Raw genomic sequence first — 72,089 nt, 5'->3', positions numbered from 1 at the left:
TGCCCCTCTTCCGCGGTTACGTTAGAGCCCATATGTCTCTGGAGAAGGAGCACACAGTGTCCAGTAACACACTTGAGCTGATCAGGGAGGGGTGGGCGCCGCAGGGAGTGCATTATTTCCCCCTCCAACTCTATTTTGGTTTAATCCCTGCCCTCCCCTCCACTCTGATCATGCAGCATTGCCCTTTGACATGAAAGGCGCTGCTTGTCACTGGCCACTTGGGTGTTTCTTTGCTTCCTGGTGGTGGAAACTGAATAAAGATTCATGCACCTTGTGTCTTTCACTATGTCTCACATCTGCACACACAAAACATGGGTGCTGGGGGAAAAACAAGCAAAAAAAAGTGTCACACATCCTGAATAAAAAAGAAAAACAATGCAGACGTGGGTCCGCTCCTGGGCCTCACCAAACTGGCCATAATCAGGTCCAGGCAGCGGGCCGTGGAGAGGGTCGTTAAGGCTGACTGCCTGCCCCTCTTCCGTGGTTATGTTAGAGCCCGTGTGTCTCTGGAGAAGGAGCACGTGGTGTCCACTAACATCCTTGAGCTGTTCAGAGAGAGGTGGGCGCCGCAGGGAGTGGAGTGTATTATTTTCCCGTCCAATTCTATTTTGATTTAATCCCTGCTCTCCCCTCCACTTTGATCACGCAGCATTGCCCTTTGACATGAAAGGTGCTGCTTGTCACTGGCCACTTGGGTGTTTCTTTTCTTCCTGGTGGTAGAAATTGAATAAAGATTCGTACACCTTGTAAAAAAGAAAAATAAATAAACAGGTGTATCAGGGATTCTCCTCCCTCTAGGGACTGGCTCTGTCAGAATCCATGGACCGTGCATATGTAAATAAAGGGTGACCTGGTGACAGGATATCGGCCTCCCAGGACTTTTTTCAATTACAAGCTGTACTCTGCCTCTTACCAACAATCAGATGAACATCTTGTTTGATTCAATTAACCAATCATTGTGTTGAATGGCCTATATAACTGGCATCTCACTGGGACTGAAATTCAGACATAACATTGCTCAATTGCAACGTGTTAGGCAGAACTTCCTTTTGGACTAAGAGAGTCCTATTTGTGGAAAGTAGCAGTTGTGTCAACACTGTAGAAGAGCAGTGTAAAAAATACTGAGATACTGAGAGCACTTCCCAAGTCTAAAAATGGTAGCCGTTGACCTATTTATGAGCTCATACAACACACAGCGAACCATCAACCCATGAGCAGGATAGCCACGCTCCTGCAGGTACTTATTTCTGTGTCAAGTTGCAAAGTGAGCAACTGGAAAAAGCATTGTTATATTACTGCTTCAAAGGCCAATTACAACGCATATATTGAGCAGTGAAGATAGAACATCAGTAGCTGCACACCTTCTGGCCCCTCAAACATGAACTGCTATTCAATACAATTATCTTCTGCCTCACTTCATCTTTCCACCTGTGTTTCATATCCTTCCCTATATTTCCTCTCATTATTCAATGGTCATTTGTCAAACTCAAGTCCCTTTTTATAAACAATGTTTGAGGAAGGATCACTAGACCCAACATGCTTACTCTGATTTCTCTCCATGGATGTTGCCAGACCTGCTGAGCTTTTCGAGCAATTTCTGTTTTTGTTTCTGATTTCCAACCTCCATAGTTCTTTCCATTTTTAAACTATGTTGCCTTTGTCTGACTGTACAGGGCTGTTCTAAGTGCATGTCAGCCTTGTCAAGCCCTGTCGGAATCCTGACAGTTTCAATAATATCGCCACTCATTCTTCTAAACTTCAGGGAGGATATATCCAATTTATTCAGCCTTTCATCATTATTATGGATCATCACAGGAAAGAAAAGCAAACTTGAGCTGGTGCAGTGTTTGCATTCACTTCAATTTAAACATAACTGTTAAGACAACCAAACTAACTAAAAATTGTTCATACCTTGACGCAATAGAAAAATCATTTGTATAAAACTTAATCACTTCTAGAAGCCTTTAACTTCCACAGGGTGTATGGATGAATATATTATGCTGTACTGTTGGATATAGACAATTCAACACACTTACACTGGACATTTATAAACCATGACTGTGAATTTCCAAACATTTTATACAATTAAAAATAGTCTCTGATATACAGTCATAGAGATGTGTAGCATAGCAACAGACTGTTTGGTCCAACTCACCCATGCTAACCAGATATCCCAACCTAAACTAGTCCCATTTGCCAGCACTTGGCCCATATCCCTCTAAAACCTTCCTATTCATATGCCCATCCAGATGCCTTTTAAATGCTGTAATTGTACCAGCCTCCACCACTTCCTCTGGAAGCTCATTCCATACACACACCACCCTCTGCATGAAAAAGTTGCCCCTTATGTCCCTTTTATATCTTTCCTCCCTCACCCTTAACCTATGCCCTCTAGTTCTGGACTCCCCCACTCCAGGAAAAATAGTTTGTCTATTTACCCTATCCATGCCCCTAATGATCTTATAAACCTCTATGAGGTCACCCCTTGGCCTTTGACATTCCAGGAAAAACAGCCCCAGCCTATTCAGCCTCTCCCTTATGAATATAGCTCTCATAACCACATAATCTTAATAAAACATTTTGCCTGTAAAGTGAAATAAAAAATTATTGGGTCATAAAATCGATTGCTGCCTTAAAAAGCGGCACAGGTGGCACAGTGGCTCAGTGGTTAGCACTGTCACCTTACAGTGTCAGAGACCCAAGTTTGATTCTAACATTGGGTGACTGTCTGTGTGGAGTTTGCACATTCTCTATGTGTCTGTGTGGGTGTCCTCAAGGTGTTCCGGAATCCTCCTACAGTCCAAAGATGTGTGGGTTAGGTGCATTCACCATGCTAAATTGCCCATGGTCTCCAGGGATAGGCCTAGCTGGGTTAGCCATGGTTAATGTGAGGTTATGGGGATGGAGTAGGAGGTCTTGATTTGTGTGGGATACTGTTCAGCGGTTGGTGTGAATTTGATGGGCCAAATGGCCTCCTTCTGCACTGTAGAGATTCTATGATTCTAATATTTTGACTTTATATTCACCACAGGTGCTATGCATTTTGAAATTTTTTATTGGAACAGAACATGCATCAGTAACATCTTTTTCTTTGTAAACTCATTTTTAATATTTTTCAAATGATCGGGTTCAGTTTATTTTTGTTTTTGCCAGTGTGCCCAACGTAATCAAAGTTGACATTACTGTCAGGTTTTCCTTAACTACTTTGCTTAAATCTGGAACAGAACATAACTTGAAATTAGAAACCAGTTTTTAAAAAAAAATCACAGCTAATTTTCCTTTACATAACTGCCTTCCATAATATACGTAATACTTAGGACGCTTAGTTTGTACTAACATATACTGAGGTAAAAACAATGACTGCAGATGCTGGAAACCAGATTCTGGATCAGTGGTGCTGGAAGAACACAGCAGTTCAAGCAGCATCCAACGAGCAGCGAAATTGACGTTTCAGGCAAAAGCCCTTCATCAGGAATAAAGGCAGTGAGCTGGAAGCATGGAGAGATAAACTAGAGCAGGGTGGGGTGGGGAGAGAGTAGCATAGAGTACAATGGGTGAGTGGGGGAGGAGATAAAGGTGATAGGTCAGGGAGGAGAGGATGGAGTGGATAGATCGCATAAAACTTTGATGGATGTACCTGCACATCCACTAATATCATTTATTGTATCCGTTGCTCCCGATGCGGTCTCCTGTACATTGGGGAGACTGGGTGCCTCCTAGCAGAGCGCTTTAGGGAACATCTCCAGGATACCCGCACCAATCAACCACACCGCCTCGTGGCCCAACATTTCAACTCCCCCTCCCACTCTGCCGAGGACATGGAGGTTCTGGGCCTCCTTCAGCGCCGCTCCCTCACCACCAGACGCCTGGAGGATGAAGGCCTCATCTTCTGCCTCGGAACACTTCAACCCCAGGGCATCAATGTGGGCTTCAACAGCTTCCTCATTTCCCCTTCCCCCACCTCATCCTAGTTTCAAACTTCCAGTTCAGCACTGTCCCCATGACTTGTCCAGACTAGTCCAACCGGCTTATCTTCTTTTCCACCGATCCACGTCCTCTCCTCCCTGACCTATCACCTTCATCCCTTCCCCCACTCACCCACTGTACTCTATGCTACTCTCTCCCCACCCCACCCTGCTCTAGCTTATCTCTCCATGCTTCCAGCTCACTGCCTTTATTCCTAACATATACTGAGTCTCAGTGAATTTCAAACTGCCCAACTGTTAGGGGAAATATTGATTGCTGCTGCATGAGATGAGCAACAATTCGTGCGAGAACAAAAGTTCTTCCCAATTGCAAAGAATTTGTGCAATTTATTTCTTTCTTCATTCATGGCATGTGGGCATTTATTGCCATCCTTAGTTGCCTTTGGGAATGTGGCAGTGAGCTGCCTTCTCAAACTGTGCAGTCTTTTGCGGGCAGATACACATGCAGCATGAAGCGATTCAAGAATTTTGACCAAGCAACAGTGAAGGTACGGCAATAACTCATTGTCTGTGGCTTGGAGGGGAATTTGCAGGTGGCATTGCTCCCATATACTTGCTGTCCTGCCTTTTTCAATGGTAAAGATTTTATGTTGGGAAAGTGCAATCAGAGGAGACACCAGACATGCCTACACATTTATTCCATAAGCTTTAATTAAACTCTTGAGTATATCCTGTAAAAAATGAGGAAACTTAGTTGAGTATCCTAACGAGGTCTACACTCAAGTGTTTATCTAGGAGCTTGCCTCAAAGTTAGGGGAATAAACTAGGCAAAAGACAGCATTACAAAATCATACTTCTAGAATTATGTCACAGACTCCACCATCCCACTGGTGGACAGACCCACCAGAGGTGATGGCATAGTGTTAGGCTGCAGAACTGTAGAATAGATACAGCACAGAAAGAGGACATTCAGCCCACTGTGTCTGTGCTAGCTAAATACACTAGTTGCCCATTTGATTTCCAATGTTCAAGCACATGGCTTTGCAGGTGGCAGCATTTCAGCTGCAGATGCTCTTTTAAATGAGTTAAGGGTTTCAGCCTCAACCACCAAACTGAGGGTGGCAAATTAAAGACACTCTCCACCGTCTGGGTGAAAAAGCTTTTCCTCACTTCTCTTCCTTCTCCCGTTTACCTTTTATCTGTGCATCCTGTTATTTTACCTTTCCACAAGGGAATTCCACAAGGCCTTCCCTGTCCACTCTACCCAAATACCTCATTACTGTATACATGTCAATTTAGTATCCCTCAGCCTTCTCTGCTTTAAGTAAAACAACATTACCCTGCAATGTTTTTCTGATAGCTGTAATTTTCAAACCCTGGCAACATTCTTGAAAAACACCTCTTTACTCTCTCTACAGCAATTATGACCAGAGCTGTACACAGAACTTGAGCAGTGATCTCACGAGTGTCTTGAGTCAGGAGACAGTCAGGATGGAAAAGCCCTCAAAGTTGGGAGTCCTCAAAGTTCACTCCAGATCCTGAAAAGTGTCAAGACATCAGATCAAATGAAAGCAAGAAAATCTCTTGCTGATTATCATCTACTACCACTCCCTTTGGTTGATGAGTCACTACCATTCCACATTAAATACCACTGACATTAGCACAGGGGGTGACAAGAGCACAGAATGTACTCTTGGTGAAGAATGTCAATATCTGTCATAAACAGTGATTTGGTAACACCACTACTGACCCAGGTGGCTGAGTTTTAAAGATGCCATTGTTACAGCTATTAGACTATATCCACAAGTAGGTGGTGAGGGAAGCAACAAAATAGAAAAATGTATTTTACTTTGTTCTCACCAATTTTTGTGCCACAGTTACTTCAGTGCATAACAGCATTGGTAAGAGTGACCACCACATTATCCTTGAGAAGCCATTGTGTCAATGGGACAGATTTCAAACAGATCTAACTACTCAAAGCTAGGTAACCATGAGATGCTGACGGCCATGAGCAGCAGCAGCAGAATTATACTCAAATACAATGTTTAAAATGGTGGCCTGGCATATCTCTTACTCAATCATTTCCATCTCATTTGAAGGTGCTTTTCTGCTTCAATGAAGAATAAAGGAGGGCATGCCAGGAGTAGTACTGTGCATATCTAAAAAATAGTGTCAATATTATGAAATTACAACAATGACTGGTTGCATGCCAAAGAGCTGAAGTAGCAATAAACAGAGTGAAATGATCCCTCAACCAACAAATCAACCCCTTAGCTCTGTATTCCCTGACTAATGCACCTAACCCTACACGTCTCTGACCACTATGCGTAAGTTATCATGGCCAATTCACCTGACCTGCACATCTTTGGACTGTGGGAGGAACCCGGAGCACCTGGAGGAAACCCACGCAAACATGGGGAGAATGTGCAAACTCCACACATTCAGCCACCTAAGGCTGGAATCAAACCCAGGTTCCTGGCACTGTGAGGCAGCAGTGCTAACCACTGAGCCACCGTGCTGCCCTACCCTTCCACATCCAGTAATTAATGCTGGTGGACAATTCCACTACTGAGAGGAGGAGAAATCACAAATATCCCCAGCCTCAATGGAGGCCATCACACCTGAAAGACAAAATTGAAGCATTTGCATCCAGATTTAGCTGTAATGTCAGCCTCCTTGTGAGGTTCCAGTATGACATGCCAATCTTCAAACATTTCAATTCAATCCACATAATAACAAGAAATTGCTCAAGATATTAGACACTGTAAGGGTTGTACGCAAGGTCAACATTTCAGTAACTGCACAGAAGCCATGCTCCAGGACTAGCCAGTCTCATAGTCAAACTCTTCCAGGAGAGTGACAAGACAGGCAGCTATCTGACAACTTACAAAATTTCCCAGGTATTTCTTGACAAAAAAAAGCAAGACAAATCCAACCCAGTTAATTAACACCCTTTAAATCTGCACTCAATTATCAACAAAGGTATAGCAGTTATTGTTGACAGTCCTATCAAGTGGCACTTACAAAGGAGTAACCTGCTCACTGACCTTCTGTTTGGGTTCTGCCAGAGCTACTCAGCTCCTGACCTCAGTACAACCTAGCTACAAACTTGGAAAAAAGAACTGAATTCTACAGATGAAAACAGAGTGACAGCACCTGGCATTAAGGTAGCACTGACCATGGGTAGAATCAAGGTGCACCAGCAAAACTGGAATCAATGGGAACCAGGAGCAAATACTGCACTGATTGGAGTGATAATCTGTGACAAAGGAGATTGGCTGTGGGTGTTGGAAGGCAATCATTTCAGCTCTGGGTTATCTCTGAGGGAATTATTCAGAGTGGTGTCCTAGACCCAACCATCTTCATCTGCTTCATCAATGACTTTCACTCTATCATAAGCTCAGAAAACATGATGATTATGAAATGCTCAACACCGCTCGTGACTCCTCAGAGATTACTGCAGTCCTTGCCCATATACACTGTCACCTGGTCAATATCCAGACTGGGATGACAAGTGGTACGTGCACCACACAAGCGCCAGACTGTGACTACCTCCAAAAAGCATGAACTTCACCATAATTTGTTGCCATTCAGTAGCATTACCATCACTGACATACCTACATGATCCACATTCTGGGGGGTTACCATTGACCAGAAACTGAACTGGACTAATTATATAAATACTTTGGCTACACGAGCAGGACAGAGGCTAAGCACTCTGCAGCAAGCAACTTACCTCCTATCTGCAAGTTCCCCTCTAAGACACAGGCCATCATGATTTAAAGATATATCACTGTCCCTTCATTAATGATGGTGCTAAACCTCCAAACTTGCAACAAGTCCTGTTCATTTCTCATCACTCTGTTCAGAGAATGGCATGCAATTCTGATTTATGTTTCAAAGCTTTCCTTGGTATCATCTCTCTCCATTTCAGCAATGTCCTTGAACTCTATGAATTTCTAAGGTGTCAATGCTTCTCTACTTCTGTCCTGTTAAGAATCTTCAATTCTAACAGCACTTCCATCGGTAGCCATGCCTTCAGTTTCCTTATCCCAGAATTCTGGAACACTTTTCATAGAATTCTATATTTTTGTATCCCACTACTTTAAAATACTCCTTAAAACCAACATTTTTGCCCAAGTTTTGGCCATCTGATCAAGTTTTGGCCATAAGACCACAGATTTAGAAGCAGAATTAGGCCATTTGGCCCATTGAGTCTGCTCCTCCATTTGATCAAGTCATTCTCCTTTTTCTCCTCATTTGCCGTTTCTCTGGAACCCTTGATCCCCTTACTAATCAAGAATCTATCAATCTCTGTCTAAATTACACTCAATGACTTGGCTTCCACAGCCTTCTGCAGCAATGAGTTCCACCCAATGAGATTAGCCACTCTAGCTGAACAAATTCCTCCTCACCTCAAAGTTAAAAATCACAACCAGGTTATAGTCCAGCAGGTTTATTTGGAAGCACTAGCTTTTGAAGCACTGCTTCTTCATTGGGTAGTTGATCACAACCACCCGATGAAGAAGCAGCACTGCGAAAGCTAATGCTTCCAAATAAACTTGTTGAACTATAACCTGGTGTTGTGATTTTTAACTTTATCCATCCCAATTCAACACCGGCACTTCTAAATCATGACTCATTATCTCAGTTCTACAGGGTTGTCTGTGCTACATTATATTGCACCATTCTTTTTCTTTACAAAATATGGAATGAAATAGCTGTAAAAATATTTGCTCCAATAACAATGATTACGTGAATAATTAATTAAAGTATTTTTTACGTTGCGCTCCTATGGCCGGAAAATAAAAATAAGGCTAAACGCATGTCTTAAATTTCCCAGAAGTTGTTTATGATAACACTAAAGCTTTGGTAAAAATTAAAGTTTAGTACATACTTCAAATTGTCTCAGAATAAAAATAATCTCAGTGTGATTAACATTACTTGCAAGACAATTTTGGCATTACATCAACAGTAAATCTGTATGAAAATAAAATTAAATGTTTAATCCTATTTGTACAACTATGTGCTTATATTGAAAATTGTTTGCTTGAGTATCAATCATGATTTTTTGATTGGTAGATTACAAGGATGAAAGATTTCTGGATTTAATATGCACATAAATAATGCTGCAATCTTCTATAAATACCATCTCACAAGATTTTTCATATATGTTTTATATCTTTAATAGAACAAAAATACTACAAAGAAATTGCTGTATTGAATAAAGTAACAGTGACATTTACCATTTATAAATTAAGCAATTATTTTTCAATTAGCACAGTTTTATCTCAAATTAAATGTTTCATAAAATAAAATACAAATATTCATGTTCAGTCTTTCCCATATAAATTGGGATGAAGCTTCATCACATATTTTCCTACAGGTTGGAACTAAAACATTATAAAATTAACATAAAGAAAGTTTCACGTCCAGATAATGGTTACCTAGAGTTTTCAACTTCTCACTAAATCTCTCCATATAATAGGTCAGTAAATGCTTGAAATTTCTGCGCTAGGACTGAAAAGATAGGTCTGTCCTCTTGCACGCAATTCAAATTGGAAAAGTTACCCACTGTGAGCAGTGGACTAATTGATGTTTGCTACATCTAAGTATTGTGCATGTTCTGTGTTCAACAAAACTGAAAATTTACAAAGGATAACTGAGGGCACAATTAGTCAGCAGCTAATAAATAAACTAATGTTTTCTCTGGCATATGTGGAACTGGAATCAGAAAGCAGCTCATGGAAGATGCAGGGAGGTCTCAGCCCTTGTACCAGCAGCTGTCCCCTGTGAATAGCAGCAGATGGTGGAGAGTAAACACCATCTCTCATGTTAAAGTGACGGTTGATCAAATGTGTAAAACATGGAAGAAGTTAATAAGGTGAAAATTCTTGCTAAGGTATTTCCCACAAAAGGTGTTTGGTCAGTATATGCAAATGTCAAAAACACTCTAAGCTTGGTGGAGACATCATGCAAGAACATAAGAAATAGGAGCAGGAGTGGGCTATCCAACCTGTTAAGCCTGCTCCACCATACAATAAGATTGTGGCTGATCTTTTCCTGGACTTGGCTCCACTCACCACCCTACTTCCCATAACCCTTCATTCCTTTACTGTCTAAAATCTTATCTACCTTTTCCTCATCAGGGAGGTGATGCTTAGTGATATTATTACTGGACTATTAATCCAGAAACCCACTTAATGTTCTGGGGACCCCATGGCAGATGGTGGAATATGAATTCAATTTTTAAAATCTGGAATTAAGAGTCTACTGATGACCACAAATCCATTGTCAATTGTTGGAAAAATCCATCTGGTTCATTAATGTTCTTTAGGGAAGGAAACTGCCATCCTTACTTGGTCTGGCCTACATGTAACTCCAGACCCACAGTGATGTGGTTGACTTTTTACTGCTCTCTGAGCAATTAGGTTTGGGCACTAAATGCTGGCCTAGCCAGTGACACTGTCATCTTGTGAGTGAAGGAAAAAAAATAATTCAGTGAGGTAGCATCAACTGCTTCACTGGGCAGGGAATTCTACACATTCACAGCCGTTTGAGTGAGGAAGTTCCTCCTCAATTCAATCTTAGATCTGTTTCCCTTTATTTTGGACAATGCCCCTTAGTTCTAGTTTCACCCAACAGTGGAAACAATCTTATTGCTTCTATCTTATCTCTTCCCTTCATAATTTTATATGTAAGATTCTCCCCACATTCCTTGAAATTCCAATGATCATTGTATGAGATAGTTAGGCTTGGCTCACTTAAGTGCTATATTCATTGCACAACAAGCTAAATAACTATAAAAAAGAAAAGAAAATCAACAAAAATCTTCGTCATTTTTGATGGCTTCCTGGCCTCTCCTACAGGTGAAGAGTGCAGGTTTTACAACAGTGGTCATCATGCAAAATATTTTTCAGCATCAGCCCTTCTCCTTGCAATGGATTTAAGATGTGCCTGCATAAGCCATGTACTTAAGCAGATTTAAAGTAATCATCTTAACAGGACAACGCCTACAATCTACCACTTCAGCAACACCATCACAACCACGACAAAACAAAAATCATGGATCTAAAGTGTTCAGCCTAATCTCTACTCTCCATAGCTGCTGCCTGGCTGGTTGAGCACTTCTCTTATTATACTGCAGCCAGGTGGTCACAAGCAGATCACAGAAAAGCACTAATTTTCTTTTCCATTCTCTTCTCAATACAAAAGATAGTATGACCATTTTACGTCTCATAGAAAGTTTCAAAACATGTAAGTATCCTTTAAAAAGAATTACACATTCTGTCATATTTCATTTATCCAGCATGTCATGGAATCATAGAGTCACAGGGGTCTACAGCCTGGAAACCGGCCCTTTGGCCCAACTTGCCCTTGTTGCTCAATTTTCACAATTAAACTAGTCCATATACCTGCCTTTGGTCCATATCCCTCCATATCTATCCCATCGATGTACCTGACTAAATGTATCTTAAATATTTCCACCATTACTTCTGGCAGCCCATTCCAGACACTCTCCACTCACTGTGTGAAAAATTGCCCCTCTGGTTCCTTTTGTATCTTTGTACTCACACATTAAACTGTTGCTCTCTCGGTTTAACATGATAGGTAGACTCCCCTATCATGGGGATAGATTGTTGGCTATTTAGCTTATCTATGACTCTCATGATTTTATAGACCTCTACAAGCTCATTCCTTCATCGTTGATGTTCCAGGGAAAAAGTCCCAGCTTATCCAATCTCTCCTTATAAATCAAACCTTCCAGGCAAGGTACCATCCTAGTAAACCTTTTCTGTACTCTTTCCAGTTAAATACTATCCCTTCTATAGTAGGGTGACCAGAACTGCACCCAGTACTCCAAATGTAGTCTCACCAATATCTTGCACAACTGCCACAAGACACCCCAACTCCTATACTCAATGCTCTAGTGAAATTCTTGGACATGTTCAGATCAGAGAAGGCCAAGAGAACATCTGATTAAGGTCTTAAAAACATGAGCTCTAAAATCATGTTAGATTAAGTAAAGAGAATCTGTTCCCAAATGATGTGTCAAAAAACAAGGGATTCTGATTTAAAATGTTTGGTGAGAGAACCAAAGACAACATGAGGAAAATGTTTTTTATTATGTCATGTGTGGCTAGACATTGGAATGCACTGTCTGTTAGTGTGATGGATATAGACATAGTAAAATTCCTTAAAGGGAATTAGCTAAATACTTGAGAGAGAAAATAATTGCAGGGTTTACAGGGCAGTTGGACTAATTGAGTTGCTCTTCAGATAAGCAGGCACAGACTTGATTGGCTAAAGGCCCTGCTTCTATGCTGTAGGATTACTATGATTCAAAATTGATTTTTTCATTATAAGAGATGAATATCAATACTAATACTTAGTTAATTGCAAGTGTGTTAACTGCAAGAACAGATTGAGGTCTGATTTTTTTTTGTGCAGATGGAAAGTCTAACAAAAAAGCAGTGTTGGATGCCCCTGAATCCCAGCTCCCACAATTTTCACAGAGGCTGAGAGAGTGGTGAATTGTAATTTGCATACCCTTGGTTCACAGAGGCAATTACATGTGGTAAAGCAAAGCTGCCTCAGTCAGAACTGTATTTTTTGTGGGTTGTCCAAAACATGACCTTTACCCTGGAAGGAGAAAATATAAACACGCTGGACTTCTTTGAAGAGTGGGAGTGCCCTTTTGTATTTAGGTCAAGAACACCTTTTGAGAGTGGTCAGGTGCTGTTGGGAATTCCTTCAATGTTGAAAAATTCTCGGATCTTACAATTGATAGAAAGAAAACAAGACTTGAATTTATACTGTAGCTTTCAGAATTTCAGGAGATCACAAAAATGGTTCATGGCTAGTGTAGTAAATTGTAATTGCAGTGTTATGTTGGAACTGTTATAAATAAACACAACTGTGTGCATGGATTGCGTCATTGGAACGGTCAAAGGGACCTGTCAAACTGTCCAAACTCGTGATGTCTTCTAACTGAATGGACAAAGACAATAGAAGCACCTGTAAAGTTCCCCTCCAAACTGCACACCATCCTTACTTGGTCCTACATCAATATTCCTTCACTATCACTGGGTCGACGTCCTGGAACTCCCATCGTGACATCACTGTGAGTGTCCTTGCCGCCAAAGTGCTGCAGTAGTTCAAAAAGACAGCTAATCACTACCTTCTGTGGGGCAATTAGGGATTAGCAACAGATGCTGACCTAGACATCAATACCCATATCCGATGAACAAACCTAGAAAAAAGGGATTGTCCACTTTTAAATGTTTGAAAAATAATGTCTACAAAAGAATCAATGTTTGCAATTTCATTTCATTCGCTCACGTAAGTCTGAGACAAATTGTTGTAGGATTAATTTTGCATGATTGATGTTCATTATTGATACAGTTCGCAGGTTGATTGACAGCTTTAAGTGCCTATGAAGTCTTTGCAGCAGAACCAAGATTACAGATCCTTGTTTTCACAAAGGTTTAAAGAAAGTTGCATGAAGTGAATGTGCTTCTAATCATGGTATGTAGATTTTCAAAATGCGCATTCACCAATAGACACTTAAATGAGTAACAAATATATTCTGCATAATCTATTTGTTCAACCATTTAGAAATTTTGGCTTGCCAGTAGCTCAATGCTAATAAACAGGGTGCCAGTTTGGAGGAGCAAAAATTAGTGAGTGCCAGTATTGCCCACTGAAGATAACTATTTCTCTCCAAGATGCTCACAATCTGGTATTCAGACTGTACTAACTTGAATTTAACCCGTTCGGATTTGGGGAAACATAGAACACTATGGGTCTCATGGCACAGTGATAGTATCCCTACTTCTGGATTTCTAGGTTTAAATTCCATCTGCCAGGGAAGCATGTTAAATCATGTTAATTTTTGTAACATGAAATACATAGTTTCTGAGGACCTAAGTATTTTATATCAGACAAATTTTGAGGTGGCAGTTTCCCATTAAATTAATACTCAGAGAATAGTAAGTAATGGATGTAAGTTTGCTCACTGAGCTGGAAGGTTCGTTTTCAGAAGTTTTGTTATCAAATTAGGTAACATCATCTGTGAGCCTCCAGTGAAGCACTGGTGGTATGGCCTGCTTTTTATTTATGTGTTTAAGTTTCCTTGGGTTGGTGATGTCATTTCCTGTGATGCCATTTTCTGTTCTTTTTCTCAAGGTATGTCATGCTGGAACTCCATCAACAAACACATTTACTAGGATTCCATTTACCCACCCCCTGAGAAAAAGAACAGGAAATGGCATCACCACAGAAAATGACATCACCACAAGAAGTGACACCACCAGCCCAAGGGAACCTAAACACATAAATAAAAACTGGGCCATACTACCAGTGCTTCACCAGAGGCTCAATGATGATGTTATGATGATGAAACATTTGTAAACAAACCTTCCAGCTCAGCGAGCAAACTTACATCCAGAACCTCAACCTGAGCTACAAATCTTCTCAAAACTCACTAATAGTCAAAAATCACATCCAAATTTCTTTCTGCCTCAACCAATGGACATCTACTAAGCGTGCATCACATTGTCTCCTTCCTGGTCCCATGTAGATGGCCCAACATTTATCTGTATGGAAATCTCCTTGCTTTTCCTTTGCTCATCTGCTTACTTTGACTGCATTGCAAGCAGCTTTTTTCTTTATTTGTCCTTAGTCATAATTCAGCACTTTTAATAATTGGTGAGTTATTAGAAGTGTGATATATTCAATGAAATACTTTGTTTTTCAGCTGTAAATTTGTTAGTCTCCCTATCTGCAAATTTTCTTTGTAATTATATTTTTTTTCTTTCTAAATAAAACAGTGGAACAATTACTTTGATCTCCCAACTGTTAGTAAAAAAGCACTTCTTAAAGACAAAGCCAGCGTTACTAAAAGTAAAAATAATTGTATCAAACCTGTTCTGCCAGCAAGACAGTATTTAAAATATGTTCAAAAAAACTGATAACATATCTCACACAAAAATCACAATAACAGTTTGTATCAGAATTCTTGAACTTTAGAAATACAACATATTAATTTTGATCAGGTTTACAGCACTGTTTACTATGTCATTGAATTAATCAGTTTGATAAGGTGTTATCTTCACTGAAGCATTTGAGTTCATCGAGCTTAAAGTGAAATCAGCTCAAGTAAAGTTCATTACAATTAACGAATGCTGGACTGATTTCCTTTCAAATGAAAACTGGTGTTAGATTAAAGGAAATGCACCTACTTTGTGGGGCACATATGCAGCTGAAATGCATTAACTTTGTATTAAAAGTCTACCTAGCATCTCTCCAAACTGATAGAAATAAACAGATAATAAATGTTCTGTCACCTTCCCTGTATAAGACCTGAAGAAAGACTTTTTTTTGTGTTATGTATAGCTGTACTACAAATCATTTCCAAAAAGAGTAATTTATTATATTGTTGCTCGTAGCTCACAATATTTTCTATTGATGCTTCTTTCACAACTTAGCTCACCTGCTATGTTTGAATTAGGAAAAAGTACACAGTTACAGATAGACGAAGAGCAGTGCTATAACTTCTGAATTATTCTAGCAAGAAAAAGCAGTGCGGCAAAAGGCTAATTGGACTCCTTCAGCGTTGAAGGATTCTATGATCTTACAATTGATGAAAAGAAAGCAAGACTTGAATTTATACTGCAGCTTTCACAATTTCAGGACATCACAAAAATGCTTTATGGTCAGTGCAGTAAATTGTAATTGCTTTTGTTATGTTGGAATGAGTGTATAACAAGATTTCACAAAAATGCTGTTGACCACAGGGTTTCAGTGATGCTGGCTAACAGGTAAAAAAAACCAGAAAGGACATGCTCCTGTTCTTCTTAGAAATGGCTAGTGGGAAATCTTACATCGCATTGGAGGGAAGGCAGGATTTCAGTTAAAAATGTGTCATCCAGAAGACAGCATTTTCAGAAGTGTAGCTGTCCCTTGGTGACTGATACTCCATTTGCATAAGCCTGCAATGCTCACCACTGTCAACATGTGGATTGGTAGATAGCAGTCATCATTCTCCTAAACCAATCTGGGAAAATCACTTCATAGTTGACTGAGTACAGGCTCCAATAAGATGCAGTTTATTGAATGATATCAATCAAGGCTCAACAGATGGGTAGGATTATTTGTTGCGTTTTCTAGTATCTGAATTCTATGTCTTAAGGAGGAATTTCTCAAGGAGTCATAGAATCATTCTAGTGCAGAAAGAAGTCATATCAAGTTGTGCCAGGTTTCTGTAGAGCAATTCAGTCTGTCCCATTTTCCTGCTCTACCCTTGAGAATGGACAAAAAGTCAGTCAGCTCTGATAGTCTCAATCTCTGAAGATGACCACACTGATGACTAAGCCCAGGCACTACTCTTGGTGAACATCAAGTGTCGGGTGACATATCTTGTCAAGTACATTTTCCACAGTGAAGCTGGAACAATAAAATTTTCATTAAACAACAGTGAGTTGCCAAAATTGGTGTAGATGGTCTCAGGTGATATTCTTGGCCAAAGTTCATCACAATACTAACAAATGGCAACACATTCTCAATATTCCTTCTAGTGCTGTTGTATTTTACCTAACACGACAGGCAGTTTAGCATGGCCAATCCACCTGACCTGCACATGTTTGGATTGTGGGAGGAAACTGGAGCACCCGGAGGAAACCCACGCAGACACAGGGAGAATGTGCAAACTCCACACAGACAGTCACCTGAGGCTGGAATCAAACCCGGGTCCCTGACGCTGTGAGGCTGAAGTGCTAACCACTGAGCCACCGTGCTGCCTCTGTCTTCTTCTGTGTAATGTTGCAATAAGTCTCCATATTCCTGTAAACAATTTAGAGTATTAAGATTTTATTCCTGTCCTGATCCTTTCAAAGAAAGTTTTAATATTCATTCCTCATCTGCACAAGGGCAGTTAATGGTCAAACACATTGGTTACGTGCAGACCAAATCAGGTAAGGATGACTGATTTCCTTCCTGAGGGACATTAATGGACCCAATGGGCCTTTACATCAATCATTACATTATCACCATTAAACCAGCTTTTTAATTCCAAATTGTTACTAAATTCAAATTTCACCATCTGCTTGGTGAGATTTGAACTCACATCTTCAGAACATTAGCCTAGGGTTCTGGATTGCTAGTCCAGTGACATTACCACTGTGCCACAGCCTCCCTTTTTGTGGGGTGCTGGTGGCATGCTTTTAATCTTGAGATCCATGTCCCCTGAACCATGTAATTTCAATGCTGTAAGCTGCAAATTCCATTTCTACCCACATGGTGTATGATCTGATAATAAGTTATCACATGCCCTGAAATTAATGTTAAAATTAATCATAAAGTTCATGAACTTCCATGGACATAAATTGTTTTTTTGCCAAAGCAATTTTCCATAAGAATACTGTGGCTGTTTCTTCTATTATAGATTGCTCACCTCATTACTATCATTATGTGAGCAGCAATTAGACTTCTCGCTGTTTTGTATCTGTGTCCTACTTCTGCCTATCTTCTGAAAGTGGCCTACAATTTACAGATGAAGCATTCTTTTTAATTGCTGGTGTTTCAGGCAGACCTTGGGTGACTTTTTTTTAAGTTATACACCAGTTACCTCAAACCATTAAGCTTTCTGGCAAGAAATCACAAACAATAAGATTGATCCCTTCTCTTGTGGAAATCTTGCTTTCTAAAAATGAATTCATGATTTATAAAGAGCCAGTTTAACCAGGCCTTCTTGTATGATAGATTTACTTTATTTGTTGCTGAAGCTGAGAAGAAAGAATTATACAACATGCATACACGCTGATTAGAAATAGGAGTTAGTCCTGAGATTCTCAACTTTGCAAGTTGATTGAAATTCTTTTCTTCTGGTTATTTTCGATAGTAAGTGTCTGAGAGCACTCAGAGTGATAGAACGTATTTTACCTTTTCTTCACCTGCTCTGTGGAGTGTTTAATGGCTGCTGTCAAAGCTGTGTCCTTCACGTGTTCTAGTCCATATCAAGTTGCTAATATACACAGGACAGAGTTGAAGCTGACTTTTAATCCCTGTCCCTATATTCTTGAAAAGGTAAAACACAGATATTGTTGCTCGTTATTGTGCTATCGTGTTCACAAGTAAAATTGGGGATCACATTTCAGTTCAAATCTTCTCTCTTTGAAGCTTCTTCCACACCAGTAGGTATGACATTCCAGAGTTACTCTTCAAATAGTCACTGAATTGATATTTGTATAACATGCTGGAATTAATGTTGTGCTTATGCAGCTTTCTTGTGTCACAGCATTAACACTGACTTTTACAATCAGATACCTGGCCCACTGTGTTGTGCTTGTCACATGTGTCTTTAAGGGTTTTACACCTTAGAAAATTGAATTGATTCTGCTGCTTTTCCTGTGATAAGGCCATCTTTCAGGAGTTCTTTGTGTCTTCTGATTTCAGTTGCCAACACCATCTGAGCGGCTCTCTTCAAGGTTAAATCTTATTTGAATTATAATCAATATGACAAAGTTTTATCAGTAATTCCAACACCAAATCTGTCTTTTAAGAATTCTGATTTCCAAATTCTATGGACAATTTTCTTTTCACTAATCGGTGAAGATCATTGACGAAATGTTTTCCAGATTCCCATGGAAGCCGAATTCTTCTTTTAAATGTTATTCCTTCAATAATTGTATTTGTTGCCAGATTAAAGTAATTGTCAAAAGCTTAATGAACTTGATCAAAAATCTGTGCTCTTTTATCTACTTTTGTGATCTGTAATATTATTAGCTGTAGGTGGAATTTAATACAAACATGTTTACTTGATACCTGATCAATTCCTGATTCAGCTCCTGATTTATTGTCAAATTTAGGTGTATAGATTTAGAGGCTTGTCTTAAAAAATTTCACCAAAATGTGTAAGCATTGGTAATAAGATCAGCATCTGTGACTCATCCCTAATTGCCCTCAAAAAGCTGGTGGCCATCCACCTTCTTGAAGTGCTATAGTCCATCAGAGGCAGATACAAATAGGCAGACAGTGCTGTTAGGTTTGATAAGACAAACTTTTCCCATTTTGGAGGAACCTCTGAAAATATAACCACATTCATTCAGATCCAAGGCCTACATTCCTCAAAATGGGCTCATTATTGATAAATATATCACTGCATTTTATTTAATGTCCCATAATGTACGAGGGGGTTTACACATATACAAAAATACAGAAACATAACAATGAAAGGATCCAGAGGCACCAGTTTATGAGGCTCTACTGTAAACCCAATCTGTAGTATGATACAAAATTTAATCACATTCCATTGTTATAGTTAGTTTGGTAGCCCAGTGTTTCACAGTTGCAAAGCACGGTACTACTGAGTTGGTGGATATCAGTGTGAACCACTGAAAGACAACATAACCATAAGTAGTTGTTGTCTTCATTTCCTGTCACAAACTTCATTCTCAATCTGTTCCTCTTCATGGTAACTGCGCTTGAGGTTAAAGCACGTTCTACCTAACCTTGGTGTCTTATTTGATCCTGAGATTAGCTTCCAATCCTGCAGCCATACCAATACTAAAATCACCAACTTCCATCTCGATAATATTTTGCAATTCCACTCCTGACCTATCCTGGTTGCAGTTATCTTATCCATATACTTGACACTTTTAAACTTGATGATTCTAATTTACTCATCTTCCATATTTATGAGTCTGAATTTGTGCATAAAATAATCGTGGCGACTTCCAGATTCAATTTAATTTCCGCTCACCCATCAGCTCTGTCCTTGCTCAAATGGCAGCCAAAGCAGGTCAGCAATGCTATGATTTTTAAATTCTCCCCTTGTTTTGAATCCTTCCATGGCCTTGCCAGTTAATGTTTCTGCAATCTTCTCCAGCCCTCTAATACCTTTATGTCTCCAATCATTCCATCTTTCAGACATCCTAAATACTAGAATGCCTCCTTAAACATCTTGACCTCTCTTCTCTTTAAGATGTCCTTCAAAATCTAAAGTTTGACCAGGTTTAGGGAATATATCCTAATATCTCATGTAACTAGCAAAAATCTTTACTTCACAGTGCTCCTGTTGAGAGCCTTCGGATATTTCATTACATTAAATGTGCAATGCTGTTAAGGTTTTAGAAAAAATTGTTCAAAGTCACCCTCCACATAAACAAGCAAAACTCAGCAGGTGTGAATGAATCAGTTCATTTAAATACCATTTTATTTGCCAAAAATAGGGGTTGTTAACTTGCTGCCTTGCTACATCTTTCAACTAGGAATATTTCTGAACTTATGTTTCGTCATGGAGACCATAATAAGGTATGTACTTGTTTGGAATAAATTGCAGGCAGAATTCTCTGTGGGCCTCCACCATCAGGTTAAAATGGGGTTAAAAGCCCCCAGTGTATGAGAAATGCATACATTCCATCTGATTTGCCACACAGTGTTCAATTGAGAGTGAAAAATAGCAGTCCAACAAATAAACTAATAGCAACTGGCAAGCTCTCAAAACTGCAGAGTCAATCAAAAGCTTCCAAATTCAAAGCAGCAACATTGTGCCAATGCCTAGATGATTGGGTGAGTGCTCTACAAAACGGAGGAAGACTGTCTACAGCTCTTTCAAAGTTTTGATAAAAATTGATCGATGTTGCTGATGGGGAAGAGAGGGAGAAACCCACTGGGTTGGCATAGGGAGTTGCAGAGCTTATCTGGAGTACAGATTGACAGTCTATTCTGTTGGAGGGAGGTTGCCTCTAGGCTGCTAAATTGTCCCTGATACCTGGAAGCCGATCAAAGAATCCCTTCAATTGGCCTTAAGTAACCACTAACGAGCTTAATCAGTGCAAGAGGGCATGTTGCATTGGCAGGATAGAATCAGAAACCTGGCACACCTGTTGGCATCCACATATTCTTTTCTACCAAGGCTGTAAGTAGAATAGTGAGGAAGATTGGTACAAAAACAGAAATTGCTGGTGAAACTCAGCAGATCTGGCAGCATCTGTGGGGAGAAAGCAGAGTTATGTTTCAAATCTGGTGACTCTTGAAGAATCACGAGACTTGAAATGTTAACTGTGCTTTCTTCCCACAGATGTTGCCACATCTGTTGAGTTTTGCCAGAAATTTCTGTTTTTGTTTCAAATCTCCAACATTTGCAGTTCTTTATTTTGTTCCAGAAGATTGTCCATAACTTTAAAATGTAATCCTTAAAAAATGTTTGAAATAATTCAACAGTTGTCAGTTGTGAAGGGATCAAACATTGTTTCTGGATAGTAAGACAAACTAGTCCATGTGACTCAAACTTGGATTTGACCAATGATGTTGAAATACAGAGATCATATAGCAGAGAGAACACAAATAAGGGAAGAACTGCTGAAAGGAGATTTTCAGCAAGCTAAGTTGGCAAGCTGGATACTTGAGCAGCTGGAAAGTAGTTTTAGGACTGACTGTTGTTTCATTTATTCCCAAGGAATTGAATAGTCAGAACTGGCCACACCATGTGAAACTAAAGGCGATCCTGGTAGATCCATGCAATGATGAATGACAGGAGCAGACTGTTGAGTGGGTTCCAGAAATAAATGGTGCCAGTGTATGGAAGGTTTCAATGGTGGAACCCTTTTTAAGTGGAGACTGCTACTTGTGGAGAATCAGCTAAGTCTTTGAAGTGAAGCAAATGAGATTCTGTCTGCTGGATAACAGTGCTTGGATGATCTGTATGTCAGAAAATATTAGCCTTAAAGGTGGAGTGGACCATGTAGGAACTCTGTGAGAGTCTCTTTATAGTATCTGCTATTCCAATTTCAACTTATTGCTTGTATTTAGCAGGATTTGATCAATTTACATTGATTTTGACTCGTGTCAAAAGAAAATATCTTACAAAGTGAAACCTTGTCTCCTAAATCCACAGCAGTGAATTGTCGTGCTAGTTAATCTCTGGGAAAATTCGGTGTTCATCGCATGTAACTGAACCTTTGAAAATGGCAATTAATGTCATAAAATAGGGGCAGATCCTCTCTTTGCCTGCTGATCCTCCCCTGGAAAGCCTTTACTGATTCACCACTGTGCAGCTGAGATTAGAAATCTTGGCTGAAAAATTGCAAAAAGGTGAGAGTGCAGATTTCTCAGTGATATTTTGCCTGTCATATCCACTGACCAGAGATCTGGCCTTTAGTTCAGTAATTTCTAATTTGGGAGATGGTTTGTTAAACTTGGTTTGTTTATTTTACAGATCCCCATGGTGATCATTACAAAATAAATCATGATTCCAATGTTATTTGAAATGACTTAAGTTCATGTGCAGAAAACTTGAATTCCTGCTTGCTCGCATTTCTCGAGCTCTGTATTTGCTTCATTTTCTATGTGACACTTGTGAAGCTAATTAGAAAAGACGACAGCAGTAAGTTACAATGGCGAATCCTTCCCAGTGCCTGTATAAATAGCATCATCTCCATTAACCTTTATTCATTGGCGGTACATTTCCTTCACTGCTGCAGTGAGCTCTTCGCAATGTGCAATGTTCTGACTGAAAGATCTATATCAAGTTTGTGGAACCAACACATGTACAATGTTGCACCTGCCAGCCAATGTAGGTTAATAAATGCCTCACAACAGTAGATTTATGGATGCTATTCCCAAGCTCCTGTTATGATTATCGAGCAAACTAAAATTAGATAAAAGGTCTATTATTACTTAGCTGCCAGAAGTAAGACCTGTCAATTTTACACTCATGATATCCCTGGTCACAAAAAGATGATACACCTGTATCATATAGTCTTGTGACAAAAATGTGATATTTATTGCCAGAGAAAATGTATTTCTGTTGTACTGTCTAGCAGATAAAAGTAAATGAATATGCTTTTACCGGGTTCTAGTTTCTGCTGATATTGCAGATTTACAGGCAAAAACTTGACAGGGCAGTAACAACTACTTATTCTTTTCTAAGGTGATTAAATCTAGTGTACTGGAAGGAAAAAATATCAATATGACTAGATTGTTCTGACAAGATAACTTTAACCACAACCAGAATAAAACAGTTTCCTGCTTTTTACTTGACATTTTCATTTGATGACACTTTTCAGATAATATGAGTCTCACTTTGATGTAGCCTACTTAAAAGGACATTATGTATTTATATTGAAATAAAAGTGTAGTCATATCCTCAATTAATTCCATTTGAACTCTGCAAATATATAGTTGAATAGTACATATTCAATTCTTCCCTTTTTACTATTTAAAATGGTTGAAATTAGCTGTCGAATGATTCCAACATAGATCTACAAACCTGCAGTGACAGGGCGAGTAAAGCAGAAGAACTTTATGTTGTCATTCTTTCTTGTACATATTATATAAAAAAAGACAAAATACAATTAACTATTTCCTCACCTGATGACAGGAATGCATCTTATCAGTGACTGTAGAAATGTAGAAGACAGTGGCCTGAATTTTACATGTTTTTTGGCGAAGTAGAGTTGCATTGGCTTTTGGTGAAGTGATTCTTGCCAGAAGGCTGAGAACATTTTCTTGTTGATTCTTATGCATTAATTAGCATTTCGTCCCTTATGGCAAATATCATGTCCAATGTCTGCCACATTTTACTAGATGCTGTTCATGGATCAACTCACCACTCACCGGAGATCCCTAAATTGATCGTCATCCCTAGCACTGAAGCCATCTTTAAAAGGTCATTTTGCAACTGTATCAAGCACTGTCAGTCAGGTGTACCCTGCACAGTACCTGAAATTTGCCCTCAACATGGCAGGTAGGGGGAGTTCAGTAACCCTCTTTGCAGGGAGGTTCCGAGCTTCTGCTGGATGAGGTGGTGCAGAGATGGGAGTTCCTCTGTCTCCTGGACCAGTACTAGTATATGGATACTTCTAAGATGGTACAAATCATCATATGTATTCATTGTGTCAGAAGACATGATAAAATACTTTCACTCTGCAAACAGTTAAAAATCTATTAATTTCAGTCCAAAATGCTTAAAATATTTTGAAAACTGACATTTTTGAGTTTGCAAATAATGAATATCATTTCCCAATATCCTGCAATTGATTTCAGAATCTATTGGTCCAGGAAAACAAATTCCAGAGGGAACATAATTAAAAGGTTATTTTTGACAGATATTATTTCATAATGATATTTCTGGTCTTGTTTACTCAATAATTCTTTTTGAATATCACATACCACACAACAATGCAGTCCAAATCCCAACTCAAATGCACTGCTCAGTATCTTCCAACTGGTAATCATAAAGGCAAGCAATCTAGATCATGATGAAATCTTTTCTCCAAACGTGGGCCTTTAAGAAGGTGGAAGGACCAAAGAGGACATCTCCATTCATTTATAACCTAAAACACCAATGTACATTTCTGAAGAGTTAAAGATACTTGCCAGAAAGCTTGATTTTTCATTCATACATGGCTTCAGTCAAGTTAATTTGGAGCAGGTCAGAAGCAAGTATAAATGAATTAGACTGAAAGAGCTGGCTGAAAAGGCTGTAGTTTGGATAAAACTACAACTGTGAGAGCACATAACAGAAGTCGTTTGGATCAAACACAACAATGCTACATGGCCAGGTATAGATCCAGTGGTGAAACTAACAGCCTGGCACAATTTTTATTTTGCCTCACTTCTGAAAAGTTATCGAACATCTGGTGTTTGCAAAAGCTTCAATGTTGCTAAATATTACAATATTAATTTTTTTAAATCTTAAGACAATAATCTTAACATGGTTAATACCAAACAACATGTTTTTAATTATCTCCCAACAACTTTAAACACACAGTTGAGTTTTTGGATGGGAAGGGAGTGAGGAAAAGCAAGTTCTGTCTCATATACAGCTCCATGGTCACATTCACCTATATCCTATTATCAGAGGCCTCCAAAGCCCAGAGTAGCTGTTCAATGTCCATTTGTCATCCATCCTCTCAAACAGGTTAATAAATATCTTTTGGGGAAAGCATGACTATAAAAGGTGCAGGTCATTTTGTTATAACGTGCGTTTCATTAATGCGAATTTGCTGTAACGTGATTGACAAATTCTAAAGCACAAACTTTTAAAACTTGTGTTGGCTATAACATGATTACATCACCAACACATTAAATACTGTTTCTAAAGTGCAATTTTTCTATAATGCGGATTTGCATAAGAATATAATCATCGCATTATGAAAGAACTACCTGTGTTCAAGATATTCTGAAACTGTTAAAAACAAACAGAATTGTGATAGGTTTATAAGCTTCATCTGTAAATGTGTTTTAACTGTCAAAAATAAGAATATTAACCCCATTATCATAAAACCATCAGGGACACGAATGCTTACCCACATTTTCAAAGTGAAATGTGCATATATTAATTTACAGATTATATGAAAATCTTCTGGTGACACATGTAATGATAATACTCCTTTAATAAGGTAATGTTGTCCTTGGTATTTTTCTTAGAGTGGTCGTAAAGACACATGTTCCGGGGTTTGAAGAGTTTTAGCGCCAAGTTGATTATAGCTAACCCCCTCAGGTAAAAGGCTTTCAAGTTTTAAAAAAACACTTGTACAATGAAAGAGGAGTGGCCATTTCTCCCAGCTCAATTTTTCTCTGGTTTGGTTTGGTTTTAGCAAGCAGTCAGTTGAGAAGCTGCTGGACCCAAAGAAGCAGGTCCATGCTGATCCTCCCTCTCTCTGACATCTCTCCAGTAAGACCCAGTGCTTGATTTTACCTTTTTTGCTAAGGGGTGTTTATGGGGATTGTTGTAAATATTTGGAATCGTATCATTAAGTTGGGATCATCTGTTGCGTTTTTGGATAGGTTCAGTTATTCTATATTCGGTTCTCTTTTGTTTGTGTTTCATTTATAAATGAATCTCATAAATAAATTGTGTTTTGTTTAAATCTAAGTGGTTGGGCTAGCTGTATTACTCCTGGAATATCCATTGTACAGCTGCTTAAAACAACTAGAAAAGTTAGGGTCCAGGCTACTTGCTTGAAATGTTTTGAGGGGGTCTGGCCTGGTCTGTAATACGCTAAAGCTGTTTGTGAAAAGAGAATTATCACATTGTTAAAGATGAAATGTATTGCCTTGTTCAGGATTAACAAATATTGCTGGAGACAAAGGATCTAAAATTAATGAGAATTTGCAGAATTTCTTGCAAAGGTAAGAATGTCTCGCACCGTGTTCCTTTGTCCTAGAATTTATTTTAATGTCAAAATTTCACCTTTCATACCTTTGAACATCTTCAATATCTAGTTCTAGCCTTCAGCCCTCCTCACAGCACAGGTTCTCAGACTTAGTGGGAAGCTATTGGTCTTGCCATTTCCTCCAAGGCAATGATGTGCCTCAGTCCTGTCATGTTCCAAGAAGTGTGCTCAATACCCAAGATGCAGATAGGGCATAATTTTCCACTGGGTGATTATCACTTCCGGGGGTTTGTGGCCTATTGATTAAGTTCTATATGTGAAGTCAAAGTGACTGCCATGACACCCAAGACAACATTTGACTGAGTGTTGTATTACGGCAGCCTAACAAAATTGGCATCAATAGAAATTAGTGAAAAACTCTCCACTGGATTGGAATAGCATCATTCTGATTTGGAATTGCATTGATATTACTTCATTGCAACTGAATCAAAATCCTGGAACTTAACTCCTTATTAGCATGATGGATATACACACTATCAGAGTTCAAGAGAGCAGCTTGACACCAGCTTCTCATGGGCAGTTGGATATAGGGAACAAATTTTAGCCAAGTCAGAAAAGCGCACATCCCACAAAAGAATTAAAAAGATCTAAAAAGCTGATTGCGTTTTGCATCAACATGAGTGTACATTTTTCGTTAATCTCACTACTGTATTAAGCTACACCCAAACGTGATGAGTGGAATGTGAATAAAACAACAAGCAAGCACTAGGGAGACTGGGAACTTCCTTTGGTGAAGAAGGCAATGTCATTCCAGATCTCAGTTGGAGCATCAGCATCTGGTTTCAGGGTTTTCTGTCCAGAGATTCTAGTTAAAAAAGGTCTGGTAGAGGTCATAATGGAGCAACTGGACAGTGATTTCCATGGCTTCAAGTAGCCACAGAAATGGGAAGGAGATCAAGGAAGACTGTTCTGCAGATCATTGACTCTTATACAAACAATCTTGCTGTGAAATCTGAGGGAATAGGGGAGTAGTTTACTCATGCTGTTGGTGGATGTTTAAGCTAATTTGGATGGGGGGGATGGTGAAATGGAGGTACTGTACATTATGAGGTGATGCATATAGACAAGTTTGAAGAAAAAAATAAGTCATTCTGGAAGGAAGAACACATATACAGGTCAAGTTATGGCACAAAGAAGCACAACAATGTTGCACGGTCTTTCTTTTAATGCAAGGAGACTTGCAAGTAGAACACATGAGCTGAGGATGTTGATGATCATGTGGTATCACAGAGACACAGTTGATAGAGGGACAGGACTAGCAGCTTAAAAGAGAATTATGGTAGTCATGGAAAAGGACAAAGATGGACAAGAAATCAAGGTGCTGATTTGGAGAAAGCTGAATATAATATGATAAGACAGGATGTGGCCAAAATGAACTGGGAGAAGCTATTTATCAGAAAATCTACACTCTACTGCATGCATTCTGGTCCGTTGTAAACTACTAACTTAATGTTAACCCAGCCACGTACATGCCCGGTGAATGTAATATTTGGACATAGTTAGCCGCAATAAAGGCCAATTGGATTCTTCAACACCATGTTATCAACATCCAGTTTCTTGTGTTATGAGCAATAAACATTGTTGTGTAAAGGTAAAACACCCTGTTCAAACCAAACTCACACCAGTCATGCCAGTTCTGTCTTACGTGATGTCAGGGTCAATGGAAGTCTTATCTATCCCAAACCCTGTCAGAGACAGGTAGAGACTTTGTATCTGGGCAGATACCTGACATTTTTGGAATTGCCTGATGATGGTTGTTATTAATTAATGTTATAATATGCCTCTGATCTCAAGGACTTATGGCCGCACTAAGAAACTTACTGTTATTTCCTACTGAAAACAGGTAACAAACTTAACATTTCCAGAAATATCTTGTTATCCCTCTTTGCAAATTGCTTGCATATTTACTTCTTGTAAAACTATTTGGCACATCTCCTATATTTAACAATTCAAATATAACAATGAAGTGATTTTGTATTTCTAAAATCAGCAGGGGCTGATTTCCTGCTCTCTGTTACCCCAAAACTTCAATTTTGCTGGCAATTTCGATTAAATTCATGTCAATTCTTTCCCTATAAACTTCATCCCTGAGAAGCAAACTGAGAGAACAGACACAAAGTGCATGGTTGTGTGTCACTCATGAACTGAGCCCATCCCTCAAGTGGTCATATGGTTGATAATGAGCAGGAAAACTGGAAATATTGGTCATGTGGACAGAAAGTAATAAATAGTATTCAATTTTGGCAAGTTTGAGCGAACATATCTGGGAGAACAAACAAGACAAGTAAAGGGCAACAAATAGTAGAATTCTGAAAAATATTAAGGAACAAAGAAATCTTAGAGCGTATGTCCACAGAACCACCAAGGCAATGGATATGCTGGTCAAGGTGACATATGGGACAGTCTCCTTTACTGGCCAAGCCACAGAATTTCAGAGCAGTGAGGCTAGAGAATCATAGAATCCAAATAGTGTGGAAAGAGGCTATTGGGTCCATTGAGTCCACACTGACCCTCCAAAAAGCATCCTACCCAGGCTCACTCCAACTCTTTCCTCATAACCCAGTATTTTCCATGGATAATCCACATACCCTGGACATCCCTGGATACTACAAAACAATTTAGCATGGCCATCCACCTAACCTGCACATCTTTGGACTTGTGGGATGAAACCAAAGCACCCAGAGGAAACTCACACAGGCTTTGAGAGAATGTGCAAACTCTGCATAGATAGTCACCTCAGCAGACATGGGGAGAACATGCAGTCTCCACATAGAGTATTACTGATGGCTGGAATTGAACCTGAACTTCTGATGCTGTGAGGCAACAGTGCTGGTCACTGAACCACCATGCTACCCCAATGGTTATGCTGGAAACACATAAAACACACATTCCAAGGTGGTAGTGGTGAGGTCAGATCCCAGATCTCAACTCCTTATAGGCACCATGCAGCAGAGTCGGATGCATCCACATCATTCACACCATCTCGCACACCTTCATCGTTCAGTGCTGTGTTGCCTTGTCGTCTTTCTGTGCATATTCTTTGCACAGGTCCCAGCTCCATGAGCAGCTCCAGCACTGGCAGTCAGGTCATAGAGGCTTTGGCGTCGGCCGTGGAGGAGCCTGGAGCCAGCATTCCAATAATAACTGTGATAACTGGCAGCATGGTCTGGAGGACTGTCAGTGGCTCAGGTAGACAGGATAGTGAAGAAGCCATTTGGTATACATTCCTTTATTGGTCAGAGCACTGAGTAGAGGAGTTGGGAGGTCATGTTGTGGCTGTACAGGACATTGGTTAGGCCACTTAGAATCATAGAGTCATAATGTACAGCACAGAAACAGATCCTTTGGTCCAACCCATCCATACCGACCAGATATCCTAATCCAATCTAGTCCCACCTGCCAGCACCCGACCTATATCCTTCAAAACCCTTCCTATTCATATACCCATCCAAATGCCTCTTAAATGCTGCAATTGTACCAGCCTCCACCACTTCCTCTGGCAGCTAATTCCATCCACGCACCACCTTCTGTGTAAAAAAGTTGCCCCTTAGGTCTCTTTTATATCTTTCCCCTCTCACCCTAAACCAATGCCCTCTAGTTCCAGACTCATGACCCTAGGGAAAAGACTTTATCTATTTATCCTATCCATGCCCTTCATGATTTTGTAAACCTCTATAAGGTCACCCCTCAGCCTCCGATGCTCCAGAGTAAACAGCCCCAGCCTGTTCAGCTTCTCCCTATAGCTCAAATCCTCCAACCCTGGCAACATCCTTGTAAATCTTTTCTGAACCCTTTCAAGTTTCACAACATCTTTCCAATAGGAAGGAGACAGAATTGCACACAATATTCCAACAGTGGCCTAACCAATGTCCTGTACAGCTGCAACATGACCTCTCAACTTCTGTACTCAATACTCTGACCAATAAAGGAAAGCATACCAAACACCTTCTTCACTATCCTATCTACCTGCGACTCTACTTTCGAGGAGCTATGAACCTTTGGAATACTGTGTGTAATTCTGGTCTCTCTCCTAGCGGAAAGATGTTGTGAAACTTGAAAGGGTTCAGAAAAGATTTACAAGAATCTTGCCAGGGTTGCAGGATTTGAGCTGTTGGGAGTTGCTGAATAGGCTGGGGATGTAGTTCCTGAAGCGACAGAAGCTGAGGGGTAACCTTATAGAGGTTTATAAAATCATGAGGGGCTTGGGAAGTTCAGAACTTGAGGGCATAGATTTGAGATGAGAGGGGAACAATTTAAATGGCACCTAAGGGGCAATTTTTCATGCAGAGGGTGGTGTGTATGGAATGAGCTGCCAAAGGAAGTGGTGGAGGCTGGTGCAATTACAGCATTTAAAAGGCATCTGGTTGGGTATATGAATAGGAAGGGTTAAGAGGGGTATGGGCCAAGTGCTGGCAAATGGGACTAGATTAGGTTAGGATATCTGGTCAGTATGGACAAGTTGGACCGAAGGGTCTGTTACCATGCTGTAAATCTCTATGATTCTATGAGTCTAATATCGGGAGTGGTGGCGAGGGTAGCCAAGACCCCAGAGCCCGTTACAAAGACCCCGGCTGATGTCAAGAAGTGAATGGAGGAGTAGCAGAGGGCAACAAGAGGAAAAGGGGAAAATGAACTCTATTGCAGTAAAATCTTGCATTATATTCAGTGTTTCAAGATGGCACCAGACCATGGTGACAGCGTGGTTTGCATGCGAGAAAATACTTTCACTGTATTTTCATATATATGTGACAATAAATCTAAATCTATATCTAACTAGAAAACTGTAACTAGCAAGATTGCATTTAGTGAAAGTACAGAAGGGATCTCTGAGGTTGTGGCCAGGAATTTAGCCATAAGGAAAGATTAGATTGGCTGGGTTTGTTTATTGTGGACATAGGAGGCTGTCCACAAACCATCTGAACCAAATAATATGTTGCTTAAACCTTGCTTACAGTGTTGGGTGGGGTAGGGTGGTGGGAGTTTGAAAACTCCTTTTAACTAGACTGATTAAAAGGTAGAAAGGTAACTCATTATTTTCTGTGGATGGTGTCCTGTGCCTATCAGAAGCAATCCCCAAGGTGTTAGCACCCCATCCTTTGTCACTTACTTGTTACTAAAAGCCACCCCAACACCTCCGGCCTCTTCCCTAGGCTCCACAATACTTCCTCATCCAAAACCTCAAACTTGTGTTGATTCGGATGCCATTGCCAGGCTTCATCCTTGGGCCTAGTAGTGTACACAACTCAAGCGGCAACTGCACCCTTGCACTGTTGGTACAGCAACCAGAAGAGGAAGTCACATGCTTACCTCTATAAGTAGGTCCACATTCTTTTCCTGCAGTGGGAACACCTTATTTCATGTAGGTCAGCCATCCCTCCCTATAAATAGCAGAATGCTCACAAAATTTTTACGAAGAGCTCCTGAAAATGTCCTTCGGAGGTCTTTTCACAGTTTCAGAAGGTACTGAAATGAAGTGGTGAGTATCACTTTAAGGTGTGCTAAAATCAACATCAGCACCATGTTTACATTTCAACAGTGGGTCTCTGTTAGAAAGTGTCTCATGAAGCACAAAATGCTGCATAATCGCTTGGATGAGCACTCAGGCATTTTAAGTGAGAGCCAGCTGTTTAACTAACATCAGGGTGCCTATTCCAAATACTGGCTGCAGGTCCTTTTTCAAAATTACTGAACACAAGCTCAACCAATGTTTCAACCAACATCTAACCACATGGAGGGTTGGTAACACCTGAATGCACTGCCAAATATCAATCATTCTCTACATTTCTCAGTGTTCTGTTACTGTATAACCTCTGACACAATACCCATTTTTATAACACATCTGTAAGAAGTCTGTGACATAATATTCCTTAAGCTCTTCCATAAATTACAATCCTTATGAAAATACACTCATGAATATCCTCTAGCTGTGACACATTTTCAGGTTTTATCTCAAAAAATGGTATAAGAGAGAAAATCTGGATGTTTTTTGACCAAGTATATTTTAAACCTTTTATCAACAATGACAATGGCATTACAAATAAACAAGGAGATTTACTCTGAATTCTATTGCTGAAAGAATTCAATGATCGCCTCTAATGAAAAGGAAAAGAAAAAGCTTTCAGATATCATGCAATATTTAACATCATTCATCTTTGCAGTTCATTTCAGCTGGCTGATTTAACATGGGTCATATCGAGAGGCCAGCTTACTTGGAAAATCTTCGAAAGTACCTGATCTTCTCAGGTGATCCTTAGATTAGATTACTTACAGTGTGGAAACAGGCCCTTCAGCCCAACAAGTCCACACCGACCCGCCGAAGCGCAACCCTCCCATACCCCTACATTTACCCCTTACCTAACACTACGGGCAATTTAGCATGGCCAATTCACCTGACCCGCACATCTTTGGACTGTGGGAGGAAACCGGAGCACCCGGAGGAAACCCACGCAGACACGGGGAGAACGTGCAAGTTCCACACAGTCAGTCGCCTGAGGCGGGAATTGAACCCAGGTCTCTGGCGCTGTGAGGCAGCAGTGCTAATCACTGTGTCACCATGCCGCCCATGGCAGTAAGACTGCAGCTATTTTTCAGAGGGTTGCTGAACACTAAAACTGCAGGATCAGTAGAAACTGACTAATGATGGTAGTGAAGGGACCTCAACTTTCATTCATTCTATAAATTTATCTACAACTTCAGTTTCAGTCACATGGAAACAGAAAGCATGGATTTAAAAAGACTATGAATTTATTGAACAAACATTGTGTTTGGTTAAATGCATTGACCCTCCCGCTATGTGTGTATGTATATATATATGTTGGGGTGTTTGGTTAATGTTGATGGGGAGAGGTGGTTACCTTATTCTATTTTACTTCTGTTTTTAGGAGCGGGGTTGTTTTTCTTTCCCCTGTTATTTTGTGGTATTATATTTAAGTATTACATGTTGAGATTGTAATCTTATAGTTATATATGGTATTAATATTCCCAAATATATTTCGATGTGGGTGTGGGTGGGGGTGGGGTGTTCACTGTTAACTCTAGCTTTATATTATATTTGAATTCTCCTCATTTCATTGAGGAACACCTGGGTCAAGGGTGGGGCACTGGTTGGAAGAGGGTAAGATGGACTGTGGGAGAGGAAGTGACGCTCCCTGGGAGCAAGGGAGAAAATCTCCAATTCGGAATGTTTTATATCTTTTATACTTAGAAAGAGTTTTTTGTTATATTGTTTTGAGTGTATCAGAGAGTCTTTACTTTTGTAAATCTTGTATGCTCCATGCTCGGGATGTTCTAGATAGGGTTTCCCCTCCCGAGGGGTCTCGGATCTGTCCAGATGATTATGGCTGAACAGTCGGTTAAGTGGTGCACCTGGAATGTCAGGGGGAGTAATTCGCCAGTTAAAAGGAAGAAAATATTATCAAATCTTAAGAAGGAGAGAGTTGATATAGCTCTCCTACAGGAGACACACCTGTCGGATAAAGAACACTTAAAATTACGACAGGGCGGATTTGATCAGGCCTTTTTTTCCTCTTTTAATTCAAAAAGCAGGGGAGTCGTTATCCTTGTCCGGAAGAACTTCCCTTTGAAAATTCTAAATCAGATAAAAGACGAATCTGGACGATATATTTTGATTAAAGCCCTCATAAATGGAGAGGAATATGGGATCTTAAATGTATACTGCCCCCCGGCACACCCCTTTAAATTCATAACGGAAGCTTTTTCAAAACTGATGACCTTTGGTGCCCGTCATACAATTATAGGGGGAGACTTTAATTGTATTATGGATCCGGAAATAGACAGGATTCCCAAGAGTGCCGCTGGAGTATCTCCCAGATCTAGACAACTGGCGGACCTGAATAAAGAATTAGGATTGGTAGATGTATAGAGATGTCTCCATCCACAGGGTAGAGATTTTTCTTTCTACTCTAATCCACATAAATGTCACACAAGAATTGATATGTTTTTTGCCCCATCGATTTTTCTAAATTCTATAGCAACCTGTAAAATAGGTACTATAGCAATCTCTGACCATGCCGCTGTATACATGGAAACTAAGGTAAAGAACAATGGGACATCTGCTCGGCATTGGCGTTTGGACCCCTTCCTGATAAAAGATAGCAAATTTTTAAAGTACTTCTCCCAAGAACTTAAAACTTTTTTAGAAATTAATACTGGTACGGCTAGCAATCCGTCAATGATGTGGGAGACCATCAAAGCTTATGCACGAGGTTTGATCATCTCCTATTCAGCGACCCAGAGGAAAATGAAGGGAGAGCAACAGCGTCTGCTCGAAGCTCGCCTAAAAGCAGCCGAAACAGCATACGCTGATAGACCTTCTATCACAAAATTGCAGAGGATTACAGCTCTTAGGACAGCTTTAAACACCGCGCTTACTCAAACGGCTAAAAAGGAAATATTATTTGCGAAACAAAGATTATATGAATATGGCGACAAACCGGGTAGATACTTAGCATTTCTTGCAAAGAAAAAGAAAGCCCCTCAAACTATTCCGACCATCAAGGAAAGTACAGGTATCCTGACTCATGATCATAAAAAGATCAATGCGACCTTTAAAGAATTTTATTCTGAACTATATAGATCGCAGGATTGTGAAGATAGGATTAGGAGGATGCAGTCATTTTTTAAAAATTTGACCTTCCCGGGCCTGACTCCGGAACAGGTGTCGACCCTAAATACCCCTTTAACAGTCCAAGAAATACTTGAGGCAATTAGGCAACTTCAGAGCGGAAAAGCACCGGGCCCGGATGGTTTTCAAGCTGAATTCTATAAAGAATTTACAGGAATATTGGTTGACCCACTTATGGATATGTATAATTTTGCGCATAGTCAGGTCTGTCTCCCGCCCACGCTGAAAGAAGCAAATATTTCTCTTATCCTCAAAAAAGGAAAAGACCCAGAAGATTGTGCATCTTACAGACCAATATCCTTACTAAATGTAGACTTTAAAATTCTCTCAAAAATGTTAGCACTAAGACTAGAAAGGGTACTGCCATATATTATAAAGGAGGACCAGACGGGATTTATTAAGGGCCGCAGATCATCCAATAATATCAGAAGGGTCTTGAATATGATCCAAGCCTGTCATCAGGGAAAGATACCAGGAGTAGTAATTTCATTGGATGCGGAAAAGGCATTCGATAGGGTTGAATGGCCATATTTATTTTACACATTGGAAAGGTTTGGCGTTGGACAGGTGTTTACCAAATGGGTCTCAACATTGTATAATGACCCCAAAGCAGCTGTTATTACTAATGGGTTAAGATCGGATGGCTTCAGTGTGGGTAGGGGCTGCCGTCAAGGATGTCCTCTCTCACCATTGTTGTTTACACTGATAATCGAACCATTAGCAGAAGCCATCCGGACTGATCCTAATATAACGGCCCCGAGGATTGGTACAGGTAAACACAAAATTACCCTCTATGCAGATGACGTTCTCTTATTCCTCAGTAATCCTTTAATGTCAGTGCCTCGTCTAATTCAAGTTATTAATACATTTAGTGCATTCTCAGGCTATAAAATTAATTTTTCAAAATCGGAAGCCATGCCAATGGGTGGTCTGGCTATGATACCCCACTTAATGGACGGATCCCCTTTTCCCTTCCGTTGGTCCCTGGAGGGCTTCTTATATTTAGGTATTTTTATCACGCCAGTATTTGATCAGCTGTATAGGGCTAATTTTGTACAATTAATGGAAAGGATAAGGCAGGACCTCCAGCGATGGAGAGACCTTCCGACTTCCTGGCTAGGGAGAATAGCATTAATTAAAATGAATGTTCTGCCCCGTCTCTTATATCCTATGAGAATGCTCCCGCTGATGCTGCCAAGGCTAGCCCTACGTAAATTATATGGCTGGTTGGGCTCCTTTATTTGGAACCATAGACGGCCCCTTATTAAGCTGAAGAAGCTACAGCTTCCACAGGCAAGGGGAGGACTGGACTTCCCAGACTTTAGGAAATATCAGTTAAGCTCCCTACTAAGTTACATAGCTGATTGGGTTTCATCTGATCCACAATCAATTTGGCTGGATATCGAAGCCTCCCAAGTAAAATACCCACTTATTAACCTTTTATTTTCAGATAAGAGGAAAATCATTACAGACCACTGTAAAAATCCCATAATATTAAACACAATTAAGGCCTGGAATATAATGCGGCAAAATGAGGGTAACTCACATAAAACATCCCCCCATGCACCAATAGTAGGCGCATGGGGATTCCAACCGGGGATTACAGATGCCACCTTTAAACTCTGGAGATCCAGGGGCATCTCATGCTTAGGGGACCTATTTAAAGATGGGATCCTGATGTCCTTTGAGCAGCTGCGTCTGAAATTCGGAATACCTAATGGGGATCTCTTTCGATACTTCCAAGTTCGAGATTATATACAGAGGAAGACTACATTAATAGATAGTCTTTATAAATCAGACAGAGAACGTAATGTCTTACGACCAGCGGGGGCATCCTCCGTTAGTACTATATACCATTTGCTACATGATGGAGTCTCAGGAGACATGGATGACCTGCTTAAAACATGGGAGCAGGACTTGGGGCTAGAAATCTCTGAGGATATGTGGAATGACATTTGGGAAAATGCTAGAAGAATTGCTATCTGTAACAGAACTCAGGCTATCCAACTAAAGATACTTCATAGGGCCCATATAGCTCCAGCTCGACTGGCAAAATTTAAGGCAGGAGCATCTCCAATGTGTCCCAAATGCAAAATAGAGGTGGGTACTCTTGCACATTGTCTGTGGACTTGTCAGAAAATCCGCAGATACTGGACTAAAGTGGCAAATACCCTGACAGAAATTTTAGGAACGGAAATTAGGGTGGACCCTGTATCTCTCCTTTTGGGCTTTTCGAACCTCTCATCTCTGGATATGCATGGGAAGAGACTATTTTCTATTCTCTCTTTCTGTGCAAGGAAAAATATTTTGGTGAACTGGGTGGCTGAGGGCCCCCCTGGACTTTCAAATTGGCACAGATTAATTATAGAATATATCCCCCTTGACTTCCTCACAAATATGGTGCACCGAAAGACTGAATTATTTTATAAAATATGGCAGCCCTTTTTGAATTATATAAATGCAGATATTTCGGCTATCCTAACAAGGGCTTTTATTTAGTGAAGATTTCAGACCGGGCTGCTCCGGGGCCCCTTGGGAGAGGAATCCTGCGCGAATACGGGTTTTATTATATTTGATGTTTATACATTCCGAGCATGTAAGAGACTTAGGTATACACTCTGGTTAGTTATAGGTTAGATTAGTAGAAAGTTGAGGTTTTTTTTTCTTTCTTTTTCGTTTCTTTTTTTCTCTCTTTTTGTTTCCTTTCTTTCTCTTTTCTTTGTTAAATTATGACTATTGTATATATGATTTAATTGTACATCAATGTTTGTATTTGAGAGTTTTGTTTATTTTTGTAAATTTGCAAAAATGTTAAATTTCAATAAAAATATCTACAAAAAAAAATGCATTGACCCTCCTTTATGCCTGCTCTCAAAATGTCATTGGGTTATGTCTTTGTTTTGGTTAAGTACGAGTTGCATGGGGTTTGTTTGGAGGGATTCTCACCATAACTTACCATATGCTCCTCATAAACTAATGACATCTCTCACATTCGATTCTATTCCCAGAATAGCTCACCACTTGGAGAATATCTTATAAAAGATGGGCATCCCTGGCATGCATGCCATCTTGCAGCAAGGGTTGGGAATTTGCTGTTGTCACTCACTGTCAAAGGTACAGCAGTGACAAGGCCACATTGACAACTGCACATGCACCCCTATTCTCATATCCTAGTCACCGTTTAACCACCATGCCACATCTTTAGAGATATCCATCTAAAGACCCTCTCTGAGTCCCTTTACTTGCCCCCCAGTGCCCAGAATTCGTCCACAACTTGTCACTTTCCAGCAGGGAAACATCACAGACAGGCAAGCATTTGGACAGGTCCAAACATAAGTGTTTGGTGACAGCCAGAAAAAGAGAGCACAAACAAGATCAGTAGAGGCTGCAGTTCATACACACAAAACAAGCCAACTTGACTGTGACAGTCCATGAGGACCTTCTGCAATCAGCTCACTGCTACTGGAACTCAGTGTCAATCAGCTCCATCTGCCTTGTACTGCCTAATGCAGCTGGGCTCAGTCATCCATAAGGAGAGCTTCCTGCAGCTCAATGTCCTCACCCTTCTCTGACAAATGCTCCCTTGCCCCGGATCCTCACTATCGATCAGCCAGCCTGGTTGTCTGCTCCAATTGTGCAGGAGATGGCATGCTGGGACAATGTGGCACCCTCGGTCTGGATTATAGTGCAGACTGCCAGACCACTCCAAAATGTCTTACTGATAAGCAGCCAGTCTGCACAAAGGAACCTGTCAATACAGCAATACTTATAGCCTTTGTCTCTGGAAAAGTGCCAACACATTAACTGGCATGGAATCTCAGGCATGGTATGAATGTTGTAAGTATGCAGGTTGGCACTAAGTGAGTGAGTGCTGAAAGAGCAAGTGAGCAGCCCAAAGATGCACTCTGGCCCAGCCTATGAGATGGATACCTGCACATGCACTTAAATGTCCCTGCTGCAGCCTTTTAATTCTAGTTGCCACTAGTGCACCCCACAGTGCGAGACTATGCTTCCTAAGTAGCCGAGAAGTGCATTGGATATGTGCCATGATAGTTGTGAAGGCTTGGCATATGCCAGAGGCCAATGTCTATAAATGAGGAGTGTATTTGTGTGGCTGGTGCCCTTGGATTGTTCCCGGAGATAGCAGGTTTGCCCTCAGCAACATGGAGGTCCTTTGGAACAAGCAGCGAACTGACGTTGCTAAATACGCACTCCGATTTCCATGTCAAGATTTCTCAATGTTGAGCTTAAGATAGGATGCTGCAAAGTAATGAGGCCATGAATGTAATGTTTGACAAGCTTTAATATCTCTTAACTGGCACTGCCCAGCAAGAAACTAGTCATGCCGCTCATCAAAAGCATAAAATATAGCACAAGATACTCTTGATATTGTGATAGACCCTACTGGACTTCGATGATTTAGAGCCATTGAGTCATACAGCACAGAAACAGACCCTTCAATCCAACAAGTCTTCTTCCAAAAATAGCCCATTTCACTCAGACTCTTGAAAGTTTTTGCTTAACATGTTTGATGTAATCAGCATGAATTTTAGCAAAGCTTTTAACAGGGTCACACATGCTATACTGCAAAGTAAAAGCCCGTAGCATTCAAGGACATGTGGCAAAATGGATCTTAAAATGGCTCAATGGCAGGGACAGGAGAGCAACAGTTAGTGGGAGTTTGGTCACTGCAAGGTTTGTTTCCAGTGAGATTTCATGCAGCTCAGTAGAACGCCCTTTAATCTGATGATAAATATCAATGATTTAAACTTAAATATAAAGGATATGATTACAAAGTTTGCAGATCATGTGAAAATCAATCCTGTAATGAGGAAAATGGTAAAGTATAGCAAGTTATCAATGGACTGGACAGATATGCAGAATAGTGGCAAGAGCAAGGCACTCCCCTCTGCTTTTCAATCCTTCCCTCCCTGTGACATTCATTAATATTACTATCAGTGAATCCCTGACTATCAACATCTGCAAGTTACTATTGATCAGTACTGAAATTGACCAGCCACATAAAAACTGTAGCTGCAAGACTAAAGGCTAGGAATTCTGTGGTGACTAAGTTACCTCCAGTGCCCTAAAGGTTTGTGCACCATTTAAAAGGTATGTGTCAGGAGGGCAATGTAATACACTCCCCTTGCCGTGATAAGTGCTGCTCTAACAACGCACGCAAGACATCTGAACACCATTAAAGACAAAGCGACCAACTTGATTGGTACCCCCATACACCACCTTCAACCTTTACTCTCTCTACCACAGTAGCAATGTTGTGTGCAAATACAAAAAGGCACTGCTTCCAAACTTGTGATTTCCATTATCTAAAGAGGACAAGGGCAGCAGTTGCACATGTCCATCATCACTTGGAAATCCCTCCCCCCCTCCAAGTCATACAACCTCCTGGCAAGGACCTACATCACCACCATTCCTTCAATGTCACCAGGTCAAAACCTTCAATCTCCATTTCTAACAGCACTGTAGGTATACCTACCCTTATGGACTACAATGGTTCAACATGCAGGTCACCAAAACCAGCTCAAGGGAAATTAGAAGTAGGCAATGATTTCTGGCCTATTCATGGACTCCACCGCCTGTGAATGACTAAAAAATAATGAACTTTGCTGGTTTTTGTTTTCAACCCCACTTTTCCACTGATTTCCCACAGGCTTGATTGACCAAGTAGCTGAAATACATTTAAGTGCATCCACAAACTCTGGGGTCCAGAATTCCCATGATTCAGAACAATCAGATTGGCCACCAGCACTGCCAACCAGCAGCAATGGTGAGCAGGATGAGAGCAAATTACTGTGCATGCTGGAATCTGAAACCAAAAGAGAAAATTCTGGAAAAACTCAGCAGGTCTGGCAGCATCTGTAAGGAGAGAAAACAGCTGATGTTTTGAGTCTTACTGACCCTTTGTCAAAGCTTTGACATAGGGTCAGTTAGACTCAAAACATCAGCTCTTTTCATTCTTTACAGATGCTGCCAGACCTGCTGAGATTTTCCAGCATTTTCTCTTTTGGCAACAGTGAGCAGGGCTGGGACTTCAAGCAGTCCCCAATTTCAAAGACTTAGAGCCAGGACCTGCTAAGTGGAGGTACTTTTGCAGTAGTGTGTGGAGATGAGGCCAGGAAAGATGGACAGAGTGTGTTCAAGATGATGATGGAGAAGCCAGGGCAGGGTGCAGAAGAAAATTATTAGGAACAAGCATGCATTTTGTGGAGGCAGGAGGAGACCAACCTTTCCCACGTGAGATCCAAGTGGAGTAACTGGTGTAAATTCCACCCTGCCTCTGAACTCCAACTGCCAGCCTTGAAGTTGCTATTTAAGATCCTCATAGGGTACAAGGATGACTCTGCTGGTTTAATTTTTGCCTGTCCCACCGCAAAATTGTAGAGAGATCTGCAGTAATTTTAACCAGGTAGCCAGGTGGATCTCTTAGAATATGAGGTTCCCTGACTGAGGCTGTCAAGTTGATCCAGTGAGGGAGCCCTGGCTGACAGACAAGAATATGAGTGTCAGACATCCTGTCATGCTGAGTGCCGACTCTGAGGATGTTGGATCGGCATCAAGGCCTCTCCATCTGTAAATAAAGGATAACTTGGTGACAGGCCACCTGCCTCTGTGGAGTTACTTCAGCGGCGATGGGAGAAAAGCATGCTCCTGAAGAAATTCACTTGTAACAGTCATCTTTGGGTTGGGCGAAGAATTTCTGGCATCATACACCATTTGGCAAGCTTTATTCATTCGACCCCGTTGTCAAAGATTGAGCCCAGTACATAGAAAGAATGCATTTTATTTTTCTGGGCAAATAACATTGGGACAGATTATAAGAAATGAGTAATAATGCTGACAGCTTGTGGACCCGCAGCTTTCTCAGTTATTAGAGGCCTAACTTTTCCTGAGGCATCAGATAGTAAAAAGTTCAAGAGTTGATAGATTTAGTTAAGAAATATTATGACCGCAAACCTCCTTTAATCATGAGATGCAGTTGGTGTTACTTGGCAACCAGGGGAAAGTGTACTGGGATTCTTGATGAAATTAAGATGATTAGCAAAGGCATGTGACTTCGGTTTAACCCTTAATGAGATGCTGAGAGACTGTTTGGTTTTAGGATTAATGATGCCACCACATAAAAATGCCTACGAGCTGAAGCCCAACCAGACTTCAAACAGTCACTACAACTGGCATTGTTGTCCGAAAATATAGCAAGTGGAACATGTAAGTTGCAGGGCATTCCAATGGAAGTGGGCACTCTCGCCAGTCCAACTAAGCTCAGGGAACATCACTTGAGTGAAATAAATTGCATAGCCTCACTGAGGACATATCCTGAACAGAAGGACTCTAGATCAGCAAAACCCTAAAACAAAGCCAAGCCTCCACCAAGCAGTTAAAAGTTTCTTCAGAATCCAAGCCAGCAAGCCACTGTAGTTGCTGTTGGTATGCAGACTTGAGACAGCAGAAGAGTCCCACTAGACCTAAACTGAGTAAGAGAACTCATAGGCTGGTATCCAGGAGAGCCCATTGCCTGGAAAGGACACCTATATCTGGCTTGGAACAGTTAAATTGTTTAGTAACATCAAATCGTAACCAATCAAAATAAATATTTGGTTAAACAATCAACTGGTTCTAATGAAGGTTGATACTGGCGTGGCCACTTCAGTGATCGCGGAACCAGTCTTTAACAAAATTCACTCTTGATTCCAACCATTAAATTAGTGCAAGACCTCAGCTAAACTGAGAATTTACACTGGGGAATCTTTACCGATTAAAGGTACAACTTCAGTTCCGGACTCTCACGAGGACAAGCTAGTTCAATTATCACTGATTGTAATAAAAGGTTCTGGTCCAAGCTTGATGGGGCAAAACTGGTTGAGAAAGATTGACCCAGACTCAACATTTATTGATTAGAAAATGGCTGCCTGAGTGAAATCTGAATTAAATGCTAGAAGGTTCTTTAGGAAAGCCGAGGAACTATCAAGGGAGCCAAGGCCATGTTGACCAGGAAGCAATTCCACAATTCTGCAAGGCCTGCCTAGTGCCATTTGACGTATTGGCAAAAGTAGAGGCAGAAATCAGAAGGGTGGAAGATGAAAGCATCATCAAATCAGTCAGTTTGCAGAATGAGCAGCATCGATTGTACCAATTGTGAAGCATGATGGGTTCGGTTCATCTTTATGGGATTTTAAACAAATGGTAAACTGCTTTTTGCAGCTGGATAAATCACTCGTATAGAGGATTTATATGCAAAGCTAGCAGAGGGGTTGTCCTACATAAAGCTGGACATGAGCCATGCATGCTTGCAATCGCAGTTAGATGAGAATTCCCAGGAGTATGCTACAATTAATAACCAAAAGGGTTTGTACCAATATACAAGACTGCCATTTGGGGTATTGTCAGCCTGTAAAATTTTTCAGCGGACAATGGAGAACATTTTACAAGGTCTATCCCAGGTCAACATTTATCTAGACGAAGTGCTTATAAGTGGGAAGACCAATAAGGAGTACTTGACACACTATGCCCCCAGGTAAGATTGGTATTGATATGTGATGTCTCTTCATATGTATTGTGTTAATATTAGCTCATAGGTGGCCCAACGGAGAGGAATGCCCAATAGTGTATGCATCGAGGACTTTGGCTAATGCAGAGCGTAAATACGCCCAGATAGAGAAGGAAGGTTTGGTGGTGATATTTGGAGTCAGGAAGTTCCACCAATACCTTTACGGATGTAAATTTGTAATAACAATAGACCAAACCCCTGCTAGGTCTTCATAAAGATGAAAAGGTAATGCCTCCAGTAACTTGAGGCCGAATTCAGCCATGGCCTCTAATACTAAGTACAAATAACTACAAGGTGGAACATTGCCCAGGTGGTCAAGTAGCAAATGCAGATGCATTGATCCACCTTTCACTGGCAGATATGCCACAGTTGGTACTGCCACTGGAAGGATCTGTATTGATTATAAAATGTCAGGACACCCTTCCAGTCACAGCTGACAATATCTGGCTATGGACACAGAAGGATCTGATTCTGGCAAAACTGAAACAGCTGATGGTAATGGGGAACACCAAAGGGCCATCACAACCAGATGGAAAAAGGTGTGGACCTGGATCGATCGATCGATCGATCGATCTATCTATCTCCCTATCTATCTATCTCCCTATTTATCTACCAGTAGAGGATGCAATATTATTGTGGGGGGGCAGGAGGGATTGTCCCAAGCAAAAGTCAACACCAGATGCTGGCTGAACTCCAGCAGGGTCATCCAGGGGTTTCCAAAATGAAGATGTTGACAAGAAGTTATGTCTGGTAGCCATGATTGAGTGCAGACATAAAGGTGTTGGTGGGGCCGTGTTCAGAAGTGTCAATAAGAACAAAAATTACTATGAGCAAGTACTTCACATTTGCAGGAATGGCCAGCTAAACCTTGGATTCGGTTACGTGGCAACTATACAGGTTCTTTCATAGGCTGAATGTTCTTATGTACTTTGGACATCGTCTCAAAGTGGCTGGATATCCATTGAGTTCATTTGTCAAACATGGGAACAATGATAAAAAAACTGCATGCATTATTTGCAGGGTATGTCCAGCAAAGTTACTAGTGGGTAGCAGATTCCATACCAGGTTAAATTGGACCTTCCCAGACCTGGGGGCAGAGTAAAGTGGCATCATGAAGGCCAATGCTGGACAGAAAACTCCAGCGAGACAGTTTCTTTCAGGGGACAAAGTTTGGTGCAAGAACTGCAGGAATGGCCTTGGATCGGTAAGAAGCATGGTCAACGCAAGGTCAGCGAGTTAAAAACAATGACTGCAGATGCTGGAAACCAGATTCTGGATCAGTGGTGCTGGAAGAGCACAGCAGTTCAGGCAGCATCCAACGAGCAGCGAAATCAATGTTTCGGGCAAAAGCCCTTCATCAGGAATACAAGGTCAGGTCCAGTAATGTGTAAAGTTTGAGTAGGTCCTGAATAACCACATGGACCATATGAAAGCTGCAAACTTACAATCGGTGCAGGAGCAAAATGTGCCCAGTTCCTTGATGACCTTTCTGATTGTTCTGGAACCCATAGACACTCGTTCTCCATCAAGGATACCTTGGAATCTGAGAAGGACATGGCGGATGTTGTCTCCACTGCCTGAAGAGGGAAATGAAGTTCTTCCGAGACACTGCAGGTGCAAGAGGCAGCCACTGTGCATTACACACCATCCATATCAGAGGCAGAGTTGGTGCTAGAACACCCCAAGAGGAGCTACAAAAAGAAGAAGCATCCTCTGTCCTTGGATTCAGAGGGGGAGCGATATAGTGACTTTAATTGTGTCAGCCAGGTGGACCTCATAGAATATGGGTCCCCTGATTGGGATTGTTAATCTGCTCCAATCAGGGAGCCCTGGCTGACAGATGATGCTATGAAACTTGGCCGAAACGTCGAATTTCCTGTTCCTTGGATGCTGCCTAACCTGCTGTGCTTTAACCAGCAACACATTTTCAGTTCAGAAAAGATTTACATGAATGTTGCCATGGTTAGAGGATTTGAGCTACAGGGAGGGGTTGAATAGGCTGAGGAGCAATGGAGGCTCAGGGGTGACCTTATAGAGGTGTATAAAATCATGAGGAGCATGGATAGGATAAATAGACAAAGTATTTTCCCTGGGGCTGGGGGAGTCCAGAACTGGAGCAACTTTTTCATGCAGAGGATGGTGAGTGTATAGAATGAGCTGCCAGATGAAGTGGTAAAGACTGGTACAATTGCAGCATTTAAAAGGTATATGGATGGGTGTATGAATGGGAAGGGTATAGAGGGATATGGGCCAAGTGCTGGCAAGTGGGACTAGATTGGGTTGGGATGTCTGGTCAACGTGGATGGGTTGGACCGAACGGTCTGTTTCCGTGCTATACATCTCTATGACTCTATGAGTATATGACAGGTAGGCAAGTGCCAGGATGGAGGCTGGTGCAGGAGTTGAGTCCCGGACCAGAAGCTAGCACAGGAGGCACGTCCCGGGGTGAGACCCGGACCGGAGGCTGACACAGGAGGCAGGTCCTGGGGCGAGACCCAGAACAGAGGCTGGCACAGGAGGCAAGTCCCAGGGGTGAGACTCAGACCAGAGGCTGACACAGGAGACATGTCCCGGGGTGAGACCCGGACCGGAGGCTGAAACAGAGGCACGTCCTGGGGCGAGACCCAGACCAGACGCTGACACAGGAGGCATGTCCCGGGGCGAGACCCAGACCAGAGGCTGACACAGGAGGCACATCTCAAACAGCAGGCTGTTGGAAAGAAGGTGAGTCCCTGGCGGATTGGAAGTGACGCTTCAAGTTTTGAAGGCCAGTGTTGTATGGAGACTTTATGCTGGCATGGACTTGGTGAAAAGGACCATAATTTGAATATTTTTTTCAAAACCTTTTTATTGTTATGCTGTATTTTGATTAATTTAAGTACTTTTGTACTCAAAAACTTTGTATTTTTATGCTAGACTATTTCTTATTCTTTCAGTTCTGCAATAAACACTCAAGCATCTGTACCTCAGTATCTTGTACCTCACAAACTTTTTACTGCACTCATTTAAATGCATGTGACAATAAAGCCAATTCTGATTCTGACTCTTAACAGCTGGCTCTGAGGGAACTGGATCAATGACAAGGACACTCCATGTCTAAATAAAGAATGACTTGGTGGCGGGATACCACTCTGTGGGGTGATTTCAAGGTTGAGCTGTTGGAAGGCAATCCAGGGATTTTTACAGGATTTTCCCACACTGACTCCCCCCTCCCCAGCTCCAAATTCCAGCAGTGGGGCCTGTACAGTTGTAACCTAGCGAATTCCATGAATCATAGTTTATGCATCCATTATCTCTGCAAATAAAAACTTAAGAAACAGGTATAGGGGAAGACCATACAATAGACACTGCTCATGTCGATGTCATATTTCAAATTCACTTTCACCCTGTTCCATAGACAGCACAGATCTGTCTGTCCCAACTTCAAATATATTCAACAATGGAGCATCCGTAATACTCTGGGGTACAGAATTCCAAAGATTCACAACTTAAAACAATTTCTTCTAATCTTTGCTCAAAATGATTATCCTGTTATCCTGTTTTTGACTGCTGTACTAACAGGAATCATCTGTTATCATCTGTGTTATCTGGCCCTTTCAGACCTGCATGCTCCTCTCCAAGCCACCATGACTTATAACCATATTGCCACTCCTTCACTGTTGCTGGATGGAAGTCCTTTCCATACAACTCTGTAATTGTACCTGAGTGAGATGGTTTGCAGTGGCCCAACAGCAAAAGTACCTCACGACCATCTTTTGAAGGGCTATTAGGGATTAGCAACAAATGCTGACCAAATAAAATGATGCTTGTGCTTCATGGAAAAATTAAAACAAAGAGACTGATTCACTTGATTGATAGATCATTCATCTGTTTTTTTCTCTACAAATCTGGTCGGCATGGACAAATTGGACTGAAGGGTCTGTTTGCCTTCTGTACATCTCTATGATGCTAAGCTGTTCAGCATATGGCCTCAGTTTGACTACTTCAAAAGCTTCATTGAGCTTCGGAGGATTCATTGATGTAACTGTGATTAGCTTAATGTCAAACCTCACTCATAGGTTTGGCTCAGCAAGTGTTGTTGACACAGCTATCGGTGGATTAAAAGCTGTGTTTCGATCGCGAGCCTTAAAAAATTCAAAGAGAATTAATTTTTGGAAGTCACCTTTAATTGGGGAGCTATTTATTTTGACTGTTTCATGAACACAACATAGTAATAAATGGAGACTGAATCTTGTGTCTTCATTTTGACATTTCTGGGAGAATCTCAAAGTTTTCCCAACTTAATTATTTGGTTTCTATGTTGTCTGCAGAGTTGATACTGGGTGAGTTTGCAGAGGTGGGTGGGGGGTGGGAGTGTCAAGGAGAGTTACACAGTTGAGGACCATAGTGTCCAACCCTCAATGTAGAACTGAGCCAATGTCCTAGCAAATGAACCTGGATATTCTCATTCATGTGCCTCTGCATTTGCCTACCTCCATTCCTATTTTAGGCTTACTTCAAAAGATGATGGCCCTGGATCTTGAACATTCCTGCCACCACACCAAGAAATTAGCATGGAATGCCAGATAGAAATTCTCCTGACTTGCAATTCCCATCTCAAAAAGGGGAATACTCCAGCAAAAAGTATAGAAAGCCCAGGAAGACACAATTTTAAAAATAGCAAATATTGGCTTGGTTTCAGCTGGGATAACATGGACATTTCTGTTCATTACACTTTTAGAAAGTTGTCAAAGTTTTAGAGAGTGTTGAAAACATTTGCTGAAATTATATTTAGGATGACATGATTCAGTTACTTGGAGAGACAAGAGAAATCAGGCTTGTTCAACTTACTGCAGACAATCTAAGGGGAGATTTGATCAGCATGCTCACACTGAAGAACGAACGTTCAAAGCAGCACAAAGAGGGAACTTTCCTATTGGCAACTAGATACGTAGTTCAAAATGTGCAGAGCTTTTAAGGTAATTGTTAACAGAAAAGTAGATAATATGTGTAAAACTCTTGTACTTTTACATTGAAATGCATTGCTTAGAATTGTAATTGGATCAAATACAATGCTAACAACCAAAATAGAATTGAATAAATATTTGAAGAAGGATTTTCTTCAATGCTATGGGGACAGGACAGGGAGTGGAACTAAATGGATAGCTCATTGGAAGAGCCAGCAGGGACACAATTGTCATTTTATGATACAATGATCCAAAGAATTATATTTTTAAAAAATCTTCTTCTGTTTCTTCGGCATGACTTTGATCCATCTATCTCCATTCAGTTTGGAACTTTAACCACAAAAATGACTGTAGGCTAGAAAAATCAGAGCAGCATCAGTTGATTAACATGCACCAAGTCCAAATGACATTCTTCTGACTGCATTGTAACTGAGATGTTATTCTAATTTTTGGGGGTTTTCGACTGATCAGTAGAAAGACAGCAGATAGACTTATGATACTTAAAAACATTGCATGTCTATCTGCTAAGATGGCAAAAATATTAGAAATTGCTTTTAGCCGTAATAGCAAGTTTCAATTAATTTGTTTGGAAACAAATCCCATACACATATTTTGTCACATATAGATTAGTCTCCTTTCAAGTACAGAATTTTGCATGGCTGAAGTTCTAATGTTCTATTATTGTTAGTATTTGTTAATAAAAACACATTCTGATTACAAGCTAGTCTGACAAAATTTGTCATGTATGTTTGCTGAATCCACAGCAAAGTAAAAAAAAGATAAACAGCTGAAGACAACTTCCCTTTCATATAAACAATTGGATCCTGCACAATTACATACATTCGCAATATGTCTGATGTTTTTCCAGAAATTATTGACAGATTAGTTGTTTCAAATGCTGTAACTATATTTTGCAACAGAGTTTGAGAACTATTATCTGTAAGTATTTTTCTTTCATATACAATTGATCTGAGTATTCTATTTTAGAATATACTACTTTTAATTCATTCCGAGGATATAGGAATCAATGGCTTGGGTAATTTTTGTTGCTCGTCCCCAGTTGCCCTTTATAAGGTGGTGGTGAGACACCTCTTGATAAGGCACTTGACAAGGTTCCACATAGTAGACTGGTCAGCAAGGTTAGATCATATAGAATCCAAGGGAAACTAGCCACTTGAACACAAAATTGGCCTGAAGTAGGAGACAGGGGATGGTGGTGGAGGGTTGCTTTTTGGACTGGAGGCCTGTGACCAGTGGTGTGCCACAAGAATTGATATTGGAACCACTGCTTCTCATCATTTATATAAATGATTTGGATGTGAGCACAGGAGGTTTGGTCAATATGCTTGCAGATGACACCAAATTTGGAGTGTAGTGGACTGTGAAGAAGGTTACTTCTGAGTACAATGGGATCTTGATCAGATGGGCTGAGGAGTGACAGATCGAGTTTAATTTAGATAAATATGAGGTGCTGTATTTCGGAAAGGCAAATCTGGGCAGGACTTATACACTTAATGATAGGCCCTAGGGAGTTTTGCCAAACAAAGAGACCAAAGGGAGCAGATGTATGGTTCTTTGGAAGTGGAATCGCAGGTTGACAGGATCATGAAGAAAGCATTTGGCATGCTTGCCTTTACTGGTCAATGCATTGTGTATAGGAGTAGGGATGTCATGTTCAGCTGTAAAGGACATTGGTTAGATCACTTTAAGAACCACTGCATTCAGTTCTGGTCCCCCTGCTATCAGAAATATGTTGTGAAGCTTGCTGTTAAGAAAAGACGTACAAGGATTTTGGTGGGATTGAAGGGTCTGAGCTAACGGGAGATGCTGAATAGGCTGGCTTCCCCCCACCAAGGGTGACCTTATAGAGGTTTATAAAATTATGAGGGACATGGATAAGGTGAAGAGCCATGTGAGTCCAAACCTGGGGGGCATAGGTTTATGGTGAGAGGGGAAAGATTTAAAAGGGACTGGAGATGCAACATTTTCATGCAGAGAGTGGTGTGTGTATGGAATGAGCTGCCAGATGAAGTGGTGGATACAAGTATAACATTTAAAAGGCATCTGGCTTTGTACATGAATGGGAAGGGTTTGAGAGATAAAGGCCAAATGTTGACAAATGGGATTAGATCAGTTTAGGATATCTGGTCAGCATGGACGAGTTGGACTGAAAGGTCTGTTTCAGTGCTGTATAATTCTATGACTCTATAACTGCTGCAGTTCATGCGCCCTTTGGAGACAACAATACTATTTGGGAGGGAATTCAGGAATTTACTGCAGAGACAATGAAACAACTGCGATATATTTCCAATCAGGATGGTGAGTGGCTTGGAGTGGAACTTGCAGGTGATGATGCTCCCATGGATCTGTTGCCTTGGCCCTTTTAGATGATCAAAGCTTTTGCGTTTAGAAGTTGGTATATAAGAAGCCTTTATAATATTCTGCAGTGCATCTTGTAGATAGTACAGTGGAGGAGAGAGTGAGTGAGATGCCTATCAAACAGGCTGCCTTGTTCTGAGTGGTGTCAAGCTTTTTAAATGTCACCCCAAGCAAACGGACAGTATTTCATCACTCCTCCTGACACGGGCCTTGTAGATGGTAGACTGGATGTTCAGAATCAGTACTTAATGTGTCGCAGGAATCATAAACAATGGCTCAGACTAAATACTTCCAGCTTTTGCCAGTTCAGGTTTTCAGGAGTAAAAGCAGGCATTATTTTAAAACTGCTGATAATTGGTAATTTGGGCATCATTCTAAAATATTGAAGAAATGCATTCTATTTTGAAAGTTGAAAATTCTGATGTGATATGATTTGTGTCTTTTAATGATGGACAGGTATTCAGCAGTCAGATTGTCTCTTGCTGAAGATCATTGCCTGGCACTTGTGCGATACAATTGTTACTTGACATTTGTCAGTCCAAACCTGGATATTTTCCAGGTCTTATTACATTTGTAGATGCTTCAGTATCTGAGGAGTCTTAATTAGGGTTGAGCATCGTGCAATTATCTGCAAATTTATGCGTGCATATATGTATGTGTAGGTAAGAGTGTAAGATGTTTGGTTGTCATTTTCCTTGCCTAGTTTGATACTAGGCAGCTCACTCAGTTTTATTTCTCGCTTGAGACTTTTTACCAGTTGCATAGCTTGCTTGGCCATTTCAAAGAATACTTAAAAACAACCTGAGTGAAGTCACACATAGGCCAGACCAGGTTAGGGCAGCAGATTTTTATGACAATCATCAGTAGACTTTGAATTATCCAGTGACAATATCACTAGACCATCGTCTTCACACAGACATGACTTTTGAAATGTAGCAAATAATCAGTTCAGTATCTTATAACAGATTTCAGTCGTGCATACTTCCATGAAAATCAATTACAAAGCCATTACGAAAACAGAGACAAGAGATGATTCTGCAGTAATCCTTCCCTTTGCTGTAAAATATGTAATAAATATTTGGAAGCTATTTGCACACTCAGATCTCGACTGATAGTGTTTCAATATCTGTGACAAGAATTGGAAGATGTCCATGAAGGGTGCTGAGCTGCAAAATACATTATTCTGGTTTAATATCCTTTAGCTATTTAGGTGCTGCCTTAAGCCATTGTTGTTCAAAATCTTTTCCTAGGTGTTATACACCAGCACATCGGCTCCAGAACATGGCTGGGCCTGGGTAACTGATGGCAGAGATGGTTGTGTTCCAGCTGCAGCGGCGCGTGGGGACTCGGGGCTCCTGAGTGTTTGCAGATTGAAGGTTGAACTTTGTGGCTTTATGGCAAGGATCTATGGTGGAGGATGGGAAGTGATCTGGGCATTTTCTTTTCTTATGACTGTTTCTTTTATTTCTGCTTCTGCTTTTAATCCTGTCCTTTGTATTCTAAGATGGTACCAGAGAATGACAACTTTGTACACTTTTCACTGTCCTCCTGTACTCAAGTACACCTGACAATAAAAATCTAAGTAGACACAAACAATGTATTTAGGCAACAGTGGAAATTAAGAGTTTACTTAGCTTTCTGAAACTTTTCTTTTAATTTGGAACATAATGTCAATATTGGCAATGAATTTATTTCTACCATCATTGAGATTTCATATTCCAAGTAATAATCTCCCATCTGCTCCCTTGATGTTTGTGAATACCCTATGTACAAAGGTACTGGCCAGAGAATAAATGATTACCAATCAAAACTTTGAGGTTATAAAACATCCATGCAATTAACTACCTAGTTCCTAATTTTGGTCAGTTTATAAAGCAGAGTGCTTTATAACAGGTAATATTGTGGAAAATGACTCCAAATTTTCATAACAATCTGTAAATGGATAATGTTTCTAAAATGAATTATGAGGGCAATTTAGTTCTCTGTATATTCTTCAAATCTAGAGCATTAAATAGACTGCATCAGACTTTCTTTCATTGGCTTATTTGAAGGCAATGTATGCTTATAAAGCAAAAGGGAACATCTTCAATTCAATCCCAATCCCATGTTGAATTTATTGAGATAGATAATTTTTTGAGAAGATTTTTTTTATTTCAAAGGTTTTAAGGGAGATGGGTCAAAGGCAGGTACCATATATGGCCACAGATCAGTTATACTTGCAATGAATGGCAGAACAGGCTCGAGAGGGTAATTGGCTTACTTCTACTCCTATGCCAGGGTAATTGATAACAGGAACGCTGCAGTTAAAGCACTACACACAGCATTTGGTAGGGAACTTTTGGAAAGCATTCTGCCGCGTGATCCCACCCTCCTCGAAGTGTATATGTAAGCATGCACATGAGACATGCTTCATGGTCCAATGTGGTGAGCTCACTATCTCAAAGAAATCAGTTAGTACTCATTGTCAATGTTGGGGTGAAGCACCGGTGCTTGAGGATTCAGGAAGAATCCAGTGGATTAAACATTGTCAAAACAGACTTTCCTATGCGACACGTGCAATTGGCATAGCATGAGAATGCCAGCTTGTGGCAATCTTCCATACTCATGAGAATGTGGCTGGGTATTCACAAAATTTCACTCAAGGCTTTTCCAGCTTGAAATGGAAGGCCTTGCTATGAGTCAAGTAAAAGAGAACGTCTGCTCATCATGCAAAGTGCATTCCATTGTGACATTCTCTGCGATTATATGCAGTGAAATGTAATTGTAGTGTACAGTAGGAATACAAAGAGAGAGGAACTCATTTCAAGCAAATTGGGTAAATGCCCTTTTTAAAATATCAAACTGAGTAACTTCATACAAACACATTAAGCATTTGTAAGCTAAGATCACAGAGTATGATTTACACTGGTACTATAAGAGAACTGTCTCTGTGACAAGCTTTTTAATTACTTGTTGATCATGGAGTGCCATGGCACACTAAAGAATCTGTTGCCTCCATCGATGAAAAAAGCTGTGCAAGGTAATTTTCCATGTCATCCACAAACTGCTTATAACAATAAGGAATCAAGAAGTAAAAATGACCGACAGCAAGCCCCTCTTGCAATGATTTGTATTTGTGTTTCATGAGTAATGTCAACACAGAGCGGCAAATGGCTGGTCTCTTATTTGCTATAGGTGGTTTATCACACACAATATCAGCTGTTGTGCACATTAGTATTCACATGTGGTGTAGTCTGATAATACCAAGAGTAAACTTTGAGACTAAATGGGTGTAATTCTCAAAAACAGTTTCAATAATGTTACTGCTCTAGGTGACCTACAATGGAATATGTAATTAGCATTGTGTAAAATAAACAAACTGTTTCATATCTCTGCTGCAAGATTGGGGAACTTGATATTTCAAGGAACAAATATCAATATTTTTCTCTTGTACTCATCAGTCACTGCAGGCTTTACAAATTTAACTATTTACATCATGCAATTCTGACAATACAGACATTGGCACAACAAGTTGTGCTAATATAGTTAGAAGCCATAAGTCAAAGATAAATACATTGTGCTGGCGCCAATTTATTTTACAGCGTATACAGTGTTAAATTTCTGTTTAAAATCACTACAAAATTGAAATAATAGTATTCTGTCAACTGATTTTACTTAATCATTTAATACTTGAGCAATATACAAAATATGCCAGAAACAAGGGTGATTCTGTACAAAATCATCACTTTTTTGTGAGTTTCGGTGCATTTTTCTGACTGAGGATTTCAACAGGGGTGGAGATGGGTGATACAACATCACAGGATCTAGGCTCACAAAAAAAGTTATTTTTTACCCAATTTAATGTCTGCAGCTTAAAGAGGCTATTTCCAAATAAATTGTGTTAATTATAGGACAGTCATGATAATAAGCAATCATAATAATAAAGCTATATGACCATAAACGTAGGACCTTAAATTCCATTATTCAATCATTAGAAAAAAAAGATTAGGAGTGAAATCAGAATTGTTCTTTCTTTACTAGAATGAGAATGGGAAAGTACAATAACCCCAGCTTTTCAGTGCTCTGACACTTATGCTGTCAAGTATTGAAATGAGTACAAATGCAAGAGGATGAGAAGTACCAAAGATACTGCTGAATGTAGATTAATGTTACACTCCCTCTGCTAAAATAGAATGAATGTTTTTGGATTATCATATTATGCATAACAGGTGGGATTAGGTTTATACATACAAACAAATTGCCAGCAGCTCCTCCTACCCTCCTAAACTCTAGCTCACACACATGCAAACACACAATTTTAATAACTACGAGAGAGAAAAAGTCACATTGCTACTGATATCAACATTACTTTATTTTATGGTCTTACTGTCTGGCTGTTTTCTGAACAGCAGCATCAGCAATGTAATGAGCATGTGTAAACAGTGGCTCAGGAACTCCTAATGACATGTGGTATTTAATGCAGCGTAATTTCACATCATTTTTCATTCATTTGTAAGTTGCAGTAGAGTACAAATCATAGCCCTGAGGCAGTAGAGAAATGCATTATATTCTGCAAAAGTAGTAATATATTGTTGGACTGTGCAATAATAATGAGGTTTTCAGCTTCGACATGGGATAGCATTCTATCACCTTGTCATACAGACAGATGAGAAAAATATAGTAACTTCATAAAGAAAGAGATGCAGTGTTTACTTATGCTGTGCTTTTATTGCTTCATCAGAATATTATATACAAGTCAGCCTCATAGAAATAAGCTTTCATTTCTTTTGGGGGCAGAAAATTCTAACAAGGAAATAATCTTCCAGTTAATATAAATGAACGATCACTACCTGCATACTGTATATCTTTAGATTTTGAATTTATTCTTAAAGCAATTCACAGCACAAGTGCTTATGATAAAACCTGCACAAACTGCATACTTCTTCCGTGCATTTTCTTTACAAAGTGCAATATTAAAAACAAAAGCCTTAAAATGGGTCGCATTTGTATTTCCCAGTAAACATAGACTTGGTATGTTCTACAGAATGCAAGCAGATTACCTGTGCTCTAAAATACTTGCAGACCTAAAGTAGATCAAGCTCAAAGCTCTCAGCACTAGCTACTAATGCTGCAGTCAAAAATATTACATCTATCTGGCAATATACCAACTATATTAGTACCAACTAATCATAAAACTAGAGTCGTAATTAATGTGAATCAGCATATTCATCTACAAACATACATACCAGTTTAAAATGCACCAAATTCATCTCTATTTAAGGCTCAGATAGTAGTCAAAGGAGTAGCTGAAGCATGAGCCACATGACAGGCTGAAAGAGCACACTTCAAATTACAGATTTAACTTAAACAAAAATGTATAAAGCTTATCGGAGATAACAAGCTATTGCGTTTGTATGTGCTAACTGACTTTCCATGTAGTATTCGGTGAACAAACAGTTCCTTATTCAAGTATTATATGGTATGTAGGTGATTATGGTATGTATAGTAGGAGTCAACTAGCTCAGTTGATTGGATGGGTGGTTTGCAATACAAATACAAGCCCAGCCCGTCAAATCTTTTCCCATTAGATAACTTACTTATTGCAGGTGTTAGCCTAGTACACACCTGAACTGCTTCCAATGCATTTTACACCTGCAACAGAGGAAAAACATATTCTATACAATGCTCCAAATATGGCTTCAACAATGTTCTCTGTTACTGAAAGTTAACTTTTCTTTTAAGTTAATGCCCCTTGTAATAAATGACAATATTGCATTGGCTTTTTCTAATTGCTTGCTTTACCTGCATAGTAACGTTTTGCAATTTATAAAACCAAGATTTTCTGCACCTCAGAAAATTTTCTGCAATTCCTCACGATTTGGATAATCGGCTTGGTTTCAAATTCTTGATTTCAAAATGAATAATTCCACATTTTCACACACGATGCCCCATTTATCAAATCTTAGCCCACTTCCTTAACCTATCTGTATCCCTTTTGTAGCCTCTTAATAGCTTCTTTGCATCAACATTAGCAATGATACTTGTGGTCCCCTCAACCAAATCATGCAATAAATTGTAAAGATCTGGGGCCCCAGCTATGATCCCTGTGGCACACCACTTGTTATATTGCAATGCAAAGGAATCTTAAAGCTTGTCATGTGTCTTGGTGTCAAATTTCTAGCAGGTGAGTTCTCAGGTAAATTTGAAGTTGGAATGGTTGGGGAATCCCTCTCTCTGTTGTGGTCTCCCACTTCTACGGTTTCACAGTTAAATACTTTGTTGCTTGTTTACATGCATCCAATTAGAAGGTGTTTTATCAAACTTTTTCTGCAATTGATCTTTAAGGCAGGTAACAATGTGATTTCTTCATAATGTGATGTGCAACTGTGGGAAATATTACATTGTGCAGCCTTCTCAGTCATCTTTCCAAAAGAAAGGTAGTGTATAAGTTGATTTCAGCATCCTAATTTGTTGCATAATACCCTGAGAGCTTGAGAGTGTTTTTTTTTCATTTTTGAATGATTTATTCAAATTGATCATTTCTTTTTGGATTCATATTTGTCTGTAATGGATCTTTTGTTCCCTTTCAAGACAGAATGTAGTTTCAGTCCACAAAGGAAGTCAAGCAATCCTCAGAAAGCCAGCTTTCTGACCTGTTGTGTCCAGTTTAAAAGTATTAAAGCATTGACTAAAAGACTATACTAGGTGGGGGAGTCCAAAACTAGTGGGCATAGATTTAAGGTGAGAGGGGAAAGATTTAAACAGGAACTGAGGGGTAAACTTTTTCAGGCAGATGGTGGTGTGTGTATGGAACGAGCTGCCAGTGGAAGTGGTGGAGGTGGGTACAATTAAACATTTAAAAGGCATCTGGATCAGTATATGAATAGGAAAGGTTTGGAGGAAGAAGGGCTAAATGCTGGCAAATGGGACCAGGTCAGATTGGGATGTCTGGTCAGCATGTATGAGTTGGACCAATGGGTCTGTTTCTGTGCTGTATGACTATAAAATACTGGGATATGAAAAGTGTCATGAATGCTGTAAAATAGTGTAGGTCAATATTAATGAATGACTTGGGAATATTACTTACATTCTCCCTATAACAAAAAAAATGGCTTGTAAATAATGATAGCCCACCTAGTATAGTCTTTTATTCAATGCTTTAATACTTTTAAACTGAACACAACGGCTCAGAAAGCTGGCTTTCTGAGGATTGCTTGACTTCCTTTGTGGACTGAATCTACATTCTGTCTTGAAAGGGAACAAAAGATCCATTACAGACAAATATGAATCCAAAAAGCAATGATCAAACATTATTCACACAGCTGATATTTCAAGTGACAAAAATAGGTTGTCTGGATTTTGATTAAATGTCAGATTGCAACAGCCAATCATTTGCAGGAGATGCAGTCAGTGTTGCTTCACTTCATCCAAGATGAATGAAGTTAGTACTGGAAAATGGAAGCAGTATCACCATCATACCAGTTAGTTATAGCACAACCAGAAGCAAAGTTCCCTATATTTTGTATTTTCTTTAGCAGTATGCCATTGTTCTAAACAGAGAAGGCTGCACAATATATTTCCCACAGATGCCATCATGCAGTCTCCATAAATAACTTTGACAATTTACTGTCAGTTCAGATGCAGTTCTTTAAGTTGAACTCATATCCACCAGGAACAAAAATATGGCTGCAAAAGCTAATTTACAATAGTCCAGAAATTTTAATCATATGTGCCTGAGTTGAATTTTGACCAAAACCCCAAAGGCTTAATCTTTCATGGCTACCCAATTCCCTTGTCGGTAAATCTTTAGTTTCTGAAAGTGGCAATACCTCAGGAATTCTAATTACAGCAGACTTTTGTGTACAGGCACTATAATTGTGAACCTCAAGTAAAATCCATACATCAAGCTCTGCAAAATTATTTTAAATTTCCAAGGCTTTGAGGTGTTCTGACCAATATACTACTAGTGATTTTTTTCCAGAAAAGAAAATATATTTCAGAATGCTTGCAAAAGTACATGTTCGCATTTTCTCTGTGAGCTTGAAAATTATTTCCCACTTCACTGGCAGATTTTATTGTCATTACCGCTGATGGAACATTTGTCAGCACAGAAATTTTGAAGATATCATCTGCAAAATTAAGAATTTTTAAATAGCAAAGTAACATTCAATTCTTCACCAGGTTTGTATACAAATGATGCAATAAAAGGGTAGGAATGGATAATTAGCTGGATTTCATTAGTATAAATCACATTAAAATAAAAATCTAAGTATGATATACTGGAGGACCTGAGCAGGGTGTGAGGGATTTGGGTATTCCTCATTGCTCCATCGGCTCTGGTAACAGTACTGCAAGACTGGCCTTAGCAGCAATCTTGTTAAATACATCCTGTCCATTTACTCCCTTTATAAATTTGATACAGGAATAGAGTGCAATAAAGCTACCCTGAAGACCAATGGCTATCCTGATCAGATCTTTGTTCTCTGTGTAATGTGCAAACTCACTAATGGGCCAAAGGCCACCACTTCCAGACCTGAAAAATGCTCAATCTACTTCAAAGTATATCAAAAAGTTTAAAATGCTACAAGACAGTGGCTGTGAGTGCAGTACTTTCCAATAATAGGATGTTAATGGCATTCCAAAAAGGCAGTTTACCTACCAGACAATTTTGCAACATTGGATCTGAATTTCAATGCTGGTGCAATGCCAGGTACATAAACCACATGTGCCAACAACTGGTGAACAAATCAACAGCATTTATCTTTAGTTGTTTGTCATAGGCAAAGTACAATCTATGCTGAACCAACTCATGTACACAAAAATCCAAAACAAAATATCACCTGTTAAATATGGTTTCCTCGTTGAGCAGCAATTGATAAACAATTGCTGTCAGAGCGCACTAACAGCTACACTATCTACCAAGTTAATGGTCAGTTGAGTTCAACATGGCTCATTGGGACCTTGGGGAGCCTATAATTCCCTGTTATCGTCACCAACACTTTGGCAAAATAAAATCAATTGCCAACAAATCACTTTTGTTTTATTGTAGTATAACTTGTGATCTTTTGAAACTTGGCATTCTCATGTTACTCCTAATGAGTGCAAAGTGAAAGTACAGCTACATGTTTCTCTTCTCATAATACATGTTAAATTGATAGCAATTTTCAATCTGCACAATATCATGCAATTCAACATTCATTTTGATCTGGGTTAATGGTTACAAATTTCCAGCACACAGCAATGTCAAATTGTCCTTATGGACAACCACAGTAGATACGTCAAGCCACTGTAATCATTCCAAACACTCTTATTAATGAACTAAAATTATTCCACTGACTTACATGTTTCCTACTAAATCTAATATGCAAAACTTCCCACTGCTTCCACACAAGAAATTCAAACTCTCAAGTCAGAAATATATTAATGAACCTTTCGGTGAACCAATCCATTAAGGTTCTGAAAGATAGAGACTCTAAGTTAAATTGCATATTGTCTAGCTAATCTATGAGGACATTGGAAGTGAGAGAGCTGAATTATTTCATACATAGTTGTTTTTGTTTCAGCAGATCATCACTTTGCGCAATGGGACATTCAGGCCTTTAATAGACATATTGGGGGTCAACATCTGAGTCGGCTAGATAGCTCTCCCACAGTTCAAATTAAGGTCAATAACATGAATTTGTTTCCCATTCTGGCTAAGGTATACTTAATCCCTCACCTTATCTGAGCGTAAAAGACAATGGCAAATAACTACTGAAAGTAGCTGTCAGGAAAAAAAGCTTAAGGTGTTTTCGCATTGTTTCATTGTCAAGACAATGAGCCAGGGACTTGTCTTTAGGCACAGCTCTCATGGCAAGAATGGAAATGCTTAGTTTATGTGTTGACACTTGTATTCTTTAACCATCCAAAATCAATGGACCAGTGTACATATCAAACTTCATGGCAGAAAAATGCAGTTCCAGGAAACACAGGGATCACAATGTGTGTTCGTCCCACCCTTGATCCATTGAGGCAGACAGCACATAAACTTCAAGCCACCTAGCAGTACTCAGTCCAGCATTAAATGTGCCACTGATTAACTACTCTCTTAGCAGAGCTCCCAGGAGTATGCACAGGTACTATGATGTATTGCACCTCTTAGAGGCAACTTGCCATTCATAAAGGAAAGCTACAGTCATGCAGCAAACACACTGCATGTGTGAGGATGGTAAAGCCATAATCCACAGTGAGCACTCAATTTTTTCAGGCTTGACTTAGGAGGGGCTTTAGCAGCTTTTCTTTCCAAATTACTATGTTTTCTCAGTAGTCTAAAATGACCTCAAAGCATAAGAAGGGAATAGGAACAAGTGATTAGACAGATAAATTTCCAAAGTCTGGCCTCAAGGAGCCAATTTGGAAAAATGTTCGTGAATGCATCTTCATATTCCATCCATTGTATAACCAAGCTCTCACACTGTACAATGCACCAGAACATCCCATTAGTCACTCATCAGCCATCATGACACCCGCTGAATGTTCAGAGACTCAAACTCACCCTCTCACATATGTCAATGCTACTAATCTCATGCCCATCTCAGTTTCCACAAACTGTTCAGCTATGAGAGATATATTAGACATCACACAGCAAGAGACTCACTGACATGCTTGATGGCGCTCGCGCCAATCTTTCATCATGCTTAATATCACTAAGTTTAATTTTGCCAATTACAATTGGTTCTATATTCTATTTGGTTCAATTAGCATTGAAAATACGTGTAATATTAAGAGAAATCTCTCAAAATTATTCCTTAACTTGCAGTTACTTTTATATCTCCTAATGAGATAAAATTTCTTGAAGGCAATGTTATGACTAGGTTTTAGACTAGGCACTATACTCGTACTTCTGTGCTATAGGCCATTTTCCAATAGGGCCAAGGTACAACTGATCAGAATAATTCAATACACCGAAGAAAATTTAATGAACTTTTTATTATTAAGAAAGTGATATCTTATGAATCATGACTCTCAGTAAAAATAAATATCAATTGTGAAAATTAATCATAAACTGTGCATAGCCCATTTTCTTGGCTTTTATCTTTAAAATGTAATATGTGTTTTTTATTTTTGACTTGACAGACACGATTGAAGTAATGAATCATGACACAGTAACTTATAACACCTTGCACTAACGTGTAAACACTCCTACAAGTGGCAAATTTGATAACTGTCAAAAATTTTGAGGACCATATGTCCATGTCAATTTTTACATAATCAACAGAGGAAAATAAACCTTTGGTTCATCAGCATATTTAAACATTCTCTCTAGAACATATTGCCAATCTTATTCCTTTTGTTTGACATTAAGAAGAACAAATTTGTCAAGTGCACAAGAAAAGGCAAAGAGGAGCGAGCAAATTGTGGCGCATTTCAATTTGCTGTAGTAGGACCTTGATATTTTTAACTTATAATTTTATTCAAAGTTTAAATTGGCTGTCTAACAATCACGTAAAAAACAGTTTGTCAGTTAGATAAGAATATTTTATTAACATCTTAATTTTATTTAGAATAGGTGAGAGAATGACCAAGTTCAATTTGCAGTGGTAGAAACATAGTTTGTTGATCCAAAAACCACAATGTACACCAGCAGTTAAACTTAAAGGCCTGAATTATCTTTATTCAGAGAGAAAATAAATCAATTATTATTACATATGATAAAATTGTTCCAAATTTCTTTCTTGTTCTTTACTTAAAACATTTCGTGTAAGGTGGAAATGGGATATGACATTCAATTTTAGTATCACTGTACATGTGAAGAAAAATCAGCTAGAATTCCTGTTTAAAATAAATTAAGTTATTGTTTAAAACTTAGAAAAAGAACAGGACATCAAACAACTGCACATCATTTTTGGTATGCAATTATTCTCCTCATGGTTTCTGATGTGAAATGAGTCTCACAACTGAATGTTTGGCACACTTGTTTAGAGTTGATTTCCAAATACTAGTCAATGAAGTAAGCTCTAACACACTGGTAATGCAGCGAAATGTCTGCTAAGCCAACATCACACTGAAATTGTAAATTTCCATCACAAATCCTGTACTTCCTGGATATTAATGATGTGATTTTTTTAAAACCACTGGGAGGCACTAACAGTGAATACATATCTCTGTGTTGCTGATTAGTATAACAGCAAAACATTATTTTTTTTATTTCTTTATCATCCTACCAAAATAACATTGGTCAATTTGAAAAATTTATGCTATCAATCCATTAATTACACAATGTGCTTCTAATTTACAAATCTCTTACCAAATGCTGTTTTGGTATATACAGTCATAGCACTATTTTGATTCCTGTTATGCAAAATCATGAGTTAAATGAAGCATTTAGATTCCAAATGCAATGATTTCTTTTTAGATTTCCACAATGCCTCACTCTGATTCCTAATAATCAGCACTGATTTCATGCAAAATTTGAAATACCAGTAAATTAATATCCACCTGTTTGACCAAAGGCGAGCTTATACATGACGTATAAAATATGTGAAGTCCTTTGCAACTTTCTTCCTATAAGAATTAGTGGCAGGCTGTCAGAAAGCTAATATCTCTTAGCTCAGTATTATAACCATCTTAACCAATCTGACAGTCTCACAGACCTGATTGTAATGAAGAATGATATTTCAGTTGAATAGATCTTTTCAATTGTTTTGGAATACATATCTGCACTAAAGCAATGGTCATGATAAACTCAAGATGTATAAATTCCCAAAAAATAATCTGTAGTAAGACATTACCACCCAGTTTTTACAGGTCATTGGAGTAGCTCCAAAGACAAGAGGCATACTGCATCAGCATAGGCACTCAAGCTTTCAGATGTTAAGGAGGACAGGATCAGAAGGGAACAAACATTCCTTTCATGGGCTGGGAAACCAATAAAATTTACATGTTATGCTTTTTTTATTGTTTCTCCAAAACATGTCTTGCCATCAAGGAGTTTTTGTCCTGTAACAGATTGGTTAATTGAGTGCCCATCATTTCAAATGATCTTAAAATATTTAATTGTTACTGAAAAAGGAGTCTTGGGTATCTCTGCCCCGCCAACTGTACCCAGTGCAGGGAAAAAATAAATTGGCGTGAAAACACAAGATACAATTCCATTACATACTTAATGGCCACTTCACTTCTGCCTCCACAGTTGCAAAGCAACAAGCAGACACTCACCAACTCCCTAACAAGCAAATCTTGACTAATCTTATAATCTTAACTGCAGAACAGGAATATCAGTGGTTGAACTCAGAACAGCAGTAAAGCAAGTTTTTTCTTTAAATTGCCCAGCAATAGTTTGTTCATAAACCTTCTCCACCTCAAAGCTTTCCTTTAGTATATCAGGGATTTACATACAAATATTTACTATAATGAAGCTTAAAGAATATATATCTGCATTCCATGCACAGAATGTTGATGTTTTGTTTCAAAAGCAAAAAGGAGCCTAGATTAAAAGCTGTGAGCAGCTAAGGGAAAATGGCAACAGGATTGAATACAAAAACTCTAATAAATTGGTTATCACCTCATTGTATGTCACTCAAACCCAGGAATTCTGCATGCCTGTCCAGTCCATCTCTTTTACCCTTCTTTCCTGCCTCTTATTATTTGTCACAATGAACTAAGAAGTAACTTTGCTATAAGACCTTGAAAAGAATGACAGCAGGGTGGTGGTGGAGATCTGAATAATTGATCTGTACTGAATCCATTTAAAAAAAAACGATGTGTGACAAACATGGATGTTTCTCCAAGCAGCAACATTCTACCAGTCAGCTATAGATGATGAAAATATGATTTTGTACTCTACAACAGCTTCATAAATTGTGGGCTTTTAAAAAAATTCCCTAAGCATTGTACATTTACATAGTCATAGGACATGATCGAATAGTTCAACAACACAGTTGTTTACTAGCTTGAGATTTAAAACTAACTGCATCGATGCTGAAATTTAATTGGTTTTACTAGAATAAATACAGTTTGTGAAGAAAACTAACCATCATTATAAAACACTAACTTTCTGACTCATGACCTATTCAGAGGGCACACTATAGAATTGCGAGTTGAGACGCTGCAGTAAAACCTGCAGGAGATGCTTGTATAAAATGAAAGAACTTCCTACCCTCGTTAAAAAACAAGCAAATCTTACTTGGCATACTGCACATGGTTTGATTGTGAGCATCTTGAGAAGGATGCACATAAATCACTCTGCCATAGGAATGTGTAACGGTATACGGCACCATAACACAACGTGTTCTTTGCAGCTAAAGCTCAGAGACAATACTGTTGATCAGCTTACCATTCTGAAAGCATTGACTATCCCACAGCCATCCTGCAGTCGATCAGAATTCTTTCCCCTTATGTCATTCTGCACAAAACTGGGCTCGAAGCGAGAACAATTCAGTCAACAACTAAACATAGAAGGTCCAGATCCTTTATAGGCATTAAGTGATCCTTGTAAAGACTTGAACATTCAGCTGAATCCAGGCTTCACGTACATACACTCAGCAGCTAAATGAATGGGAGGCAGCAGCCAATCCCCGCATGCTTGGAAATGACAAGCACACATGTAGTCTAATGTCGGGCTGTACCAAGAAAGAAAGAAGACGGGGGTTGGCGCTGGGCTAATCCTTTCGCAAATGTTGCTTCTGAAAGAAAATTACGTTAAGTTTGTCACACATGCCAAATTGGCACTAAGGATGTTTTTTCTCTTTACCATTAGCTGTATCAGTGATGGCACTTTAATAAATTACTGCAGGATTAATGCAGTTTAAGGACCCCGCTGTTCCATGGTTATTGTGTTATACTCAGCTGTCTCAGAAGAATAGTTTTGCAAATCTATGGTTTCAAAGAAGCAACACAAAAGTAGTCTCAGAAGACATTAGTGAAACCAGTGCTGTTGCTTCAGTGACATTATTAGTCCCATAATCAGCTTTATGAGTTGATATTGCCTACTTCTGTCTCGATGTTTAACTGTTTTAACCTTTCAACAAAATTATACTAATCCCAGCTGTTAATCATGCATTTGTCACTTCAGACTTTAACGTACGGTACCTTTGTGAAGGTTGATTAAAAGGAGCACTCGCATTTGGTGAAAGATCTTGCAGAGCATGTTTTTGCTGGCTTTGTAGTCAGAGGTGAGCACCTCTACAGAATCGGTGATTCGAAAATCTGTGCTAACAATCACATTTGTTCCCGCGCATTGTGAAAGTTGAATTATAAACCATGGGGGAAATACTTATGTTACAAAAGGTCACACTGTATTAGGTTTAACATCTACTGCTGTGCCAGGTTACTCAGCTATCCAATTTGGCAGAGCTGCAGCTGAACGTTAAAGAATGGCCTCTTCCTGACTGCCTGAGAACAACATCCCTTTAAGAAAATCTGGAAGTTAATACATCTTGAATGCTTTCGAGCTTGTAAAAAAAAAGCTCCATCACAGATCAGTCTGTTTGTTTCACATCATTTATGACTGTTTGGCTGTAAATGTGTGGCATATGGAGCTTTTAGAAACAGGGGCTAGTCTCGTATTTGTATTTTTTTTATTGCGTTATTGCTACTTGAGCGTAATTTGGTTTAAACTTCCGAAGGAAATAATTTTAGTCTTTTTTTATTGATCTTGATAGAATACTGAATCTCGGATATGTATCGTCCATTGAGCAATTTATTTTTGAAAACTCTCTATTTTCATAATGAAAACCCATCAGGTGCATGAACCCTCTCAGAAACTGGTCGAAAAGTTTTTTTTTCTCGTAGTGCATGGTATGTAGCCTTGCGACTAAGAATGAAATTGGCTGAACTTCAGTGTGATTATCTTTCCGGCTAATCTCGAACGGGATTTAGTTTTTGGAGCCTGCCTGTGTTGGAGTGAAAAGTTAAACATTCTTTCAAATGTAAAACTACTGGATTGAATTGGAGAAAGGGTTCAGTTAATGAAGGATTTCGACACGATCTTTCAGCGTGTGTTAGGGATAGGAAAGGAGGTGGAAAGCATTAGAGAAACGGACGGGGTGGAGTGGGGGGTTGGGGTAAGGGAAAATCTGGCTGTTTCTCAAAGTGTTTCTTTTAGAGCTATTTCTATACCTAGTTTTACTCTGTCCAGAACTCCACTTCGGGTTCTGGAAGATCCTAGAATAAGCCTCAGATATTTTTAATATGATAAAGGCTTCGATGGGATTATTTTATTAAATTTCCTGGAAATTCCTATTCTCAAATCTAGTTGCAGTTCTTCACTTTTTGATGGGGGAAGGGAAATTGAGATCTCCATCCAGCAGGGTGAGGGGAATAAAATGTTTGCCAACTGTGTAAACAGAGTAATCTGCAGCTGTCGATATGACACTTATCCTTACTAATTCTCCTTTTGTGCAAATTCCAATGGCATTTCTTGATTTATATTTTTAAAAAATCAGAGTATTAATCCTCTGAAAAGAAGCAATTTTAATGGATAAAATATTGCAGCCAATGAGATGATAGCATTATTATGGTCTTGTAGCCTTAGCTAATTCTAGGTTGACAGAATGGTCACAAGATTTCCATGAGATAATTTTCCTAATGCTCTTCTCTATCAAATAATGATTTATTTTTAGATTCCTTAAAGAAATAAAACCCTGTAAAACCATAATTTTGTTAAAGCTGCAATTGCATTTGTTTTTTTAATATCACAATTAATTTGCTAAAGTAATTAAAACAAAAGGTTTGCTTGCTGTCCACTTAGTAAAGGAAAGGGTACATTGGCAACCTCCAAACAGATGCAGATTTAGATTTAGAACTAACCTCTCTGGTCTAAAGGGGGGAAATATAGATTGCAAATATCCATTCGTCTTCTTTTTACATCAGAGAGGCAGGAAATGATACAATAATAATTTTGTGACAAGGACCTCCAATAGGGTAATACCTAAGTATGAAACCTAGAGTCAAATTATAGATCTGGTGGGGAAACAGTTGAAAATATTTAAATGATATAGAATCTCTACAATGTGGAAGCAGGCTATTGGGCACATTGAGTCCACACCAACCCTCTGAAGAGCATCCCACCCAGACACACCTCCTATCCCTGTAACCTTGCATTCCCCATGGCTAATCCACTTAACCTACACATTCCTGGGCAATTTAGCATGGCCTATCCACCTAATGTTCACATCTTTGGACGGTGGAAAGAAATCCATGCAGACTGGGGGAGAATATGCAAACTCCATACAGTCACTCAAGAGTGGAATCTAACCTGGGGCCTTGGCATTGCGAGGCAACAAAGCTAACCACTGAGCCACCATACCATGGAAAAAGTCCACAGGACAACTATGAAAATGAATTCTAATTGAAAGAACCATGCTTACTCAAAAAGATTTTAAGGACTTCTGTTGGGAATCCTGAGGGAAAGGATGTACATGTATTTAGAAAGGCAAGGACTGATTAGGGATAGTCAACATGGCTTTGTGTATGGGAAATCATGTCTCACAAACTTGATTGAGTTTTTAAAAGAAGTAACAAAGAGGATAGATGAGGGCAGAGCGGTAGATGTGATCTACATGGATTTTAGTAAGGCATTCGACAAGGTTCCCCATGGGAGGCTGGTTAGTGTAGGTGTCTCATTAGCAAGGTTAGATCTCGCAGAATACAGGGAGAACTAGCCATGAGGATACAGAACTGGCTCAAAGGAAGAAGATAGAGGGTGGTGGTGGAGGGTTGTTTTTCAGACTGGAGGCCTGTGCTGGGCCCTCTACTTTTTGTCATTTACATAAACGATTTGGATGTGAACATAAGCGGTACTGTTATTAAGCTTGCAGATGACACCAACATTGGAGGTATAGTGGACAGTGAAGAAGGTTACCTCAGATTACAACAGGATCTTGATCAGATGGGCCAATGGGCCGAGATGTGGCAGATGAAGTTTAATTCAGATAAATGCAAGGTATTACATTTTGGGAAAGCAGATCTTAGCAGGACTTATACACTTAATGGTAAGGTCCTAGAAAGTGTTGCTGAACAAAGAGACCTTGGAGTACAGGTTCATAGCTCCTTGAAAGTGGAGTCGCAGGTAGATAGGATAGTGAAGAAGGCGTTTAGAATGCTTTCTTTTATTGGTCAGAGTATTGAGTACAGGTGTTTGGAGGTCATGTTGCAGCTATACAGGACATTGGTTAGGCCACTGTTGGAATATTGTGTGCAATTCTGGTCTCCTTCCTATTGGAAAGATGTTGTGAAACTTGAAAGGGTTCAGAAAAGATTTACAAGGATGTTGCCAGGGTTGGAGGATTTGAGCTACAGGGAGAGGCTGAACAGGCTGGAGCTGTTTTCCCTGGAGCATTGGAGGCTGAGGGGTGACCTTATAGAGGTTTATAAAATTATGGGGCATTGATAGGATAAATAGACACCTCCTGGGGTGGGGGAGCCCAGAACTAGAGGGCATAGGTTTAGGGTGAGAGGGGAAAGATATAAAAGGGACCTGAGGGGCAACGTTTTCATGCAGAGGGTGGTACGTACATGGAATGAGCTGCCAGAGGAAGTGGTGGAGGCTGGAACAATTGCAACATTTAAAAGGCATTTGGATGGATATGTGAATACGAAGGGTTTGGAGGGATATGGGCCAGGTGCTGGCAGGTGGGACTAGATTGGGTTGGGATATCTGGTCAGCATGGACAGGCTGGACCGAAGGGTCTGTTTCAGTGCTGTACATCTCTATGACTCTATAACTTGAGCAGCACATCTATAAATTGGGATGCAGAGCATATCTTTTGATAGATTAAATTTATGTTTCCTGGTCCTCCTTGACCTGATAAACTATGTGAGAAGTGTCCTGTAATCAGTGAGTAGTGAGCCTCTGTATATTTTGCTAATTGTTATTTGATGGGTGCTTACTGTATGCCTTCCAGAGGGATCATAGAGTCATAGAATCCCTGCAGTGTGAAAACAGATCATTAGGCCCAAAAATTCCACACTGATCGTCTGAAGATTAACCTACCCAGACCCATTCCCCTACTCGATTACACCAATTTACCTCTGACTAATGCACCTAACCTACATATCCCTGAACACTATGGGCAATTTAGCTTAGACAAGTCACCTAACCTGCACATCTTTGAATTGTGGGAGGAAATTGGAGTACCTGGAGGAAACCCATGCAGACAAAGGGAGAACATGCAAACTGCACACAGACAGTTGCCCAAGGCTGGAATCAAATCCGGGTCCCTGGTGCTGAGACAGCAGTGCTGACCACTGAGTCACTGTGCAGCCCTGACTGAGTCTCCGTGCTGCTCTAAATTGTTTCTTCAATGGAACAGAGATCACATCATAAAGAGAGCAAATATTTTTATAGACCAGACCAAGTCCAGATGATCTCCTGCATATTTGAATTGCCTGACTTAGATGCAGAAAAAAAAATCCATATAGCTTTTTATTCCTTCTTGACTTTGACATTTTTCACTTTCTCCAAAGAGATTGCAAGGCAGTGGAAGAACACATGCAGGAGATGTTTCAGCTATAGTTCATTGGCTCTACTTTTACCTCCTTGTGTTGAATTTCATTCCAAAGCTCAAGTACCTTTGCTGTCTCTCCAGTTGAACTCTGGGAATGCTGGACCATCAGAAGTGTCACATTTCAGATAATAATTTTGAAAAATAGCTCTAGCTGCCCTTTCAGATGGATGGAAAAGAACCCTAAATTTTCAATAAGAACTTGTGAGTTCTGCCTGATATCCTTGTCCATGATCATATTGCTGTTTATGAGAGCTTACTTTTTTTTAATTCACTCATGGCACATGAGCATGGCTAACTGGGCCTGCATTCATTGACCATCCCTAGTTGCCCGTGAGAAGTCAATGGTGGGCTACCTTCTTGAACTGCTGCAGTCCATGTGGTGGACGTAGACTCACAGTGTCCATAGGGAGGGAATTCCAGGATTTGGACCCAGCGACAATGAAGGAAAATCAATCTACAGTGTTTGCATTTGATGGTGTTCCATGCATCTGCTGCCCTTGTCCTTCCAGATGAAAGCAGTCGTATGTTTGGAAGATGCTGTCAGAGCTGAAAATGTGTTGCTGGAAAAGCGCAGCAGGTCAGGCAGCATCCAAGGAACAGGAAATTCGACGTTTCGGGCATAAGCCCTTCATCAGGAATGATGAAGGGCTTATGTCCGAAACGTCGAATTTCCTGTTCCTTGGATGCTGCCTGACCTGCTGCGCTTTTCCAGCAACACATTTTCAGCTCTGATCTCCAGCATCTGCAGACCTCACTTTCTCCTCGAAGGTGCTGTCAGAGGATCTTTGGTGAATTTCTGCAGTGCATCTTGCAGATAGTACATACTGCTGCAATTGAGCGTCGGTGGTGGAGGGAATCAATGTTTGTGGATGTCATACCAATCAAGTGGGCTGCTTTGACCTGGATGGTGTCAAGCATCTTGAGTGTTGTTGGAGCTGCACCCATCCAGGCAAGGGGGGAGTATTACATGATACTCCAGACTCTTGCCCTGTAGATGATGGACAGGCTTTGGTGAATTAGGAGGTGAGTTACTTGTTACAGTACTCCTAGTGTCTGACCTACTCTTGTGGCCACTGTGTTTATGTGTTGAATCCAGTTGAATGTATGGTCAATGGTAACTCACAGGATGTTGATTCAGTGAAGGGAACACAATTGTTATGTCAAGGGGTGGTGGTTAGATTGTCTCTGATTAGAGATGGTCATTGCCTGGCCATTTTTGTGGCGTCAATGTGACTTGCACTTGTCAGCACATGCCTAGATATTGTCCAGATTTTATTGCATTTGAACATGGACTGCTTCAGTATCTGAGGTGTTGTGAATATTGTGGAACATTCTGCAATCATCAGTGAAAATTGCCAATTCTGATCTTATCATGGAAGGAAAGGCATTGATGAAGCAGCTGAAGATGTTTGGGCCAAGGTAACTATTTTGAAGAACATGTGTAGAAATGTCATGGAGCTGAGGTGACTGACTTCCAAAAACCACAACAATCTTCTCACATATCAGGTATGACTCCAACTCATAGACAGTTTGTCCCCTGGTACCTATTGATTCCAGTTTTACTAGAGCTCCTTGATGCCACACTCAGTTAATGTAGCCTTGATATCAAGGGTTGTCACTCTCATCTCACGTCTTTAATTCAGCTCTTTTGTCCATACTTGAACCAAGTCTGTAATGAGGTCAGTAGCTCAGTGGCCCTGGTGGAACCCAAACTGACCGTTACTTAGCATGTTATTGCTGAGCAGGTGCTGCTTGAAGGCAGTGTTTCTGACACCTTCCAACATTTTGCTGATGATCGAGTGTAGACTGATGGGGGAGTAATTGACCAGAGTGGATTTCTCCTGCATTTTGTGCATAGGATATACCTGGGCAATTTTCCAAATTGGCAGTTAGATGCCAGGGTTGTAACTGTACTGGAAGAGCTTGGCCAGGGGAGTGACAAATTTCAGAGTACATGTCTTCAGTACTATTGCTAGAATGT

This window comes from Hemiscyllium ocellatum, chromosome 6 (assembly GCF_020745735.1).
Source record: "Hemiscyllium ocellatum isolate sHemOce1 chromosome 6, sHemOce1.pat.X.cur, whole genome shotgun sequence".
In the NCBI taxonomy this organism is placed as follows: domain Eukaryota; kingdom Metazoa; phylum Chordata; class Chondrichthyes; order Orectolobiformes; family Hemiscylliidae; genus Hemiscyllium; species Hemiscyllium ocellatum.
This window is presented reverse-complemented; position numbering follows the sequence as displayed.